The sequence below is a fragment of the Danio aesculapii genome, chromosome 15 (assembly GCF_903798145.1).
Source record: "Danio aesculapii chromosome 15, fDanAes4.1, whole genome shotgun sequence".
In the NCBI taxonomy this organism is placed as follows: Eukaryota; Metazoa; Chordata; class Actinopteri; order Cypriniformes; family Danionidae; genus Danio; species Danio aesculapii.
In genome coordinates, this window is record NC_079449.1 from 27,495,951 (window position 1) to 27,568,039 (window position 72,089).

The 72,089-nt window shown below is 37.6% G+C and overlaps 1 long non-coding RNA gene and 1 pseudogene across 1 annotated transcript; both read left to right on the plus strand.

The window, feature by feature from the left end:
• The first annotated feature begins 6,729 nt into the window (after nucleotides 1-6,729).
• On the plus strand, nucleotides 6,730-35,106 carry LOC130241997 (alpha-2-macroglobulin-like; annotated as a pseudogene).
• Nucleotides 35,107-37,815: 2,709 nt separating this feature from the next.
• Nucleotides 37,816-38,332, plus strand: LOC130241998 (uncharacterized). Its single transcript, XR_008838929.1, has 3 exons — nucleotides 37,816-37,991; nucleotides 38,054-38,204; nucleotides 38,280-38,332. It is a non-coding gene; the product is annotated as an uncharacterized LOC130241998 (long non-coding RNA).
• The last annotated feature ends 33,757 nt before the right edge of the window (nucleotides 38,333-72,089 follow it).

Here is a 72,089-nt window from a genome sequence, read left to right on the forward strand (position 1 = left end):
TTTGAATTAAATGAATGAATGAATTTAATGTATGCATATTTGTATGTACATGTATGAGTGTGCATGTAAGTGAACATATGAATGTGTGTTTAACTGTGACATGAGTGTGTGCAAGATTTGTTTAAATTTATACATCATTTTGAAATTGATTCACTTTGAAAAACATGTAGAATCTGTCTGAAAACTGATTAGCATTCATTTAAATCAGGGGCGGTTCTAGGATTTCATCCTTTGAGGGGCTTAGTCATTAGGGTTATGAAAAAATATTTGCTGCAATATGTAGTATATTGTAAATATATATTTCCCAGTACTGGGTTGCAGCTAGAGGAGCATTCGCTGTGTGAAACATATGCTGAATAAATTGGTGGTTCATGGGCTATGGCGACCCCCTGAAGAATAAAAGGACTAAGACAAAAGAAAATAAATAAATGAACGAATGAACGTAAATATATAACATAACATATATTTGATACTATAATTTAAATTCATATTTTTAAATATCATTTTCTGTTAACTATTCAATAGACGCTTATGAAGACTTCATGTTTTATGTTTTTTAAGAATTCGTTTTAATTATGACTGACACACATGTAGTTGGTTGTTTGTCACCACTTTTGGCGTAAAGTAATTTCTACAACCGTCATTTAAAGCATCAAGTTGTTTTCAATCTGTACCATAAACTGTATTTTATTTGATTGTGACTCAAATGATAACACAGGTTAAAGCCTATACTAATCGCGATCATTTAGTAAAAAGCGAGATTGTCAGTTATTCAGTTATTTCAGTTATTAAAGAAAACACTAAAATTATTAAGTTTAGGATAGGATTGTTTATGTTAGGATAGTTTTGATCAAGGTTCATGGTTGTACGACAAGCTAAAAGGTGAGGAGATTCTAAAACCGCTCCTGATTTAGGCTTTTAAATGATGTTAGTACAGAGCGAGGCACAAAGTAACACTTTTTGGTTTTGGTCAAATAATGAACAAAGTAATGGGGTTAGACAAACCATATATTTTTTACCAATAACAAACAAGCCACTCCTACAAATGAGCACTGGAATTAGGATCTGTGCAGGACCTGTAGTTTCTGTGCAGTATTACCAAAAGTGCCAGGAGTAAAAATTTTACAATTTACCCCACCTGTGGGGCAAGTTGTAACAGACAGGGGGTTAGTTGTAACACATGCTAACAAAGCAGATTTCACACAGTTAATTTAATTTCTGTTTACTTTAAATAGTAGCTATATTTCCTCAGTAATTGGCTCATTTGTGTTTGTTTTTTCTACATAGCACAGTGTGTTTATTTATTTATTTATTTGTTTATTGGATAAACACATTTGAATCTATTTACATAATTATATATTTATCTATTATTATACAATGCATTTTTTTGCATTATTACCAATAAAAAAATTCTATTAGAAAATATTTTCTATTAAAAACATTTTTATTTAAAAAGTTCCCAACATTACACTCAAAATTCAAAAAAATATTTTGTTCGCTTAATTGGTGTCCAACAGTGTGTGGTTAAATTGTAACCCCGCTGTGCCATGTTTTACTCAACTGGCAAGCAGCTACTGTTTTTTACATCTTTCAAAGTCACAACAATATAATATTTTACGTAGGGCCTACATACTTTTACAGATTTAATAAAAAAATATTGACAATAATAAAAAATACTTTTATGCTGCAAAAGTGGTTTCTCCTGTGTTTCTCATCGAAATTTCGCCGAACTTGTTCAATAATTGACAGGTACACGTCTGCCGACATTGTGGTGAAAACCAAGGAAGCCATGTTTAACCCTAAGCAAATACCTTAAAACTCTGTGTAACATTTAACCCTGCGTTGCTTTTGTGCCCCGCGCTTCCCTACGTGTTTTGTGCTGTTACTTGTTGTTGACCGGCATGTCATGGCTTCTTCTTCTTCCCGAAATGCAGAATATGCTGCAGAAATCTGGCCCTGGTGCTGTATAGTCGACTTTTCCCCTTCGGCTTTGCTTCTTCCTCTCGCTCTGTAAGCAGCTCGGAACTTGATGGAATGGAGCTAAATTCTAAATGGAAGCATGAAGTTCCATGATGTCATCAAGGCTGAATTCGTCTGATTGGCTGTGAGTATCAACAGGCTGAATTTAAACGGAGTGTACAATGTTAAGGTTAGTTAGTATGTTTTTAACTGATGGTTTTCGTGTAATACAAATTTATTTCCTAAACATTTGGAATTATGCACTGTTAAAACATGTACTGCACTTTCCCACCAATGCTTATCTTTTACAGTGGCTTTTTCCATTGTCTGTTGTTGCTCACTGGTTCTCGGTGTTTAAATATATATGAACTTTCCATTTAAATCATCCCCAACAACTACTCAGATTCTGTTAGCGCTGTTTGACTGTGTTTTGTCTGTTTTCCACCAGAGGGCGCAATGAATCTGTAAACAGAGGTGCCCAAACTCTTTCTTATATAGGGCCACAAATCAAACTTGATTGAGGGCTGTGGGCCAAAGGTGAATCAACCAAACTGTATTACATCAAAGTTTCCATGAGTAATTTCCTAACTTGTTGCCTAATATTTAAGAATAAACAGAAAACATTTCTTTAAATTATATTAACTAACGTAGTAAATGATTTAAAAATGTATAATGAATTTATTAAAGTAAAAACATAAACAAACCCATTAATATAATGGGGATCAAAGCAAAATACACTAAGCTGCACCTGCTTTTGCTTTGATCTGTAGCAGATGGTATTTATACAGTATTTATATTTTAGAAAGTAATTAACAAAACAAACAAACAAAATGTTACATTAAATTCAAAATGACGATCTCTGTCAAAGATAATTGCACCAACCACCTCCCCAACATTCTTCCTCTGGAATGGTGGGCCAAATCAAAGGTTGGAATGGGCCAACTTTGGCCCGTGGGCCCTAGTTTGGGCGTCTCTGCTCTAAAATAACACACCTGACTGTACTATACATCAACCTCTAAGCACTAAACGTATAACCAATATAAGTTAAGTGTATACAAAACATGTATGTACAAAAATCGAGAGTAATAAATTTGTCAAATCTATGGTAAATAAAAACAACTTGCATTTGCATTTGAAAAGCATTAAGGCTAAGCTTTGGTATTTCTTTATTTTCAAACTAATATTGCAAAACATGTACAAAGGTTTTCTGTGCAGTTTTATTTTGTGGAATAAATAAAATAATTGAATGTTTACAGTAATGCAGCTGCAGGCGCACAACAATGAAGTAATATGCAAAAATAATAATGCTTTTATTACACCTCTCCAAACCCAAGGTCATATAGAAAAGGGAGAGTAAATGAGAATAAAACACATGCAACTCAAAGAATAAACAAGGTTTAGAAACCAACAGCTGTTCACTGTTCACATGGACAAATTTTTATAGAATCCAGATTTATTATGACAATTATTAATATCTGATCTGTATTTGACAGAAGTTTCATATATTGACATGGCACATTAGTTATTTTATAGTTAGTTGAATGTATTATTTGCTTACATTTTTTACAGGCTATCTGTCATCTTTTGACCTCTTTCATTTACAGTTAGTACAAAAATAATAGAACATTCTGAAGCGGATATTTGTCTATGTAAATAAATTACTTTATTGGGAAAAGTGAATCTACTGCTTTTTGCAAATTATTTGACAACCCTTAAAAAAATTACACAATTTTCAGCCAAAAACTAGTAATATCATCAATCTTTCAGGTATTAGATTTTAGGTGTTCAGCCAAAGCATTGATTAGATATAAGCAAATGAACTGCAGAGAAGAAAAAAAAGAAAAAGAAAAAAGTATTATAACATCTATTTATAATATACACAGAGCTCTTGTGGTCTGAAATTCGAAAGAGTAAAATGTGTGCGCACACATTGTAAGTGATTTCATTATCTTCCATATTATCAGCAGCTTCCTCATACACGCACATTACAGGACTACACAATATCATTATATTTTATACACAGTAACCCGCATCTCAAACATAAGAAAATGGGGAAATCTGTAATTATGACAATGCAAATTCACAATACGTTATCTTAGAAAATGCACAAAAATTCACTTCTAATATTGTAACAAATAAGCCAAATCACACTCAAATAATTTTTAGACATAAAACACATTCAAGTCATTTTATATTTCAAACATGTACACACTCATTGTACACACAAACTTCCAAAACACATACTCTGAACAGCCTTTTAGACGCTAAAGTTAAAATCCACTAACACTTCTAAAACCTGAGTTTTATATCATTACACCATTTAACTCAATAGACAAACACAACTCTTTTTTTTAAAGGATATACAAAATTAATTTATAAAAAGAAAATTATTACAATCTATTAAGCGTTATACTGTGTAATGCAAATATAATGCTCTGAGGGCTTCCAAATATTACTTCTTTTCACAATACCAGTGTGTAGATTATGGGTTTAAATAAAAGTGAAATACCATTTAACTTATTTATACATGTGCTTTTCCTGCGTATATACAGTAAACATGTCTAATAATGTCTAATAAAATTTTTTAAAGAGATCACGTTATATTTTCCATCTGCATATCATGGGGTTCACACCCATGCATTAATGCTGTCTTATTTATTTGCACTTTGTGTGAACAAACCCTAATGCTGAAATTAATGGATGATTTAAGGATCTGTTGGAAAGTGCAAGAAGTCTAATAACACGACAACTTAATTTTCTCATTTAATCAAATAAAATAAGAGGCTTGGTCATGGGACGCTTTGGAAAGGAAGAGTCATAAATGAGAAAGAAGTTTATCAAGTTTATGATTCTTACCTAAGAACAGAAGGACATGGTCAATGGGCGTTTGGATATTCTGATGGATATCTCTGCAAGACAACAAACACAAACCACTTACCAGGGAATTTGTTGCTTTCTTAATGTAATTCAGATATTCTAATTGCATCTGAGTTAATACAATATGATATTTACTGAGATACTAAACAATATTTTCATTATTATTCATCTGTGTTTCTTTTAACATTTAACAAAAGATCATGCGCTATAAAGGGTGATGATTAGAGATTTACATATTTGTATAAAATTATTATTTCTGCGTGAAATACAGTAGGATATAGACTATAAGATGTTGTAAATTTTGTAGATGTTAAAATTTCTTCTGTTTTTATTTTCACTCCAAGCATATAACCTAAAATGTAATATATAACAACCTTATAACCGCTTATAACAAACTCCTACAAGTGTAAAAACCAAAGCAGAAAAATAAAGCCATGGTTTTGCATGTATCAAACTATGACATCATCAATAAACATTAAAATTACAGTCTTTGGACTGTGTGGGAAACCAAAGCACCAGGAGGAAACCCATAGATCTAGAGAATTATAGGCCTACATTATTAGATATTTTATTATTTTTAGATCTGTGGGCAGAATTCATAGATGCAAAATCAACTCTTTTGGGATGTCAGAGTCGAAACATAGCCCACACGGAAAGAACCTATATAAACATATGAAGTATATTTTCATATAGGTTTAGATGTAGGTTTTTAATATATGTGACATATATAAAACTGCCCGTTTTCCTATTTTATATGTGTATATGTACATATATGCACATATGTATACAAACACATGTATATATATGTACACATATATGTACACATATATGTACCTATATAGGTACTTATATGCATATATGTGTGCATATATGCCCATATATGTTCACCTACAGTATATGTTTACCTATATATTAGTAAATTATTAAAATCCATATCTGCAAGACAACATGAATAAAAGAAATTTCATTTTTTTATTTACTTTAGAACAATCAAATAGTACAAGAAAAAATATAATACAAGAACAAAAATAAGGCAAAAAACTGAACAGAAAAAAAGACAAACCATTTTGTTATACATTTCCTCCTTTTCCATGATCTTCATACAAGAAAGAACTGACCTTGTAAATGTTTCAGGAAAACATGTAGACATAGCTTTCAATCTCCTCTCACTTATTTGCCATAGTTAAATACCATAACATGCCAATTACATGTGATACCTATTTCAAGTGTTGCTGTTTTTTTAGTTAGTTCATCTTGTATACATACATACAAACATACATACATGTACATATAAGGCTTATTTGTGGATATAAAGAAGCAATACCGGAGACCTATATGGCCAGCTGTATATGCACATGTATGCACTTTAAATTTGGCTATATGTGGCATATATACACATATATACAGCATATATTATCATATATGTGCAAATTTACTTCATGTTTCATATTTGTGCATACATCCTCATATAGGTTCTTTCCATGTGGGAGCTGATGATAGCTTTGCTCTTAATTTTCTAAACAGTGTTAAATACAGAAGTTCACCCAAATTATAATTCTGTCGTCATTTACTTGTTAAATACCTGTTAAGAGGTTTTTTTTCTGTTGAACACAAAAGATGTAAGTACTCACAAATTTTGAAAACCTGTTAAAGTAGACTAGACCTATGTATTTCTTTTTCCTCCTATGGATGTCAATGGTTACAGGTTTTCTACTTCAAAATTACAAAAAAATAAAAATAAAAAACAGGCTTGGAAACAAATGATGACAGAATACTGTTGGGTAAACCATCTCTTTAACAAGCCCTGCTGTGTTTTTTATGTTTGTACAGCGCCATCTTGTGACGACGAAAGTGACTTCGAAAGCACCTGACGTCGTTATTACGTCAAATCCCAATGTCCCAGAAGGTCTTGAGCGCAGCATATCTGTTTGTTTGCAGGTTTGTAAGCTTTTACTTACAAGAAGCTTCGCAGAGTCTCTGGCGCCAGCTAAAGTTAATATTTTAAACGGAACGTTTCTGATGGAATAAAAGAGGCAGTCGGACTGCTGCACTTGACTGTTAGTTGCCTAGGCTAGGTTTTTCAGTCAGTGAAAAAATCTTGCAGATCGCGAGTGTCTGCCTGGTCTCTCGTTATGACTGCCAAGTTCTGTGTTTGGAAAGGGCTCATTTTAGCCATTATCCTGCTCGTGGTTAATGGAGAAATGTCAACTCCGTAAGTTGCTTTAATTTTTTTAATTAAATTTTTTTGCTTTTATGTAATAACGCTTATGATTTTGTACAGAGAATTACACCTGCTATAAATCTATTAAAAAATATATATTAATAACATTTCCTAACAGAAAGTGATATTCATTTCAAAAACATACCTCTTCATTTTATCGCTTTATTCCAACGTTATACACATATAATTACCATCAGTTCACCACAGTGTTCTGTCGTCTCTAAACAGGTCTTTCATGGTGACGTTTCCTGCAGTGATTGAGTCAGGATCTGAGGCCAAACTGTGTGCAAGTCTTCTGAATCCCAATGAAAGCCTCGTCATGAACATTTATCTGAATCATGGGAACCAGAACACGTTACTGATGCAGGAGAAAGCTGAGCAAGAGTTTCACCGCTGCTTTAACTTTCAGGTTTGTCTTCAGACGCAGTGTGTTCACAAATCATTGAACATTTATTGGTTCATTTAAATAACATCTTGCTCATCAGGCTCCTCTGGTAGAAGCAGAATCAGTGCAAACAATGAAAGTTGAGCTTCAGGGGAAGAATTTCAAGATGACAGAAGAGAGGAAAGTCAAGTTGAGGCGTTACAATCCTTTGACCTTTATCCAGACTGATAAACCCATCTATATGCCTGGACAGACTGGTGAGTTGTCTAAACTCTTGGCATGTGTTGCATAACATGTTGTCAAATGTTATGATACCAAAATAATTTGCTTCCATTTCTTGTTTTAGTGTTTTTTAGAGTCATCACCATGGATGCCAAGTTTGTGCCTCTTGATCAGACGGTTAGACTTTTGTTCTTTGTTCATTTTAGTCAAACAGTAGATGTCAATAAATGAGAATCTCTTATATCAGCCAGTAAATTGTCAAATGTACTACTTAAAATTCAAAATAAATTATAATGGATTTTTATTTTGTCTTTGCAGTATGATACGATGGTGCTTGAAGTAAGGAATTTATTTCATATTTAGAATTTAAAAATGTATAGTTTAATCAAGTAACAGCACAAATAACAATTTAATACTAAACTATATGTAAAAATGCTGTTCCGGTTATTGTCTTTTCTTATTTTTCATTATTATTCCTGTTAGGACAGTCAAGATAACAGGATTGGTCAATGGACAAATGTTTCGTCAACAAGGTGGATTTTGCAGCTTTCTCATGAGTTGAACCCAGAAGCCCGTCAAGGAATGTACAAACTAAAGGCTTATATTGGTGAAAGGATGATCTCAAATGATTTTGAAGTGAAAAATTATGGTAAGTCATATGGTGTTGTACTTCACTTTGAGACAAAGTCAACAAGAGTCTTATCTCAGATATTTGCTGTTGTTTTTTGTGCTACTATCCAGTTTTACCCAAGTTTGATGTTACTATAAAACAACCAGAGACACAGAGTATTGGTGACAATGAAATAAAAATTGAGATTTGTGGGAAGTGAGTAACCTTTTTTCTATTTGAATCGTCTTATCCCTGCAGTGTTATCAGTGTTGACCTTGTTGTATGTAAATAATTTTAGATACACCTACGGCCAGCCTTTATCTGGTAATGCATGGGTGGAAGTATGCCGTGATCAATTTGAATATATTTTCTATATTCATCTGTGTTTGAACAAAACTGCTCAGGTGTGTGAATACACTGTAATTGTAGTTTAACACTTGTTCTTGCATTTCTCAATTCAGTAAGATGTTATTAAAATATTCCCTCTCTTAGATGAATGAGTCGGGTTGTGCATCTTTTATCTTCAATACATCAGCCTTTCTGAACTCTACAATTGAGAGCAATCTACAAAATTCTCTTCTAGTTAAAACAAATGTCACTGAAGAGGGAACAGGTGAGCCGTTGCATTAGTAGGCCAAAATCATTCTGCAATTTTACTGTAGGGGCAATAGCCCGCAGTGCAGCATTAAAACCCTACCCTAATTACTAACCCCTATCCCATGATTATTGTTCATGTTATATGAAGTTTAAATGTTCTTATTGAAACATACTTTTTTTCACAGACACCGTCATGACAAAATCTGAAACCATATCCCTGACATATGAACTTGGAAAGGTGACATTTGCTGAGCTTCCTGATTTGTTTGAACATGGATCCATTATAGAGGGAAAGGTAAAGCTACTGCAATTTAGACTGTATTCACACAATAGTTCATTTGGTCCAGACCAAATATAAAATTGGCACTGTCATTTTTTTAAATAGAACCTTAAATAGAAAGATTTTCTTGAAACTCACAAAGAGCTTCTTAAATGTGTAATGCTGAGTTCAGACTGCTTTATTTTAGCCCTGATTTTGACTCGCCGACAGGTTTTGAGAAATCACAGACAAATGTCTGAAATCACAGGCCAATCTGTGCTCGTTTCGTGCTCTGTGCACGAGTAACAATCACACAGTGTGAACTATAAGCAAAATAAGTAAATTTTCTACCCCACTAAAGGCTTCTTTCTCATTATGTAGTTATTAACAAAAGATATACTATGTTTCCATGTCACTTCTTGTGTGAGTTTGGTTGAGACATAGTTTGGACAAAGTTTGTTCCTATTTTAAAGTCATGCAGTGTAAACCCCCTGTTGTCGATCCATTTTGCAGTGTAAACAAAGCAGCGTTGAAACGCTACCCCAGATAGTCCTGCAGTGTGAAAACATCTGTGAAACCACTACTTTGAAAGTCATGCAGTCTGAACTCAGCAAAAAAGGCAAAATGGCACCGAGTTATTTTGTTCATCTCACACAAAAAGATCTGCTGCAAAGAGTGGAGTTTTCACATAATCCATGTCCGTATTAAAATGTAACAGGCAACATTTTGACTTTGATGAGAAATAAATGAGCATACTAGAGTGTTATTTTCTTCTTATAGTCCCATCTTTTGATCATGTGCAGTTTTTGGTGTGTGAACCTCTTTTGTTTGTTTACCTCTATTCATATTTCAGTCAAACCACAGTTCTTTAGGAAGTGGATGTTTTTTAGACTACACCTGTAAATGCTTGTGTTTATAAGAGGTGTAACTTTTTTTCTGTCCTTTTCTTCCCAGATCAAAGTTGTTCATTTTAACGGGACTCCAGTTTATAACAAAACAGTTTATCTCATGAAAGGTCGACCCTGGTCCTCTCAGCTGCTCCTAATTCTCACTACAGACAGAAACGGACTGGCCATCTTTTCCTTTAATACAACTAGTCTGCCTTCCAGTGATCTTCATCTGATGGTGGGATTTAAGTTCATTATTCACTGTATAATTCTAAATGAAAAATGTGCCTTACAAAACAAGGTTTTTGGTTTTATATCCAGGCAAGTTTAACCTCTGAGGTTCAATATGGCTACAAAACTCCACGTTTTACTGCTGATGAAAAAATTGTTCGGCTTCTCCAGCCTGCCACTCCATACTCCCCAACATTAAGTGAACTGATTATAGAGAATATTGAGCAGCCATTAAAGTGTGACACTGAGATTACAGCCACTGTCAAGTATTATTTTGTTGGAGAGACTGTTGAAGACTTCAATACTGACATTGTCTATATGGTGAGTACATGTGCTCATTCTCAACATTAGGTTTACTGCATTAATTGACTGCACTGGTCAGTTTATAACAGTGTCCCCAGCTAGAAATTTTTAGTTCTCTACATGTTCTGAGAATATTACCAAGCAATGTTGCATTACAGTTTTCGACGGGTAGTTTTGTTTTAGTTCCCAGAACATTCTCTTAAAAGATAGGAAAACATTTTCTAAAAACATTCTAACCACATTCGCTGGTAACAATTTTTAAAACATTATATTCTAACATTCTTATAACATTATTAGTGAGTAGTTTTCTTTAGGTTCCCAGAATGTTCTTTTTTATTATAGGAAAACACATTCTCTAGAAGCATTCTAACCACAATTGGTGGTAACAGTTTTCAAACATTATATTCTAACATTCTTATAACATTATTAGTGGGTAGTTTTCTTTAGGTTCCCAGAATGTTCTCTTTAATGGTAGGAAAACATTCTCTAGAAGCATTCTAAGCACATTTGGTGGTAACAGTTTTAAAACAATATATTCTAACATTCTCATAACATTATTAGTGGGTAGTTTTCTTTAAGTTCCCAGGATGGTCACTTTAATGGTAGGAAAACATGCTCTAAATACATTCTAAATACGTTTCGAAGTAAAATTGCTACAACATTATACTCTTAACGTTTTAACGTATTGTTTTATTTCACTTCCCAGAACATTCTTTAAAAAGATAAGAAAACATTCTCTAAAACATTGTAACCACATTTGGTGGTAACTTTGTTAGAACCTTATTAGGGCTAGTTTTAGTTTAGTTCACAGAATGTTCTTTTAAAAGATAGGTAAACATTCTCTAAAATATTCTAAACCTGTTTAGTGGTAACATTGTTGAAACATTATAATTTAACATAAATATAACATTTCAAGGTATTGTTTTATTTTACTTTCCAGAACATTCTCTTAAAAGACAGGTAAATGTTCTCTAAAACATTCTAATCCCATTTAATGGTACCATTGTTAAAATATTATACTCTAACATTTTCAGCAGGTACTTTGTTCTAGTTCCCAGAAAGCCTTCTATAAAGTCAGGACAATATTCTCTAAATATACTACATGTTTGTTAATAACATTGTTTGTTTGTTTTTTTTATTCCAAAATGTACAGTAACAATATGACAGACACAAAACACTCTCTATAACCATTTAAAATATTTAATTTTACTGTAGCAGTGTGAAAAAGAAAGTTTAAAGCACTGCATTTTCTTACATTCTTGTGCTCATTGTATAGCACGTGTAACAAATAAAAAAAAAAGAAAATAATTTTAAAAATCTGGTATATTTAAAACAAGAATAATTTTCTAACACATAATACAAATTTTACTAATTGTATGAAATAATAATTAATTGTCACTTTAAATCTGTGTGTTTGCCACTATCTTTTAAACCACTAGGTTTTACTTATTTGTCTGCAATAAGTTTTTGAACATGATATTTTATATATTTTACATTTACATTTACATTTAGTCATTTAGCAGACGCTTTTATCCAAAGCGACTTACAAATGAAGACAAGGAAGCAATTTACACAACTATAAGAGCAGCAGTGAACAAGTGCTATAGACAAGTTTCAGGTGTGTAAAGTCTAAGAAGCTAAGCATTAGTAAAAAAAATATTTTATTTATTTTTATTTTTTTTTGAGATAGAGAGAGAGAGAGAGAGAACAGTTAGTGGTATAGCCAGAGAGGCAGTTGCAGATTAGGAAGGAAAGTGGAGACTAAACAGTTGCGTTTTTAGTCGTTTCTTGAAGACAGCAAGTGACTCTGCTGTTCTGATGTAGTTAGGGAGCTCATTCCACCAACTGGGCAGATTGAATGTGAGAGTTCGGGAAAGTGATTTCTTCCCTCTTCGGGATGGAACAACGAGGCGACGTTCATTCACAGAACGCAAGTTTCTGGAGGGCACATATATCTGCAGAAGTGAGAGCAGATACGAAGGAGCAAAGCCAGAGGTCACTTTGTAAGTAAACATCAGAGCTTTGAATTTGATGCGGGCAGCAACTGGTAGCCAGTGCAAACGGGTGAGTAGCGTAGTGACATGTACTCTACTGGGTTCATTAAAGACCACTCGTGCTGCTGCGTTCTGAAGCAGCTGAAGAGGTTTGATAGAACTAGCTGGTAGCCCGGCTAGCAGAGAGTTGCAATAGTCCAGTTTGGAGAGAACAAGAGCTTGAACAATGAGTTGAGTTGTATGTTCAGATAGGAAGGGTCGGACCTTTCTGATGTTATAAAGTGCGAATCTGCAAGATCGAGCAGTTCTAGAAATGTGGTCAGAGAAGTTCAGTTGGTCATCAATCGTTACTCCAAGGCTTTTTACCATTTTGGATGCAGTGATGGTTGCTCCATCCATCTGGATTGAAAAGTTATGGTGAAGAGTCGGGTTGGCAGAAACTTTAAGCATTTCCGTTTTCGTGAGGTTAAGCTGAAGATGATGATCTTTCATCCAGTGTGAAATGTCTGACAGGCAGGCTAAAATGCGAGCTGGAACCGAGGGATCATCAGGGTGAAAAGAGAGGTATAGCTGGGTATCATCAGCATAGCAGTGGTAGGAAAATGTTTCTGGATGACTGTTCCTAAAGATGCCGTGTAGATAGAGAAGAGAAGTGGCCCAAGAACAGAGCCCTGAGGTACCCCAGTGTTTAGATGCTGTAGGTTGGACACCTCTCCCCTCCACGACACCCTGAATGACCTGTCCGAGAGGTAAGAACTGAACCATTGAATAACAGTGCCTGCGACGCCCAGTGACTCAAGCGTAGATAGCAGGATCTGGTGGTTTACAGTGTCAAAAGCAGCTGATAAATCCAGCAAGATAAGGACAGATGATTTACAGTCTGCTTTAGCCAGTCTGAGATCCTCCACGACCGAGAGCAGGGCAGTCTCAGTTGAGTGGCCTTTCTTAAAGCCAGATTGCTTGTTGTCCATGAGGTTGTTTTGAGTAAGAAAGTCCAGGACTTGATTAAACACTACTTTCTCCAAAATCTTGGCCATGAATGGAAGCAGGGATACCGGTCGGTAGTTTTCAAGTAGCGTTTGATCCAGGTTGGGTTTCTTTAGCAGTGGGATTACCCTAGCCTGCTTAAATGAAGTAGGGAATAGACCAGAGTCAAGAGATGTGTTAATTATGTGAGTCAGTGTTGGTATAACTGCAGGAGAAATGGCTTGCAAGAGATGAGAGGGAATGGGATCAAGCGAACAGGTGGTTGCATGGCTTGATAGCACGAGATTGGACACCTCAGACTCAGAGAGCTGGGAAAAAGAGGTGAGTGTGTGTGGTGTTGGTGGTGTATCTTGCGTGTTTGTTGTAGGTGCAGCAAATTGAGCACTGATTTTTGCAGTTTTGGTGCAAAAGAATGTAGCAAAGTCATCAGTAGTGAGTGTGGAGGATGCTGGTAAAGGAGGAGGATAGAGGAGGGAGGAAAATGTTTTAAAAAGTAAGCGAGGATTGGTGGCACTGTTGACTTTCTGACGGAAGTATGTCTGCTTTGCAGAAGTAACCTCAGTCGAGAAAGAAGACAGAAAAGTTTGGTATGTTATGAGCTGTTCAGGATTTTTAGTTTTCGCCAACTTCTCTCAGCAGCCCGAAGTTTTGAGCGATGCTCACGGAGAACATCAGAGAGCCAGGGTGCAGGAGGACTGGCCCGGGTTGGCTATATTTTAATAGGTACAGGTTAAAATTAGTGTGTTAATTGTCTTTCTGTCTCATTATTGAAAAGAAATCATGTTCTTATAAAATTTCTCTAATGTGACTGTGAGTATGTTGTTACTTTAGTTTTTATAAAACATTGTGAAAAAGTTTTCTAAGAGAACATTGTTTCATCTGGTGCCATTTCAATAATCTTAAAATGTTTTTAAAATGTTGCAGCTAAAATGTGCTAGCTTTGTTTAAATGTCTTATTGCTAGAACATTTTTCAAAGAACATTCCACATCTCACATCTCAATGATGTTCTTAAAACATTTCTCTAATGTTACTGTGAGAATGTTCTTACTTTGGGTTCATGAAACATTGTGAAAACGTTTTCTAAAAAGAACATTGTTTAATCTGGTCTCTTACCAACATTTTCAAAACATTGCTAGAATGTTTTTGTTCATTGTTTTGGGAACATTTTTTTTTTTTGAATATTCATTGGATATTACATTGAAATGTTTTCTTTAAAACATTAACACAACGTGAAGTTTAAATTTTAAACTAATTTCGAGAGGAGCATGTGCTCATGATTGACCCAGCTGGTCCACATCAGCTAATCATGATCCTCCAATCAAAGGATACCAAGTCACTATATATATCCTCATTTCCTCTCTACAACTATCTTCGTCTGGAAGAAAGCTTCCGGCTGCTAAAAAGCTTCAGCTCTAAAAAGCTTTTACAGCATTGCGCTTTTCAGCATATCAATATGGAAATAGCCAACAAACATCTTCAACTGCAGCCAGAGCCATGAAGCCAAACTCTCACCGCTCTCTTAGCGGTCCACCCGTGGTAATGTACATAGCATGCTTTAGAGGAGGCCGTGCAAAATAACTACTCTCCAACAAAACTAAACATTTCGTATATCTTTAGAAAGCAAGACTCGCATAACTAAAATAATTGAAACCATTTTAAGGACACAAACACTATGGACTTAGCGTCCTCTGTTGAACCGTAAACAACCAGAGATAACAAACCAAATAAACCCACCTCTCAAGCTTCCGGCCCGTCCACTGGTCCCTAACGGTTTAACAACCTGGATAATGCACTGCAAGAATTAAAGCAATCCAATCCGTAAAATATTAGTCCACAACATGCTTGTATGTTGATAATCATCCATGGATTCACTGCTGTCATCCAAACTAGTCGCTGGACTGCGTTCAGTAAGTAGCATCTTTCAGACATAAACACTTGTAATTTGTTAAACAAAATGGCCGCTGACCTTTGCACTTTTGATGGACACTTCTTTGAGCCAATAGCTGGAAGAAGTGTCACAGTCCAAGGGCTCTCAGAACATGAGATGGTCCCGCCCTCTCTCCCGATGTTTATGAACAGACACAGTTGCAAAGACTTTGTGAATGAATTGGGCCAGTTACGCTTCTGACTTTAATAATGTTAAGATTCCAAACTTAATGTTATTTAATCATGGATAAAAGTAAAGCCTGTAGCAAACATTACATTGACAAAGTTTCTAATAAGTACGGTTCAAGTATAAATTAAATGTCAACATTGTTTTTGAAGTAAAAAAAATATATAATAATAATAATAATAATAATAATAATAAAATAAATAAAAAAAATAAAATAAATAAATAAATAAAAAATTTAAATAATAAAATAAACAAATAAACCCCGCTACTCCAGATAGCAATTTAACTTCTGAAAATTACCCAGCTAATGAAATTCTACACATCAAAAATAGAAGTCTGATCGTAATATGCCACAGGGATTTAAACTTCTTACTTCACCTACTCCGTCTTAGAGGTATTTCCAGGACCACCAGCCAACCATGCTCCATATCTTTAGCTCTCCATCCCTCCACCATCCCATGGAGGGATTCTGTTCATTCACGTAAATATTCCTCACCTCGCTAGAGAACTGTGTTCTCACCCTGACACAAATTTTTCTGACTTTCTCATTTCAGGTCTAACCCACGGATTCCACCCGGGCCTCTCAGCTCTCCCTTCCATTAATTTTTTTTTTTCCTAATCCTGACCTAACCCGAAACTGTCGATCATCTTATTAAAAAAAAAAAAAAAAAAAGATTGACAACCACTTTATAATTGGACCATTCTCTGCCCCACCATTCAAGATTTCATGCATTTGTCCCATAAGCAGTGCAACTTGTAAATTTTGACAAATGGATTCTATCTAATAATTTCAGAATCCCCCATCTCATCCAACTTTTAGATGAGATTCTAATCATCTCTCCCCTCACATCGCCTACAGCCTAACACCTAGAGATCACCCAAAAGGTTTTCGCCAATCTAGGTATTCCTCTTGCAGAAGGCTGGACCCAGTACATTTACTGAATTTCTAGGCATCAACTCTAATTTGCATAAATTCCAAGCTTTCCTTCGTAAAGAGAAAGCTGACTGATTTTCTCTTTCCCTTATAATACAAGAAAACAGACTTGAATAAAACGCATACTGTTATCCATTCTCGACCACCTAAATTTCTCAATGCCAATTTACCTCAAACTTGCCTGCTTCAGCTCCCTACAACAGTCCACGATTTAGAAGACACAAGGTCTCTCTCCAAACCCACCCGCAATGAACTCAGCTTATGGATTACTTTCCTTAAGCAATGGAACGGCTGTTCCTCCTTTTGCAGTAATTGTTTGCACCCCCATTAGATATTAGCCTATATACTGGTGCTGCCCCATCAGTTGGGTACAAAGGTTACTCGGAGGCCACTGGTTCGCTACCACATGGCCCCCTCAATCGATTTCTACTCCAGAAATCTTCTTTCTTCAAACTGTACTCAAAAGTTGCTGCTGCCATACTATGGGCAGACGAATGGTCCACCTCCAGCATTCTTTCATTGTGATGAGGAAGACATAGTATAATGCATTGACAAAGGCGTTATTACTCCCCAACCTTTAATGCTACTTTTAAGATGTCTTATTTGGACATCAGCCAAAAAACAATGTATCATGTCTGCTGAAGACTTGCCAGGTTGCAAAAACCAAATCACTGACTCTTTCTCATTTTCTTATCAGAAATTCTGGTCATTGGCTCCAGAAGTGGATCCTAACCCAACACTTGTCCCTCCCTTTCCAGAAGTGACATTGCCTTAAGCCACCCTCTTTATAACCTCCACCAAACCCCATATCATTTATCCTCCAAGTAGTAGCCCTCAGAACCCTTCCGTCACACATCACAGCATGGAACATATTCGAACTCAACCCCTCACTCCAACCCACTATAGCAGATCTAATTTTGTTTGAGGAAAGAAAGGGTTTCCTCATCCTGCAAAGTAAGATAGATCAATTCGACAACATTTCATTCACATCTTCAACATCCCTGCCCTCACCTATGCCCTCCTAGCATACCTACACTTAAGGGGATCTCAAGAAACAACCCCCCTAGCCCCCCTTTTTACTGATGACGCTAATTGTCCAGTATCATGTTTCTGGTTCCAGAAACACCTCAAAGTCCTTCGCCTATCAGGATTCTTTCCTGAACCATTTTCCAGCCATCCATTCAGAATTGGCATGCCACCACAGCAGCCGTTAACAGGCTTTCCCAGCATCAGATCCAGACCCTCGGTCATTGGTCCTCTGAAGCTTTTTAAATCCTACATTCGCCTCAGTCTTTTCATCTAAAACAACCCCAGTCGGTTCTATTAAACCTCTTAGCCAATTTCGGCCACCCTTTTATACTCTAGCCTCACCTATCACCCTCACCTTCCTGTTTCAACTGCCAGTATTGAGTGCTTCCGCTGCATCAGTTTAATTATTCTGTATAGTCATTAACCAGTATTTACATTGTTTATTCTGCATTATAGTTCATTAGCATTCATGTTATTATATTCTGTATTTTGCATAATAATCACGTTACCTCCAACAGCTCCTCCCCTGTTATTTCCCCCTGCCAGCATTGTGTGCTCCTGCTGCTTTAGTGTCTTTCTTATTGCATAGTTTGTATATTCTGTATAGTATTAGTATAGGATAATTGTTACTTGCAGCTGCTCTCCCCCCTTTTATTTTTCCTGCCAGCAGAGCGCTTCTGCTGCATTAACTCATTTATTCTCCATTGTAGTTTACCAATATCTTTCATGTATTGTATCATTTGCATAATTGTATAGTATATCTGTGTTCCAGCTACCTTCCTCTTCCCATTCCAGCGTGGAGTCCTTCCGCTGTACCAGTTTATTTTTCCATATAGTCATTAAACAAATATCTACATTGTGTTTATTCTGCATAGTCCATTTAGTATTTTGCGTATAATATTGTGTATTTCTGCATAATTACGTTACTTCCAGCACCTTTTTCCCTTGCCAGCAATGAGTGCTTTTGCTGTTTTCTCCCAGCCTTTACTCCTTGCCTTTGACTCTCATCCAACCTCCTTCCTCCACCTTAGCATCACCCTAAGATCTGACTCCTGCAGGAGTCGATACGAGCTTTGGCTTTCGCAAGAGCCTCACCTATCGCCCTCACCTTCCTGTTTCCCCTGCCAGTGTCGAGTGCTTCTGCTGCATCAGTTTATTTATTCTGTGTAGTTATTCACCAGTTTCGGCATTAAAGTGTTTATTCTGCATAGTAGTTCATTAGCATTTCATGTTTATGATATTATGTATTTTGCTTAGTAACCTTGTTACTTTAACAGCTCTCCACTTTTCTTTCCCCTTCTTAGCGTTGTGGGCTCCTGCTGCACTAGTATCTTTATTTTCGTTTAATTTGTACATAATAATACTTGTTACTTACAGCCGGTTTTTCTGCTTTTAGTGCATTTTATTATGCATAGTAGTTCACTAGTATGCTCCATGTCTGTTTTTCGTATACTAAAGCTGTGTTAATTCCAGCTACCTTCCCCTTTCTTTTTCCATGCCAGTGTTGAGCTACCTGCTAGCATTGGAGGCTTCTGCTGCATACTAGTCCTATATTCCATACATTAATTTATAAAGCATGTATGTTCCCTCTAGCTCCTCTGTCCTTTCTTTTCCCTCAGCAGCGTCGAATGATTCCGCTACCAAATCACTTCCCTCTGCTTTAACAGCCAACTCCATGCCCTTCTCTATTACCTGTCACAAACCTTCCCTTAAACACTGACTCCCACAGAAGGCCCACTTAAGGCCCAACTCTCACACGAGTCTCCACCCTCACTCATAGCCACATTCGGACTTCACCAGTTCTTTACATTACATCCAGCAGCCGGATGTAGCACTTTTTCTTTGTACTTTGGGGAGTTTCCGTGTAAACACGCGGCTGCTGTCCCGAGCGTTTATCATTTGCCTTTTGGGGAGTTTCAGATCGACCTGAGCTCAGTCTCCCCTCGCCCTGTGAAAGGAGGGAGCCCTGGGCTCGAGGATACCTTGAGCTCAGGGCTCTCTCCCGGGACAGCACGCCAAACAAGCTATGTATAAATCATGAGCTAAGTGTGAACTCTTGAAGTGAAGTTTAAATTTTAAACTAATTTCGAGAGGAGCATGTGCTCATGATTGACCCAGCTGGTCCACATCAGCTAATCATGATCCTCCAATCAAAGGATACCAAGTCACTATATATATATCCTCATTTCCTCTCTACAACTATCTTCGTCTGGAAGAAACCCCCCTCCTCCCCTTCTTCCACCTTTATCAAGAATGGGCGGCACGGTGGCCTAATGATTAGCACGTTTGCCTCACAGCAAGAATACCAATGGCGTTGGGTCTTCACTAGGCCATCTGGTGTTTCTGTGCGGAGTTTGCATGTTCTCCGTGTGGGTTTCCCCCGGGTTCCCTGGTTTCCTCCCACCATGCAAATGTGCTCCATATTATAGATAAAATAAGCCTAAATCTTTTTCTAATGTCTTGCTCTCAGGAAGTTCACCTTGGCCTCAGCAGCAGGGGAGTTTCAGATCGACCTGAGCTCAGTCTCCCCTCGCCCTGTGAAAGGAGGGAGCCCTGGGCTCGAGGATACCTTGAGCTCAGGGCTCTCTCCCGGGACAGCACGCCAAACAAGCTATGTATAAATCATGAGCTAAGTGTGAACTCTTGAACTGAAGGGAATGTTAGCCAAAGTTGAGAGAACGTTCCCTTCTAGCTGAGTCGTCTGTCTGTTTCAGGTCTTGTCCAGAGGAGTGATCGTTCATCATGGATATAAGAAGGTTGAAGTGAAGTCTTCTTCTAACGGCGTAGCAAGTGGCACAATGTCCTTCAAACTGTCTGTTGGTGCAGATGTGGCTCCTGTAGTGCAGATTCTGGCATACTGTGTTCTGCCCAGTAAAAATATTGTTGCTTGTAGCAGAAAATTTGACATTGAAAAGTGTTTCAGAAACAAGGTATGCATTAAAACACTTTGGTAGGTTTACGTTTTCATAGCTATTCAGCCTTTATTTATAATACTACAAAAATGGCACATCTGACTGTTATTGTCACAGGTTTCTCTGCAGTTTTCTCCTGCTAAAGCAGTTCCTGGTGAGAAAAACACTCTTCTGCTCTCAGCTCAGCCTGGTTCACTGTGTGGCCTTAGTGCTGTAGATCAGAGCATCCTGATCCTGGAGTCAGGAAAACGTCTGGATGCTGACAAGGTGCAGAGGCAATGTTGTACTTAATAGAAGCTTGATTTTAGCCTGAAATACTTTTCATTCCAAGTATGTCCTTTAATTACCACCACAGATCTTTAACCTGCTGCCAGTGCAATATATGTCAAGTTATCCACACGGTGTTGAAGATGAACATGAGTGTCTCTGTGCACACAGATTCAGCCTATAAAACTTTCAAGGTGGGAAGCTCATCAATGATGGTTTATTTAGTTTCTTGCTGACATGTAGTGGCTGTACATTCAAGTCTGCATATGTTGCTGTTTTACAGAGTGTGGGACTAAAAATGGCAACAAATCTGATTGTTCAAGAACCACAGTGCCTGACATACGGAGACCTGAATTATGACAGCTTTCATGAATGTATGTCATATATATATATTTATGATTTTGTTTTCACCAAAAATATCATTTTTTGGGGGGGGTTAGTTCATCCCAACGATCAAATATTATTTATTTGAAAAATGTATCCATATCAATCAAATAGTTGAATCCAAGTATTTATAAGGGCCTGTTTACACCTGGTCACTTCATGCATTTTGTTTGATCGGATAGTTGTTTCATTTGTGAACTTTTTTAATTACACTTGACTACATAAATGCTTCTTTGTTAAACAGATATGATTCCGATCTTCAAATTGTGCTCTATAAGAAAGTTGAATTATGCTACCCTAGCCTACACATTTTATTTAAATAACATTAATTTTTACAGAAACGCAAGGTACAGTGCTCAGCATATATTACTACACACCTCACAAATCTATCTTTTAAATTAATTTTTTTAATAGGAAGCTATACAATATTATATTTGTGCATATACATTAGATTAGTCAGTACTGAAGCCAAATCTGCAGCTTGTCTGGAATTGTGTAGGTTGTCATTTTTTTGCAATATTTAGCTTGAATTTAATTGCAATTTAATTTATGCAATTTAATGTATTATCTTTCAATTTCTAAATATGTTTGATGACTAAAATATTATTTTAATAAATATATCTGTTTTGTTTAAATGCACCCAAGTACATTGCCTATATTCACTGAGAAATGGATAAAAACATTCATTTTCACAATTGGGTGTACTCAATTATGCTGACCACTGTATACATTTTAATCTGCATACTAATATATAAAATGCTGAACCATGCTTTTAAATTGACTTCTAAATGCTTACTGTTGTAGATTTATTTTACCATTACTTGCTTTCATTTCCGTGTTGGCAAGAATACAAACAGTCAATAAATCCACCAGTCATTTACTTTACACCATTGGACTTTTAATAGAGGGATTTTTAAATAGAGTTTTTGTGTTTTAAAGCTAAATAAAGTCTTATGGAAAACAACATCAGGGTGAATAAATGATGCCTGTAAGTAAAAGCTGAAACACTATTGTTTTTGAGTTGAGAATACTATAAGCAATAAGATAATGTAATTCTGCCCCAATCATCATGGTTTTAGGACATTTTAACATTACTTTAAAATTAATGTAGGATTCAATGGCACAAGGCCTTAGAGATTTATTTTGTATTTTGTTTCTAGCAGATTATTCTGCGGAGATAGCAGCATACTTGTTAACGGACTCTGAAGAAGGCAGCTTTGCTGTTGATTCTCCTGATGCAACCATTCGAACCGTTTTTCCAGAAACATGGATCTGGCAGCTTGCTGAAGTGGGGTTTGTGATTCAACCTTTTTATATTTTAATTCAGGAAAAATGGCATCAGCGTTTGACAGCATTGCATTTTATGTTGATGTTCATAATCTACAAAAATAGTTTCTGATTTTTAGAGACTCTGGATCAGCTGAGATTCCTGTCACAGTTCCTGACACCATCACCTCTTGGGAGACGGAGGCCTTCTGTCTGTCCTCCACAGGTCTGGGTTTGGCTCCTCCTGCTCAGCTGACAGTTTTCCAGCCCTTCTTCCTGGAGCTCTCGCTGCCTTACTCCATCATCCGTGGAGAGATCTTTGAGCTCAAGGCCACTGTCTTCAACTATCTGTCCAAGTGCATCATAGTGAGATTTCAGACTCAGCCTGATCCAATCAGATCAAATATTCCACTAATCAAATGTGCTTGATTGACAGGTTAAAGTGAGTCCAGCTGCTTCCTCAGACTACACTCTCAAAGCCTCCTCCGATGATCAGTATTCATCCTGTCTCTGTGCTAATGGAAGAAAAACCTTTAAATGGATCCTCACTCCTTCTGTTCTTGGTGAATTGTCCAGTCTGATTATTGTTTCTCAGTGTTTGCGTCTGCTGTATCTTCACGTACATGTCTTGTGTTGCAGGTGTGATGAATATTACAGTCAGTGCAGAGGCAGAGGCGTCCCAGACTGTGTGTGATAATGAGATTGTGAGTGTGCCAGAGAGAGGACGCATTGACACTGTCACACGGAGTCTGCTTGTGCAGGTCAGTCAATCAACTCTCATGGATATTTAAAAAATGTTACTGTTCACGTCTGGTATTATCATGTGTACCATTGGCAACGGTAAGTACAGGTGTCAAATGGGGCCTGAAACATTTTGAGCTTGCATATTTGATTGTGAATGTTTTATTGCATAGATAAAGTCATTATTTCTGTTAATAATTTTATAGTCTTCAAAGTAACATATTAGGCACACTATTTCATTGTTTTGATGTTTTAAAACATTTGTTTAACGAATTTGAATGAAAACAACAATAAAGACACATGTTAAAAGTGTAAAAGAGTATCACTGGAAATAAAGGATTAAAGTATCAATTTTTATTTACATTACTTAATGAAAAGAACATTATATTGAGTGTTTAATTGATTTAATATTTAAATTCTGCAAATTTTGACAAAGAACAAATGCATGTTAAAACCAGGTGTAAACATGGCCAATGAAACTAAAAGGTGTTTATGGTGTGGTTTGTTGTTGTTATTTGTAGGCTGAAGGAGTTGAAAAAAGCAAGATTTACAGTTGGTTGCTGTGTCCACAGGGTTTGTCAGCACCACATTTTCACTTAATTTCCACTTCACAGATCAGCTTTACCTTATTCTTTGAGCACATATTGTTTTTTCCTCTCTCTTAGGAAGCAGAGTCTCGAATGAGGTGACAATGACAGTTCCCTCCGATGTGATAAAAGGATCAGTCAGATCTTCTGTTTCAGTACTCGGTACATTTGTTCATAAAATAAAGCAAAACTAATAACATATGATGTTGATCAATAAGAATAAAAACAGTATGCAGAATAAATTGAGTACAATTAAAATTTGGCCTACTACATAATAAATATTTTATTAATTATGCAGAACCATTAGATGTGTACAGTAATGGTAGAAATAAATAATGTTTAATAATAAAACCTATAGAAATTACTTTTGTATTTATGTAATTCTTTAAAACTCATTGTAATTTTATAGATTCTTTTTTGTCTGGAATTTACATTTTTGCTTTATACATTGACTCAATTTCTGCCGCATGCAGAAATTATGCATTTACATGCATGACATGCATTTTATTTTAGGCGATATATTGGGTCGTGCACTGCAGAATCTTCATGGATTATTGAAGATGCCGTACGGCTGTGGAGAGCAAAATATTGCTATTCTTTCTCCTAATATTTACATTCTGCAGTATCTGGAGAACACAAAGCAGCTCACATCAGCCATCCAGGAGAAAGCCAGCAGCTTCCTCAAGAGTGGTGAGAGACATCAGTTATGCACTTTGTTCTTAATATATTCATTTTAAGCACATCGTCCTGTCCGTTAAAATGGACTTACAAATATCAAACTCAACAGGATACCAGAGACAACTGAACTACAGGCATCATGATGGTGCATACAGCACATTTGGTAATGGTGAAGGGAATACATGGTGAGGGTCTCATGTTACTATGCAATTATGGCAATATAATACATATGTATTCAATTGTTTAAAATACTATATTCGCCACTAGGTTGACTGCTTTTGTACTGAGGTCTTTTGGCAAAGCACAGAGGTACATATTTGTTGACCTACAAATTATTCAGAGTGCAAAGAATTGGTTAATAAGCAGACAGGATTCAGACGGCTGCTTTATCCAGCAGGGAAGACTGTTTAACAGTCGAATGAAGGTTTGCAATTAGTTTCTTTTAACGAAATAATCTATTTTGTGATCAGTAGTTGACTTCTTTTGTTATTCTTTGTTCTCTATCTTAGGGTGGTGTGAATGATAAGGTGACCATGACGGCCTACATTACTGCATCACTGCTTGAACTGGAAACTCCAGTCACAGTAAGTTCATCTTCAGGAAACACAGTATAAACTCATAGTAAATTAACATTTGTAGCATCTGTTTGTCTGTTTCTGTTTCAGTATCCTGTCGTCACTAAAGGTTTGTCATGCTTGAGGTTCGTCATTGAGGACGTCAAAAACACTTACACCACTGCTCTGCTGGCTTACACTTTCAGTCTGGCTAGAGACACCAACACTCGACAGCAGCTTTTCAACAAACTGAAGGATCTTGCTATTTCAGAGGGTAAGAGATTGCTTTCTGGTGACTTTCTGTACTGCACTGTTGCTTTTGTCCTGCTGGTTGAGTTTGTTTTTTGTGTCCTAAAGGTCCTCTTGTCCACTGGTCTCAGTCTGCATCTGCTGATGACTCTGATTCTCTGGATGTGGAGATCAGCTCATATGTGCTGTTAGCTGTTCTCACTGCAGATTCACTCACTCCAGCTGATCTGGGCTTTGCTAACAGGATTGTCAGCTGGCTTGTGAAGCAGCAGAATGCCTATGGAGGATTCTCCTCCACACAGGTTCCTCAAATCAAACACATTGCTGAATGGCTAAAATTGTCACATGACTGAACTCATTTCTTTCCCAGGACACAGTGGTGGCTCTTCAGGCTCTGTCTTTGTACGCCACCAAAGTGTTCAGCTCTGACGGCTCCAGCACAGTGACTGTACAGTCAGCAGGAGACTCTCACCGCTTTGATGTCAATCAGGACAACAAGTTACTGTACCAGGAGAAGCAGCTGGCCAATGTGCCAGGAAAATACAGCATTGAAGTCAAGGGCTCAGCCTGTGTGTCTGTACAGGTCAGCTTTGCATATCTTGGTGTTTTTTCCCCAGTGATTTCTTTTTCTCATCCTGTTGTGGATCTGTTGTGAAGCAGTTATGGTCTGATTGTTAGGTAGTCAGTCTTTGAAATCTAAAGTCCTGATTTCCACAATTGTAGGTGGGGTGTAGAATGAACAGCGCTTTCTCCTACTTTTGATAACCAGCTAAAGTACCTGAGCAAAGCACCTAATCCTTAATTGGTCTCTGGGCTCTGGAAGCACATAGCTGACCACTTCTCCAAGTGTGTACTCACAGGGTGTGTGTGTGCCAGTTTTGGGGATATATCAGGACATAAATGTGTATAATGACATGTTTAGGACCTACATATTTGAGTTGAGGTGGTTTATGAGGACATGCCTCATGCCCACATAATTAAAATAATTTTTAACGGGGCTTTTCACATTCAAAATTTGGCACAGGTTTCCTGTGAGTATTGGGTTTAGGGGTAGGGTTAAGGTAAGGTGATATATTAAGCATTTTATACGCTAAAATAAATTATGCTAATGGGAGTCCTCATAAACCACCAAAACAAGCAACATTTGCTTTATATTCTGAAAACGTAGCTCTATATACATTTCTGGAGATTGCGAATTATGTAGCCAGAAGTACAGATGAAGTCAGAATTATTAGTCCCCCTTTTGAATAAAAATAAATAAATAAATTCCCAAATGATGTTTAACAGAGCAAGGAAAATTTCGCAATATGTCTAATAGTATTTTTTCTCCTAAAGAAATTCTTATCTGTTTTATTTCGGCTAGAAAAAAATTTCGTTTTCAATTTTTTTAAAACCTTTTTAAGGTCAAAATTAATAGCACCCTTAAGCTAGTTATTAAAACTATTAAGCGAGTTATTAAAACTATTATGTTTAGAAATGTGTTGAAAAAATATTCTCTCCGTTGAACAGAAATTGGGGACAAAAATAAACGAATAATAATTAAAGCTAATAATTGTGACTTCAACTGTACGTATGGCTGCATTTAGTCTTTAAAATGAACGCAATGGGGCGGTTTTATGCTTTACTGCTGTTACCAGTTTGACCAGTAGCTCGCCATGTACTTTGGGTAAGACAAAAACAGAAGCCAAAAACTAAAATGGACAAGTAAAGGCAAGAGCTTTTCTTTTTCTGCATTGCTTTTGCAAACTGTCGGTTGGGTATAGGGAAGTGGGTGGGCAGGCCAATCAGTGCTTTAAAAAACACTATTGATTGGATTTAGGAAAGGAGGAGGGTGGGTCAGATGATCGGTCAGTCAGTCGACAGCAGGCTCTTTTGGATTTATGCGATAACAGCAGGCGCAAATGGCACTCGGACAAGATTATTAAGATCTCAAAAAGAGTACACAGCGGCCTTTGGTAATTTGCGAAAACAAAAACGACAAAAAAATTTACCTCCTGGGACGTATTTGGCGCACTCCAGAAATGTATAAAGTGTTTTCAGAATGAGCCTGGGTTGAAAACAAGTTTGATCTTTTACTTCTCATAATGTTTCTGTGAACTTGCATGGGTGAAATGCAGAGGATTCTATTTAAATGTGGTTAAACCAACCCAGGCTCATTCTGAAAACGTACCTCTACTGACGTTTCTGGAGACCGCAAAATACATCATTATGGTCAACTCCTCCCTGCGTGTCCGCCGACATACATGGCGCGCTAATGGGACAAACTGGTTGCTGCCGGAATGCCGTTCATACGGATGTAAGTAGTCGGCTGGCAAGCGCGATTAGGGATGGCGTCATACTGCCCCGTAGTGTTCATTTAAAAAAATGAAATGCAGCCAAACGTACCTCTGGCTACATAATTCGCGGTCTCCAGAAACGTCTCTAAGACTACATTTTCAGAATGAGCCTGTGTTGGGTTAAACCACACTTAACCAAACGATACTCAGTTCACCTCAAAATCATTGTACTGATTTAATTGTCACAGATCCCCCTGTTCTATAACATCCCAACACCTCCTCCTACTATTAATACGCTGAGTGTCGAAGCTAGCGTTACAGGAGATTGCCTTGCATCTACTGGCAAAAACCTCATCATGAACTTCACCATCAAGTAAGCAATTTAATTTTGTTTCATGCACATAAATGAATGCTTTAATCATTTCTTAAAGGAGAGGCTATTAGGGTCACATTTGTAAATTAGTTAAACTTTATTTTTTTATCAACAACATCTACTGATACTACACCAACAACAACTACTACTACTACTACAACAACAGCACCTTTACTACTTCTGATACCACTATACCAACGACATCTACTACTACAGGAACTACTACAACTACTACTTCAATAATCACAACTACAATCGATACTACTACTACTACTACTACTACAACAACTACAGCAACCTTAATAATGACAATGGTATAAATACTTATAATAATGATAATGAGGAGATAACAGGAGGGCAAGTCATAACAGTAATAATATTAATAATGATAACAAAAGTAAAAGTAATACCATTAATGATAAAAGTGACGAGGTGAGGGGAGGTTGGGAAATCAGGAAGAGGACAAATAATAATAATAACAATAATGTTTCTGTTTATGGCGGTCACATGAGAAGATGTGCCTCACGCTGCTCTGTCCTAACTATTACAACTTTCTACTAAAAACATTCGTATACGCAACAAAACGTGTTAGAATAAGGTTGGTGTGAACGCCGAAGTCTGCCAAGTTAAGTAAAGAAAATAGTAAATCGTCAAGACAGCCGAAACTAACAGATTACTGTGCCTGTGGTGAAACAAAGAAGGGTAACGAAGAAGCCACGGTGGATGAGTCTAACGAAGAGGGCACAGTTGAAGGAGCGAAAGCGGACGATATACTGGCTGCTATAAACTCCCTAAAAACGGACTTTTCATCAAGATTTGATGGAGTCTTGGCTGCGATTGAAAGTATGAGAAAGGAGATAAGTGATTGTGGTGAACGAGTGTCGCAGGCAGAATTGCGGATTTCAAAGGTAGAGGATGACGTTGCCCACCTGCAAACCAAAGAAAGCAAACTGGAGTCAAAGAACAAAACTTTGGAGGATAAACTTGTGGACTTAGAAACCAGATTGCGTTTAAACAACTTGAGATTGGTGGGCCTCCCGGAAGGCGCCGAGGGAAGAGACCCCTGCTCTTTTTTGGATAAGTGGATTCCAAAATTACTGAATGGTATCGCTTTGCAGTCCTCATGTATCATCGAAAGGGCAGACAGAATCGGACCAATGAGGGACCCAAAAGCGCCACCGCGAACGCTGATAATGCGGTTCCTAAACCACAAGGATAAGCAGGCAGTCATCACAGCTGCACGGGCCAAACAAGACATTCGGTACAAGAACCAGCAAATAAGTTTTTTTCCTGACTTGGCAACTGGAATACACTAACGGCGAAAGCAGTTTGACCCAATACGTTGTGAACTGCGCGACTTGGGGATTTGACACGGAGTGATTAACCCAGCAAGACTGCTGGTAACATACAAAGAACAAACTCGTACTTTTCAAATGGCAGACGAAGCACGAGAATTCATCAACAAAATTAAGGAGGACACTTGCACCAGTTAAAAAAAAAGAGGTTGGAATATTTAAGAATGAAGCTATTGAAAGTGCATTGATATCTGAAATCTTTATCAGGTAATCAAAATATATTGTAATATCGGAAGCCTCTATCAGGTTATATTATTACAAAAAAAAAAAATACTAGATAGTCAGACACAAAAGGAAATATGTGTGAAACAGATAGACTACAGTAACGTTATACTGGTTGCAGACGAGGGAGGTGAGTGTTCAGTAAAAGGGATTACACAGAGTGGTTTGACTGATCCTCACTAGTGTGGAACAGTTCTTAGCGATACCAGGAATCAGGATGTTTCTAGAGGAGATCCCACAGAAGTGGGAAAGGTGTAGTTCATGTTCAATGTGTTGGATGTGGGTTCGTGCATCCAAGTTTGTCATGCTTCTCTGTATACTCATTTTCATAATACAAGGTAATCTATTTTTTTCATTTGTAAAAAATGTCTCAAGGAGTATCCCTTAATTTTGTTTCCTGGAACTTTTGTTGGCCTACAACAACTTAAAAGTGAAACAAGTCACGAACAAACTAAAAGATATGGACTCTAAAATAGTGTTTCTACAGGAAACACACCTACTAGAAAATGATATTATCAAAATAAGGAGGAGGTGGCAGGGTAGTGTGTTCTCAGCATCATTTTCATCCCAGGCTAGAGGAGTTGTGACCCTTATTCATAATACAGTACCATTTCAAGTAAAACAAATATTTGGAAGATAAGTTTGGGAGATATTTAATAGTTTAAGGGTCTCTACTATCAGAATGTTTAAATCTGGTAAATGTCTATGGCCCCAATACAGATGACCCTAAATATTATGTAGATTTATTTTTTACACTGTCAGCATTACCAGGATTATTTATTATAGCCTAAGATTTTAATTGTACACTACAGTAAATCCATGTCTGGATAGATCCACAGGATTGGATGAGACACGTAAAAATGTAGAGCAGAAAATATTAATGTAACTAATGAATTTAATTTGCTGGATATTTGGAGAGAAATGAAACCACAAACAAAATCATATTCTTGTTACTCAAATGTGTTCAAGACATATTCTCATATCGATTATTTTATAATTTCCTCAGAATTACGGGCCAAAATTCATAACAGCTTCTACGATAATATTGTGATTTCAGACCACGCCCCATGTTGTATAGAATATGTGGATAGAAAATTGGCAAAGGACCCAACTAGATGGCACTTTCAGCATAAATGGTTACAAGATGAAAACTTTGTGACATAAATAGAAAACAGATTGAAGATTTTTTTTAAATTAATAATACACAAACATTTGCATGTATAAAGTGGGAAGCTTTTAAAGCTTTCCTCAGAGGGCATATTATTAGTTATGGAGGTTCAAAATCAAAAAAGATAAAAGAGAAGAGAATACAATTGGAACATAGAATAAAAACTCTTCAAGGAAAAGTTTATAAGAAGAATGATTCACAAATTCAAAATGAGTTAATGATTTTGGGGCCTGAATACAACAAGCTGTCTGCTTTTAGAGCTGCCTCCAGTCTTTTGAGACTAAAGCAATCTTTATTCGAGCAGGGAGATAAATCAGGTAAACTTTTAGCATGGCAAATAAAACAATTGGAGACCAAAACACCTATTACAATTGTAAGCGTAAATGGAAAGGATATAGTGGATCCTGTTGAAATTAATGATGCCTTTAGAGACTATTACAAAGAACTAGATGAAGCAAAAAGTAAAACCAATCTACAAAATCAAAAAATGTTTTAGATGAATTACCTATACCTGTCCTTTTAAATGAACACAAAGCAGATTTGGAGATGAAAATTAATATAGAAGAAATAGGGAATGCTATTGATAACATGAAATCAGGGAAAAGAGCAGGACCAGATGGTCTCCCAATACATCTATATAAAAAATCCAAAAATAAATTACTAATTCCACTAATGGAAATGTTTCTGGGGGTAAAAAAAGGTAATTTCCCACCTACTATGAATAATGCTTTGATTATTTAATGCCAAAGCCTGGTAAACCCCCTAATAAATGTGAAAACATGAGACCTATAAGTTTGTTAAACTCCGATCTTAAGATAATATGTAAACTTTAGGCAAACCGGTTACAGAAATCATTATCATATATTATTAATAAAGACCAAAATGGATTTATAATGGGAAGGCAGGGTTTTCATAATGTAAGACGGGTATTGAACATTATTTATAGTAGCAAAGAAATATCAGATACAGCACTCTTATCATTAGATGCCGAAAAGGCCTTTGAAAGGGTGGAATGGCCCTGTCTTTTCAATGTTTTAGAAAGATTTGGAATGGGAGATAACTTCATAAAATGGGTTAAAGTAATATACAAAAATTCGACAGCAAAAATCCTAACAGAAATACTTCCAAACCAATAAAAATTGATAAAGGATGCCGACAAGGTTGCCCACTCTCTCCTTTGTTGTTCACACTAGCAATTGAACCCTTCGCAGCTGCAGTATGCTCACATCAGCAATACTCTGGAATAACGTTAGGACCAACAGAACATAGAATAGCCTTGTTTGCTGATGATGTCATTCTATTCATGTCAATATTAAGTAAATCGATTCCAGCTGTCGTACAAATAATTAAAACATTTGGCAACATCTCAGGATATAGGATCAATAAAACAAAATCCTTCATATTAATCTTAAATTCAAAGGAAAGAAAGAATCCAAATGTAGAGGCATCTCAATTTGGAGTTGTTGAACAGTTTAAATATTTGGGTGTACAGATTTTACCAAGATAATAATAATAATACTAAATAATAATAATAGTAGTAAGTAGAAGAGGAAAGAAAGGAAAAGAAGAAAAAAAAAACAGAAAAGGAAGGGGAGGAGTAGAAGGAAAGGAAGAAAAGGGAGTCGAAAAAAGTGCAGCTAACAAAACAATGAGAATAATAAAGAAAAAAAACATTACTATAATAATGATAATTACGAATTATACAAACCCAAAGGAAAGAATAATATTAAAAAGAATTTAACTAACAGTATGATGAATTATTAAAAATGTGATAACTATAATATACTCATGCTGGTAATAATAATAATAATGATAATAATAGAAAATAATAATTATAAAACAACAACAGCTTTAACAATCATTTGAGAAGGTGGAAGTTGTATGATCAGTATATTGAGGTGTATATAGTGTTTGCCAGTTGCTTTGTGATGCATTAAAAAAAGTGTGACGTGTAGCATGGATCAGTCCAGTGCAATGCCCAGGCTGCCATGCCCACGTCACACTTACCCTGTGAATGTTTTATATGCAAGTAGGAGTTTTTTGTTTATTTATTAATTTTTTTCTTCCTCTTCCCTTCCCTTATTATAAATATAATTTTATAAAAAAATTTTCCTTTCTTTTTATACTTGTTATTTTTTAATCTGTTGTTGGACTGGTCAGGGGAAGAACTGGTATAAAAAAAAAAAAAAAAATATTAATAATAAAAAAATAAATTAAATAAAATTTATATATATATATATATATATATATATATATATATATATATATATATATATATATATATATATATATATATATATATATATAATTATTATTATTATTTTCCTTTTTTTTTTTTACAAAAAGTAATAATAATAAAATGAATAAATAAATTTGAGAGAGACAGAAGAGGAGGACGAATAGAACAAAAGGGGAAGTAAAGTAGTATGTAAAGACCGAAATATAATGTGGGAAAGTATAAATAAAATTTATACTAAATAGTTTTTTATTTATTTATTTTTTTTTTCCCTATTGATTTATTTTAAATTAGATTAAATATCAAATACCGTTTTTTTTTTTTTCTTTTTCTTTTCTCTCCTTCCTTCTTTTACCTTTACCTGACCCCCTCTCCCCCCTCCCCTCTTGTTTATATACTGATGAAGGTGTTGTTGGGGAATGGCTTCAGGCAAAGAGGATCTTCAATGGAGATGTATTATGTTAATAAGCTTTTCCAGGATGAGATGTGAATGGAATTTCTTGATTTCCAGTTCATGAGGATAGTTTTCTTGGCGAGTTTAACTTAAAAAAAAAAAGTTTTAAGTTTTTTTAAGAATTAAAGTTTTTTTTTTATTACAGATACAGTGGGACACAAACCAGTACCAACATGGTCATAGTAGACATTAAACTCCTTTCAGGATTCACAGTGGATACATCAATGGTTAGTTTGCTTTAAAATTCACATGTTTATATCAGATTGATATTTAAAAAGCTATTAAAAGTTGACCCAAAATGAAAACACATTTACTCATGCTTTTTGTCTTTCCAAAGCCATGAGATATCGGCTCATCTTTTATAATCAAAACTGAGAGATTGCTGTTTCTCTTATAAAAACCCGTTCATCCAAAACTCAAAAAAGCGGATTTTAATCCAAATCTTATGCAGAAATACAGTCACTGTATACAATAATTGAAGTTTCACAAACTAATTTACAGAGGAGCACGTGATATGATTGACTGCAGCTGGTCTCTCATCTACAATCATTAGTTAGCCAATCAGATTAATCCATACTCACTATAAGTAGCCTAGCGAAAATCACTCCCTAATATTTGTTTTCCAAAGAAACCCCCCCATCCACCCCTTCTCCCCCTTTCCTCCTTTACCACGGGGAGCTCTCGAGAACCACCTGATCTAGTACTCCCCTTACATGCTCTATTGCTCTATCAAGGAATATCTAAGTGTGAACTCTTGAAACAAATGTAATTTAGGGTATTTACATCAAAACTGGTAAGCAGTGGTCAAAGCTTTCATGTTTGATCTGTGCTGTTAATCATGAATTACTCATAAGTATATTTGTTTCACGCAGCACATTTGAGCTTCTGTAAGAACCAATAAGGTTTGTTGTTGGTGTCATGGTTGAAATTTTGTTTATGTTCACTGATAAATGCTTAAATGTGCATAAAGCTTAAATTTAGTCTGTTCATCATATAAAGCAATCTTCCGTGTCTTTGATTCATATGGGTTTACTTTTATCTTTACAAATATTTTGAATTATCAGAATTTTGGGTGAAAAGACGTCCAATGGAAAATTCTTTAAATAGTACCTCCATGTGTTTTAAAGATGAGTCTTTTGGGTTTAAAAAAAATCTGGAGTAAATGACTGTTTTCATTTTGGGGTAAACTAACCCTTAAAAGCCACCACAGCAAAAAAAAAAAAAAAAAATGATGTGGAACCCTTTTCAGCTTGCGATTCCACCACATATGTATGCACCGCTTGTGGAGCGGGTTGATTCTAAAGACGATCATATCATGGTGTATCTGAAAGAGGTGAGATGACTGCAGTGTTGATGGCTTAACATTTTATTTTTATTGTCCATTATGTTGATTGTTCTTTGGTTCTTGCAGGTACCAAAAAATAGTCCACAGCTCTACACAATACAAATGAAGCAAGTCTTTCCTGTGAGAGATCTAAGACCTGCTGTGATCAAAGTCTATGACTACTATCAAACAAGTATGGTTTCATCTCATCTCATGATTCTTATACTGGTTCATTTTACTGAACAGTTAGCCGTATTATCTTGTTATCTTTCTTCTTTAAGGTGATCAGTCTGAGACGTTGTATTCATCACCCTGCGCTTGATGTTTCTGGATGCACATCTTAAAATCCTTTTTTCAACCCTATGCAATTCATGGCCTGTTGTTACTAAAATGAAAGAAATACTCTATTGTTTGTGGTGTAAAATAAATAAACAGACAATTATAGATATCATGCCATGCTTTTGTATTTGATTACACAGTTATTAATGCATCAAATGGAGCAAGAAATGTTTGTATTAACTATTGCTCTGTTCAACCAGTTGGTATAATTATTTTCTACTCTTGTGAGGTCGTTGCCTGTGAGCACATTGACCATGAAGCAAAACAGATTTGTGTAAATATTTGAAATCCCCTGATGCGATGAGAGTTTTGCTTAATGCAATGTTTTCAGCAGTACAGTAAACGTGGGCTGCAATGCCATGGGGTGTTTGTGACAAAAACATTTACAGTATTGGTATTTGATGTATGGTTCGAACTTTAGGTACCACCTGTATAGTAAATTGGGTTAAATGATTTTTTAAATATTGCTTGTAAATTGTCACAAACGCTTTAATTAAATATTAATAAACGAATATTGAGACTTTTATATTCTGTTTATAACAGTACAGTGCATCCGGAAAGTATTCATAGCGCTTCATTTTTTTATGTCACAGCCTTATTCTAAAATATATTAAATTAATTTATTTCCTTAAAATTCTACACACAATACCCCATAATGACAATGTGGATTTTTTTTACTTGTTGCAAATTTATTAAAAATAAAAAACCTGAAAAATCACATGTACATCAGTATTCACAGCCTTTGCTCAATACTTTGTTGATGCACCTTTGGCAGCAATTACAGCCTCAAGTCTTTTTGAATATGATGCCACAAGCTTGGTACACCTGTCTTTGGAATTTTTTACTCATTCCTCTTTGCAGTACCACAGGGCCACTCAAGGACATTCACCGAGTTGTTGTGAAGCCATTCCATTGATGTTTTGGCAGTGTGCTTTGGGTCATTGTCCTGCTGGAAGAGGAACCTTCACGCCAGTCTGAGGTCAAGAGCACTCTGAAACAGGTCTTCATTAAGGATGTCTCTATTCATTGCTGCATTCATCTTTCCTTCTATCCTGACTAGTCTTCCAGTTCCTGCTGCTGAAAAACATCCCCACAGCATGATGCTGCCTCCACCATGGGATGGTATTAGCCTGGTGATGAGCGCCTGGTTTTCTCTAAACGTAATGCCTGTCATTCACTCCAAAGAGTTAAATTTTAGTCTCATCAGACCAGAGAATTTTGTTTCTTATGGTCTGTGAGTCCTTTAGATGCCTTTTAGCAAATTCCAGGTGGGGAGTGGCTTCCGTTTGGCCACTCTATCATGCAGGCCTGATTGGTGGATTGGTGCACAGATGATTGTCCTTCTTTACGGTTCTCCTCTCTCCACAGAAGAATGCTGGAGCTCAGACAGAGTGACCATCGGGGTATTGATTACCTCCCTGACTAAGGCCCATCTCCCCCAAACACTCAGCTTAGATGGCCGGCCAGCACTAGGAAGAGTCCTGGTGGTTCTACACATCTACCACTTACAGATGATGGAGGCCACTGTGCTCATTGGAACTTTCAGAGCAGCAGAAATTTTTTGACACGCACTGTCAACCCTGGGACCTTACATAGAGAGGTGTATGTCTTTTCTAATCATTTCCAATTAACTGAATTATCAGAGGTGAACTCCAATTAAGCTGCTCAAACATCTCAAGAATGATCGGTGGAATGTACCTGAGCACAATTTGGAGCTTTACGGCAAAGACTGTGAATACTTCTGCACATGTGATTTTTCAGGTTTTTTATTTGTAAAAAAATTGCAACAATTTCAAAAAAACTTTTTTCACATTGTCATTATGGAATATTGTGCGTAGAATTTTGAGGAAATAAATGAATTTAATCCATTTTTGAATAAGGCTGTAACAAAAAAAAAAGTGGAAAAAGTGAAGCGCTATGAATACTTTCCGGATGCACTGTTTATACAATAAGTCGCTAGAACAATAAATATGACCATAGACCAAAACAAATATTAGTCGTAATTTGCATGGGTGTATTTGTAATATCCAACAATACATTGTATGAGACAAAATGGTTGATAATTTTATTTATGACAAAAAATTATTATGGATAGTACGTTAAGATCATGTTCCATGTAGAAATGTATTAAATTACCCAATGTAAATATATCACATTTGATTAATAATATGCATTGCAAAGAACTTAATTTGGATAGTTTTAAAGGGTTTTTTCCTCAATATTAAATTTTTTAAGCCTCAGATTTTCAAATAGAGGTATTTTGGCCAAATACTGTCCTATTCTATACTAAAAATTCTATTGTCCTATCCTGAAAAACATACATCAATGAAAAACCTAATTACTCAGAAATCACAGCATTTCAATAAAAAAAAAAAAAACTAGTTTAAGGTAGATCAGTAAATATAATAAAAGACAATAAAATAATTGTGATCAAAACATCACTAATATTGTTACATATTATGTAAATGCAGTGTATTTATTTAATTGGGTTTGATTATTATTATTGTTTTAATTATAAGTAATCCTGCTATTCCATGCGTTAATAATAAACACTGTGCTTGGAAAAGGTTTAGACACTTCTTGTAAACATTTTTTGCATTTCTCCATGATGGCTTTGATTCTCAAAGGAGGAATATTAATAACATGTTTTTTACTGTTTTTTTGTCAGTCAAGGAACATCTAAACCGTAAGTGTTGCAACTTTTTAAAAAAGTATCAGTTCATTTGAGTGTCCTTTGATGTTTGTTTGTACAGTATGTGCATGTTTGTCATTGAAATACTATCAGTTTTGTCACTCACCATAACTTGGTTTTGCAGGAATTTTATGGTGACATTTCCAGCCATTATAAGATCAGGCTCGGAGGCTAAATTATGTGTGAGCCTTCTGAAACCAGAAGAAAATATGCAGCTTACCATTACTCTGGTTAGCAGTAACCAGAACCGAACACTTCTGCAGGAGAAAACAGTGAAGGAATTCCATCGCTGCCTTGACTTTCAAGTTATTAACATTATATTATTCACAGAATGCTATATGGGAGTAGTTAAAAACAGTACATCCAGGCTCCTGAGTCAGCGTCCATGCAGGAGATTCATGTAGAAGCTCAAGGGAAATACACACATCTGATAGAAAAGAGAAAAGTCAAGTTCGTTTCGCATAATCCACTGACTCTAATTAAAATTGATAAACCAATCTACAATCCTGGAAAAACAGGTATTTTTACTTTACAATAAGCTCAACTGAGTATGCACTTGACTTGACAAATAACATACATTTTTTATTTTCCAGTTCAATTCAGGATTTTCACAGTTGACTTTGACTTTAAACCAGTTGATGAAACAGTAGGTTGCAATTTATTGTTTGCATTTAAAATATAATTGTTTAAAAATGTGCAATATACACCATTAATTATTTAAATTGTGAGTTTATTTTGGAATTGGTGCTTTGTGTATATTTATACGTCTATACAAATATTTGGAGTGCACTTTCAGCCTTTGAGCTCAGAGTAAACCGTGGCTAAAAATCCTGTTTTCATAGTGTTAGTGTTATCAGTCTATATCCACAGTACAAACTGATAGCAATCCAGGTAAACTCCATTTCTTGGTTTGACCTTTTTACTTTTTTTGTGAATAAAAGTTCCTGTTATTGGTGCATTAAATATCTTCAGTGCCTTCTCATGAAAACAGGACAATCGAGGAAACAGAATCAATCAGTGGATTAATGCCACATCCACTCACTGCAAGATTCTGCAGCTTTCCCACTCACTGAACCCAGAGGCTTCTGTTGGTTCATATCAGCTGTCAGTTGAGACCAACGAGGGAAAATTTCTAAAATATTTTCAGGTTAAAGATTATGGTGCGTATAAGCATTATTTTTAGAGTATGTTATTAAAAATAAATGTCCTCCAAAAATGGCATTTTCCAAAAGTGGTAGTTCACCCAAAAATAAAACTGTGGTTCCTTTTGAAGATCACAAAACACAATTGAAGTAGAGCTGGGCGATATGGTGTGGTTATTTATCGCGATAATTTTTTTCATATCGGTCGATGTCGATAATTATCACGATAAATGTAAAAACTTTCAATTTTATGGAATTTTCAGCATGCAAATCGCTTTGTGCAGCTGACTTAACACATTTTGTAAAATGGTTTAACTGTTTGACAATAAAAATAAAATAATAAGCAAAAGAACAATCTTAATTCAGCATTTACTGTTCAAGTTTTCAACCAAAGACATTACCTACAAGTTCTTGGATTTTAACATCAGAAAAAAAAAAAAAGTTTGGAACAAGTAAACGGTGAATTAATGGTTCAATTCAATTCACCTTTATTTGTATAGCGCTTATACAATGTAGATTGTGTCAAAGCAGCTTCACATAAAAGGTCATAGTAAATAGTAAATAGGAACAGTGTAGTTCAGTTTGTAGTGTTTAAGTTCAGTTCAGTTTAGCTCAGTTCAGTGTGGTTTAATAATCACTACTGAGAGTCCAAACACTGAAGAGCAAATCCAACGATGCGCAGCTCTATAGATCCCGAACCATGCAAGCCAGTGGCGACAGCGGAGAGGGAAAAAAAAACTTCACTAATGGTGGAAGTGAAGAAAAAAAACCTTGAGAGAAACCAGGCTCAGTTGGGCACGACCATTTTAATTTCTCCGCTGGCCAAACGTCTTGTGCAGAGCTGCAGTCTCAGTGGCGGAGGCTGGAAGCTGGCCTCAGCGAAGACTCGTCTGTATCTGGAGCGTCACAGGAATCAGTCTCATGTTCTCCACTCTTCCATGACCATCACAGTAGCTGCTCAGGATACGGCCTGGTCCAGGATATGAAAACCTTGGGATCATCTCGTCGTTGGTCTTGGATCGAATCAGTGACTCTGCATAGTCTGAGGGCCTCGGGAAGAGTATCCCCAGGTGGAAATAGAGAATAAAGAAGATAATTAGCGTAGCTGCTGTTCATAGTGTATATCAACAAGATGCAGAACCTGTGTGGAAGCCCCCTAAGTGGTGCACTAAGTGTATGCTTTACTGAACAGATAGGTCTTTAATCTAGTTTTGAATTGGGAGAGTGTGTCTGAGCCTCGGACGTTATCAGGAAGGTTATTCCAGAGTTTAGGAGCTATAGATGAGAAGGCTCGACCTCCTTTACTCGACTTTGCTATTCTAGGTACTACCAGAAGCCCTAAGTTTTGAGACCTTAGAGAGCGAGTTGGATTGTAGCGAGACAGAAGATTGGTTAGATAAACAGGAGCTAGATTATTTAAAGCTTTATATGTAAGAAGCAATATTTTAAATTCAATACGAAACTTAACAGGCAGCCAGTGTAAGGAGGATAAAATTGGGGTGATATGATCAAATTTTTTAGACCTGGTAAGAACTCTGGCAGCTGCATTTTGTACTAATTGAAGTAGTACAGTGAATTAATGGTGACAGAATTTTAAGTTTTGAATGAACTCTCCTTTTAATGGTTAGTATTGTGAATTTAGGGTGAAATATCCTTTAATACATTTTATTTAGGGATGCTAACGATTACTTGATAATCTATCGATTGTCAATAACACTTTAATCGATGACTGATTAAGCATGGACATTTAAAGGTTTAGTTATGCTATGTGCTGTGAGACGCGTCCACACATTACATCATCAAGTGTGTGCAGTTTACCTTATTATGGAGTCACATAAAACACATAAAACTCTGTTATGCGCAGATCTCCGTTATATTCGTGGATGTTTTAACCAAATTTGTCTGACAGACTGGCACAAATGAGCCTATGCAGACTCTCATTTTATAAATCGCGCATCACGGCGACACATGCGGGGAGCGTCTCCATTCATACAGCGAGCTTCTGAGTTTATTCTTCCGAGGTAATCTAAGAAAACTAAGTGCTGCCAATAGCCTATTAAGACTGTCCAGTTCATGTTGCTCAAACCGCGCTTCATTAATGAATTAAAATAAAACCATGAAAATAGTTTAATAAATTGTTTTGGTGCTAAAATATATAATATAGCAGGCTTGTTGCTTCACCTCAGATGTTATTCGTTCATATGCTGTAGATAACTGACCAACAAAAATACATCAAAATTATATTACATATGATACAAAACGAAATTTGTTGCAAAAAGATACATTTTCAAAGAAATATATGTAACGGGAGTTAAATTCTAAGACTTCTAGTGTCGCGTGCACTGTAATTCACACGTGAGTCCAGCTGCGCTCTCATAGCGGGAAAATAAAAACAAAACATTCATTGCAGCACATTTAAAAACGCAACACTGACGACCCGTGTCTCCAAACAGTTCTTGTTCTTCCACTCCACTTGTATTGGCAACACATCGTGGCGTCTCTCTGCCGTCTGAACACTCTTTCAGGTAAAAACAGTTTTCGAAGCTATCACGCATATTAATAAAGTTGCACGTCATACACAATAGAGCGTTCTGATTGGTTTGAACCAAGTCTTTCTCATGAATTAATGCTCCACACTCAGAGACGTCACGATGTACTCACCAGTACAGGCAGCCAGTCTACACGCTGGAATACATGCAAGGATCTAATCGTCGTGACGCAGCTTCAAAAATTTGTTTCAAACCGGAAGAACAAATTAGCTCAAAGTAACGCAAAAACAACCTATTTTCACTTTTTTTGTGTAATATATGTGTCCTAATAGTGTTTTTAGCAGCGTGGGACACATATATGACTGTCGACAGCTCAAAAAATGTGTTTTGGTGTTTCGTGACCCTTTAAAGTTTCATTGGGAGTCAGATGGACTATTTTGCTCAAGAACTGTGATCGTTCATTTGAAAAGTCGAGTCATTATTTACTTAGAGACTGCATTTAACAGATTTTACAATTAAGGACAATTTTCTTTTTTTTATCAGCTGCAGATTTGTAGATTTTGATCTGTTGTTATTGATGGTGGGTTAGGTTGAGCAGTCATTCACAAAGAGCAATATTGATGGTTTTCGTACACCTGTATGTCAAAGTAAAGGTAGAGGAGGGGGTTTGTTGAAAGTGCCACAGTCTTTACAGTTCAGTAAGCCTAATGTACAGCACAATATACAAGCAAATACAGAAAAAGATTTTCCAAATTTAGATCTGTTGGATTGTGAGGGCCTACCTAATAGTCATGTGTCAAATGCTTCAATAGAACAACAGGGTGTATTTTTATCTACCCCATTTTCTAACTCACAGCCTCCAAATGTAGTTGCAGCAATGTCTGACATAATCAGTCAAGTTGGTCAGCAAATTGCTGATAGTATAGTGACTAGATTGAACCAAACACATTCAGTAGAGACACAGTCAGTGATTGATTCCCCAAAACACATGACTACAGATAATACAAGCTCACAAATGCTGGACTTATTACAAAGCCAGATGTCATTTTCCAGAAATGTGAAAGAACCCCCGAACTTCAGAGGTGAAATGTCTGATACTGTTGACTTAAATAAGTGGATAGATATTGTCAGGGACTACATTAAGCGGTACAATCTGAGGAAAGAGCAGCAAGCTGAGGAGATTCTGGTTCACCTGAGAGGAAAAGCAAGAGATGTGGTTAAGTTTGGAATAAGGAACAGTGATGTAGACATTGTGCATAACCCTGATGCAATCTTTAATATTCTCAGGAAACATTTTGAAGCCGCTCCCTGCTCCCCTTTACCGCTGGACGATTTCTATACCACATTGCCTGGACCAGATGAGGGTGCTTATGAGTACTGGTTGAGGTTAAACCGTGCAGTTGATGTTGCTGCTGAGCACCTGAAGGAACAGGGTAAAGTGCTGGATTGTCCAGGAACTGAGGTAACCCGCATGTTCATCAGACATTGCCCTTGTAAAGAGCTTGCCATCACTTTTTGATCTAAAACAATGGATCTATGGACTGTGCAAGAAGTTCATAATATTCTTAATGAATATCACTCTGAAACCAGTCTTGTCGCTGCAGTCAGAAATACGGCATCCACTTCAGTTCTTTTAAAAGAAATTTTATTGGAACTCCCAACAGCAGCACTTCCACTTACCTCTAATGTTCAGCAGTCCAGTTCTTTGGAAGTTTCTGCATTTGAGCGAGACATGAATTTACTGGAAAAAGTCCTGTTAAAAGAAGCTAATAGCAATGAGCCAAGTCGACGTTCAAAGCCAAATGTGAGTTTACCCCAAATAAAAGGTTTAAATGACCTACCATGCACTGTCTGCAGTTTATATCTGTCTGCAGTTTATATCTGCAGTTATATCTCAGTTTATAATCGTACTAATTCTTTTTAGCCTGCAGGGATTATTGTCATTTTTCAGAACACACACAGAATACAGAAAATTGATAGTCTGTTTTACACATCTGCTACGATATGGAGTGACCTTCAGCTGAAAGCTTTGATTGATAGTTGCTCCATGGCATGTACACTTAGCGAAACTGCTGAATGTCAGCTGTTGCAGCATAAGCCCAACTTACAAAAACTCCCTATCAACGATGTTGTCATTATCGGTTGTGGCGGACAATGTGTCTTCACAAAAGCAATGTATGAACTTGAACTTGCAGTTTATGCCTGTACAATGGTTGTTCCAGTTTTAGTTGTCCCAGGTCAAACTGATGACTTAATCCTGGGTAGCAATGCTATCAAATGGCTGATTCAAAAAATGAAGGAAACAGATGGATACTGGACACTTGTGTCCAGCCCAACTGATCCTGATGATGCTGAATGTCACCAGTTTCTGTCCTTGCTTTCGAATGTTGAGTGCTGGAAAGAAGGAGACATGCCAGATAAGGTGGGCACAGCAAAGTTAAAGGAGAAAATAACTCTACGAGCAAACCATGAACATCTGGCTTGGGCGCAGCTTCCTGAATCAACCACTGTTTCTATAGGGAGCACAGTTATCGTTGAGCCAACCCTTTCTAAATGCTGTCCAAGAAATGTTATCATAGGGAGTGTCATCACACCTACTGTATGTGGGGTAGTAAATGGGTACCATTCAAAATAATGAAAGTGATCATCCTTAAGAAGAACACTAAAATCGTGGATGTTTTCACTTGTATAGCTGTTGAAGAGTTCCTAAGTCCCTGCTGTGCTGGATAAGTTGGGATTGAAAGATCTGAATCTGGAAGCTTGTGAAGTATCTGATGAGTGGAAGGACAAACTTTTGAATCTCATTGAGAAATATGAGTCAACATTCTCACATGATAAAATGGACTGTGGAGAGGCCACGGACTTTGTCCACAAAATCCATCTGGTCAACGAAAAGCCATTTAGACTCCCTTATCGCCATGTGGCTCCCTGCTACTATGATAAACTGCGTACTGTCTTGAATGAAATGGAATTGATGGACATTATAAGTAAGTCTCAGAGTGAATATGCATCTCCACTGGTTTTAGTATGGAAAAAGGATGGTGAACTCCGTATTTGTACTGATTTCAGGTGGCTGAATGCAAAGACCATAAAGGATGCCCAACCCTTACCACACCAGTCAGATGCACTCGCAGCTCTGGGAGGTAATGTTTTCTTTTCTACCATGGACTTGATCTCTGGCTTCTATAATTCTCCCTTGTTTGAAAAACATAAGGGGCTCTATTTTGACGATCCATGCGCAAAGCGCAGGCAGCAAACGCATTAAATATTTGTTTCAAAACTATTTCTAAATTCAGTTCTAATTTCCAGCAACCTAATAAATGAACAATAATAACGAAGTGTGCTCAGAAACCTGAGTTACAGTATATCCTAATACACATGCTATGCCCCATATGGTCTAAAACCTTACAGGTGGACAAATCTAAGCTTGTTTTTAATAAAACAAATATAAATATGCATATAATAAATAATACTGATAATAATAATAACTTTATACAAAAGCAAATTGTCATGAATGAACTAAAAAAGCCTCCCGAGATAAAGAAGGCATGAAAGTATGGTTTTTATAATTATGTAGGCTTGAAAATAATGTTTTGTAATATTTTAATCCTTTATATTTATATTCTATATATATCCTTAATATTTTAATTCTTTTTCATATGTAAAATATGTGTATTAAGCAGTGTGTAACTGAGGCGCACAACTAACGGGCTCTGCGCTGGACAATAGACCGTCTTTGTTCTGGTCTATAGAACAGACTATTATAGTTTCTCAAAATAGCAACGCGCCAGCAATGCGCCTCAACACGCCTCCTTTTTTAGATCAGAACACCTATGGGCGCACATATGAGCGCAAATGCATTTGCTATTTAAACAGCGTGGCGCAAAACGTCAAAATGACTCTTGCGCCAAGCTGAAACTAGCAAACAACAATTGCGTCGCGCCTTGCGCCACATTGCGCCGGGTTTATGATAGGGCCCAAGAAGTACACTGCTTTCTCGTCTCCTTTCGGCCTCCATGAACAGTCCAGCAACATTCATGAGGATAAGAATGTTCATTTTCAGTGATGAAAACTTCTCTGGCCTCCTTTGTTACTTGCACAATTTGATTTGCTCCAAAAGAGCAAGTTTTTGCTTCAAACGAGCATATAGACCTAGACAGACTAGAACTTGTCTTTTCACGTTTGTCCAGGCATAATTTAAAACTAGCGCCTAAAAAGTGCAAGTTCCTCAGAAGGTCCATGAAATTTTTGGCACATGTCGTCACTGAGGATGGTGTTCAGACTGACTCTGAAAGGGTGAAAGTAATCAGTGGTATCCAGATTGTCGATTTTATGGAAGCAGATGACATAACTCCTTCTCTAAAGAAAATCTGGTCTTTCTTAGGCATGATTTTATACTATCAGCATTTCATGTAGGACTGTTCTGCTGAAGCAAAACCTCTTTTTAATCTCCTATCAGATCAGCCTCAAAATAAAGCTCGCAGGAAGTTTAGACGTGTGAGGAAGTCACTCAACGTAGTTAAGCTTTCACATGAGGATTGGACTAGTGAATGCAACACAGCTTTCGAAACTTTGAAGCAGGACCTACTTCACAGCGTTACTCTTGCACACCCTGATTTCAGCCATCCCTTTATTCTCTCTGTTGATGCTTCATTTGATGGAATAGGAGCTGTGTTATCCCAAGTGCCACCTGGTGAGAAAATTGCACAACCAGTTGCTTTTGCAAGTAAAGCACTTTCTAAGTCCCAGATAAACTACCCAGCACATAGACTTGAATTCCTGGCTTTAAAGTGGCCTATTTGCGACAAGTTTAGCCATTGGCTAAAAGGAAGACATTTCACAGCATGGTCCGATAATAACCCCTTGACCTACATTCTAACTAAACCCAGATTGGATGCGTGTGAACAGCGATGGGTGGCAAAGCTTGCTGCATACGAATTCGATCTAAAGTATGTACCAGGTGCAAAGAACATTGTAGCAGATGCTTTAAGCAGAGAGCCCTTTGTCAAGTCTTGTGTTAGCCATCATCTGTTGAAAGAACCATACATTTCTCTTCTGGATGAGGTCAATGGTGTTGTTACTGGTACCGAGCAAGATGCCTTTTGTGTTTCCAACCACTGTCAAAATGTGCAGGCTTGCAGAAATCAGAATGAAAATGAAATGCAGGATGTGAACAACTCTTGCTCTGGATCTTTTGAAGCTGATGAGGTTTCTGCTGCATTGAGTGCATGTTCTGGTGATGTGGTTGGTCTTTTACTAGCAGCCAATCCAACATCACCTCAATTTTCTTCTGAAGACCAATCTGTAACAATCCCACTTTGTAGACTTTCCAACATCCAAGAGCTGAACGGTATACTTGGAAGAGTCATCAACTATGTTCTGATAAATAGGGGTCCCTCAAAGAGAGAAAGGACAACAGAACCTAGACCTGTGACATTCTTGTTGAAGCACTGGAAAAAGCTTAAAGTTCGTAATCATGTGCTGTACAGAGTAAAAAGGGATCGGCGACTTCCGGTTTCGATATGAGCAAGTAGCACGCACCTCAAAACAGCTACGTGAAAAATCTAATATAACTTTCAGAACATTTTTGCTGGCAAAATCTCGAAAAATCTCGACCAGGCTGTGACAGCCTCCGGCTCTTGTGTGGAAGAAATGCCTGAAGAGGATGCTCCAGAGGCGGGCGGTTCAGTCATCCTTAACGTGATATCTTCCCTCCGCGCAGAACTTCACTCAAGGCAAGGCAAGTCAAGGCAAGTTTATTTATGTAGCACATTTCATACACAGTGGCAATTGAAAGTGCTTTACATAAACAAGAATAAAAAAAAGACAAGTACAAGAAAATAAAAACAAACAAAGAAAGACATAATAGTGCGAACTGTCGGACGTAGCACAGTGCTCATTCAGTAAAGGCACAGCTAAACAGATGTGTTTTCAGTCTTGATTTGAATGTGCCTAATTTTGGAGCACATCTGATCATTTCTGGAAGCTGATTCCAGCAGCGAGGGGCGTAGTAGCTGAAAGCTGATTCACCCTGCTTTGACTGAACTCTTGGAATTTCTAGTTTATTTGATCCTAAAGATCTGAGTGAACTATTAGGTTTGTATTCCGTGAGCATATCTGTAATGTATTGAGCTCCTGGGCCATTTAGTGATTTATAGACAAGTAATAATACGTTAAAATCTATTCTGAATGTAATTGGGAGCCAGTGTAAAGACCTGAGGACAGGTGTGGTGTGCTCTGATTTTCTGGTTCTGGTCAGAATCCAGGCTGCAGCATTCTGGATGAGCTGCAACTGTCTGACTGTCTTTTTGGGAAGGCCAGTGAGGAGGCCGTTACAGTAATCAACCCTGCTGCTAATAAAAGCATGAACAAGTTTCTCTAAGTCTTCACTGGAAACAAAGCATCTAATTCTTGCAATGTTTTTGAGATGATAGTATGCTGATTTACTGACTGCTTTGACATGACTATTGAAACTCAGATCAGACTCCAGAGTCACACCAAGATTCTTGACCTTATTTTTTGTTGTTTGACCCTTAGAGCCAAGGTACGCATTCACCTTGAGAATCTCATCTCTGTTCCCAAACGCAATGACTTCAGTTTTCTCTTTGAGGAGCAGCTTGTGACTTATTCGGTCAGATTTCACACTTGAATGTGGAACCATTGGTGTCGTAAGGAAGACGTCACAGCTCTCCAGCAAAAAGTAAAAAAACTGGAAGAAGTAACTTCATCTTTGCGCAACAAAATACAGGACCTGGAAGATCGCGGAAGGTGCTCCAATTTGCAGCTGGTGGGCCTACCTGAAAAGACAGAAGGCTTGGACACATGCGCTTTTCTTGAAAACTGGCTGCCAAAAATTGACCGACACTTTCGACCATGCGCGGGTTATTGAACGAGCTCACCGGATCGGACAAATACACCCTAATCGCCCAACAACTCCGAGACCTATTGTAATTAAGTTCCTGAATTACAAAGATAAAGAAAAAAATCTTTGAGAGCAGCTAGAAGGCTTAAAGAGCTACAGTATGACGGATAACGCATCAGCCTGTTCCCGAACCTGTCAACCAAGACACGCCAGCAACAGCAACAATTTGACAGGGTGAAAGCCCAGCTCAGAGACAAGGGAATTCGTTACGGCATGATCTATCGGGCCAGCCTGATAGTCACACATGCCGATCGGCGCCACATTTTTAAGTCCATCCCTGAGGCAGAGGACTTTATTCGATCAGTGCAAGCTACAGGTAGAATATGATTCAGGAATTGGATGACGAACTTGAACCCTAACGGTGATGCATTTATGCATAGGTAATGCCCAAATGAGGTGATTAACGATGGATAACTATTGAGTCAGATCGCATTATAAAAGCAGCAGATCTTTGTGTTAGTTTAAATAGTTCAGTTTTTTCTCTTTAATAGAAGTTCAATATGTCCATATATTAAAATATTTTGGCAATTATACGGTTCATAATTGTCCACTATGGGTGGAAGTTAAAAAGGTTAGGTCTTTGGTCCAGACCAGATAAATACTTGGCAGCGAGCCCAGTGGATATATTATGAATATAACGTTAGGCTCACACAGTTTGCTCCATATTATGGATCAAACATTGTTCATGACTGTAAGTTAGTTATTGGGGGGATTTATGCATTTGATAAGGGAATGCATTCTGGGCTGTTCTTTACATGTTCGGTTATGGTTTGTTTGTTAAATGTGTGTGTTTTTAGACTCACTTGAGAGGTGGAATGCATTACCCATTTCTATTATTGGACGCATAAATATTATAAAGATGTCAATTCTGCCCAAGTTTTTGTATCTTTTCCAGTCGATCCCACTTCCATTTTCAGCCTCTTTTTTTCCACACTTAATAAAACATTTACATAGTTTATATGGGATAATAAACAACCTAGATTACGCTTGTCCCTTCTTTATCTGCCATATGACCGGGGAGGACTTAGAGTACCAAATATTAAACTTTATTATTGGGCAGTCCAACTTTGTACAGCCATGTACTATTTCAAGAATATAAACACATCCCCTGCATGGGTTGATCTAGAAAATAATGAAACAACTCTCTCATTACAGACATATCTTTATTTTTCCCCAATAAAAAAAAAAAAAATTACTAAAAACCCTTTTCTTAGAAATACCATATCTGTATGGTATGAAGCGCATAAATTCTTAGACGAAGGAATTAAATTGTCGGGTCTTTCCCCAATTTGGGGTAATTCAGTATTCATGCCTGGAAGAAACGATATTGGATTCAAAAACTGGATGCTCAAAGGCATTAGTCAAATTAAAGACTTGTATGAAGAAGGTTCATTGATGTCTTTTTAATTAATGGTAAAACATTATGGCCTTCCTCAGAATCACTTCTTTAAATACTTACAGGTTAGGAGCTTTGTGTACTCTCAAATGAAAACTTATACAGAATCGCCACTGTCAACCATTGAGAATCACACCTTAAAACAGCAGGGGTAACCTATCCTCATTTTATAATTTACTTCTTGAGGGGTCAAAAGAAAATTCTCTATCTCTGCATGGGAAAATGATCTCCAGGAAAATATTTCAAAGGAAGAATGGGAAGAACCATGTGTATTTGCCCAAACCCGTAGTATCAACACTAAATGCAGCCTACTGCAGTATAAATGGCTTTTTAGAACATACATTACCCTAGTAAAGCTAAATAAATTAAATAAAAATATTCCTGACTGGTGTACAAAATGCAGAGAAGAAAGAGGTACACTCTATCATTGTATGTGGAAATGTAAAAAGTTGCAGAAATTCTGGAAGGAGACTCTTTGTTTAATTTGTTAATTAACAGAGGAAAATGTTCCTCTCGACCCCAAACTGTGTTTATTTCATATGTACCCAAGTACTCTGGTTGTGCATACAAAGAAGCGCAAACTAGTAGATTTTAGTTTGCTGCAGGATGAGCGCGTTATTGCATTAAAAAGACTCAAAGGCCCTCTTCTAATCAATGGATCAAGGAAATGTCCTGTAATCTTGCTCTGGAAAAACTAACATACATTGTCAAAGGGAAGTTAAAAGACTTTTATAGCATTTGGAACCCCTTTCTACACTTTTGCAGCCAAGTGGACCTGAAAGCAGAATAGAACTTAAATAAAACACTAAGGTTAAACAGTGAATTTCATTTTGATATTGTATGTCAATATTTATACTCTATATTAAGTCTCTTTTTATTTTATTTATTTATTTTTTATTATTGTTATATATATTTTTTATTTACTTTTTAATTTTTTATTTATTTTAATTTTTTTTCAAATTTTCTTACTGTTATTATTATTTTTAAGTTTTGTATGTTATCCTGGAGTTGTGTTGTCGTAATGTGATGTTTAAATGTCTTGTTTTAATGTTGAGAAACCCCATCCCCATAATGTTGAGAAACCACCCCCCCCCCCCCCCCCCCCCCAAAAAAAAAAAAATGGCATTGTTATACACACACACACACACAGGTACAATTCCACACTTTTTCAAATACATACAGTAACATTTATGCATATGCAGTAACAAGAGACTCGTATATCAACATACATTGCTATTATTTACTTACTTATTTTGTACTTCTTTAAAATATGTCACCAATCACTTTCTATCTTGGAACGTCCGTGGACTCTGTTCCCAGGCAAAGAGGATCAAAGTTTTTAATCATTTAAGTAAATTACAAGCAGATATATGCCTTCTACAAGAAACTCACTTATCAGAATCTGATCAAAACAAAACTAAATCATCACAGTATCATCTATATTCTGCCCACTACAACACAGAGAGGAGTGTGTATCCTAATAAAAAAATATCATTTGTTCATAATACTACCATTACCGACCCAGAGGGACGTTTCATTATCATTAACATTTCAATTAACAATAACTCTCTCACAATAGGAGCAACTTATATGGCCCTAACACAGACGAACCATCTTTTTTTCAAAAACAATTTTCCTCCAGTTCAAATCTTTCTAATTGCCCCGTCATAATAGCAGGTGATTTCAACACTGTTTTAGACCCAATTACAGACAGATTTAACAACATCGGCAATAAACGCACCTGGAAATCTGCCGATACTATAAACAGTTCATACTTGGTCTTAGTGATGGTTGGCGCCTCCAGCATCCAGACATTAAAGCATTCTCATTTTATTCACCAGTTCATCATTCATACTCCTGCATTGACTTCTTTCTCACCAGTAATTCTATTATATCCAATATTTCTGAATCAAAGATCCACCCAATAATCATTAGTGATCACACTCCTGTAACATTAAAACTGAATATAACCACCGTACATAAACCCATTTCTAGATGGCGAGTTAATACTTTTCTTCTCCAAGACCATGATTTTGACAGCTATTTTAAAAGAGAGTGGGCATGCTTTCTAGAGACTCCCCGGAAATATCTCCATCTCTTCTGTGGGAAACAGGAAAGGCAGTATTAAGAGGAAAAATAATTTCGTATTCCGTTTACAAAAAAAAAGAAAGAGAAAGAACAACAAGCTGAACTGGAACAGAAAATTATAGAACTAGTAGACATTAAGATAAATAATCCAACAGAAGAAACACAAGATTTGCTGAGAAAATATAAATCACAATCAAATAAATAATTAATGCACACACTCAATTCTTTATTCACAGACTACGACAAAAACACTTCCATCACAATAACAAATCTGGTAAATATCTGGCTAATCAAATCGAACACAATAAAGAAAAAACAACAATATCAGTCATTAAGGACTCAGCAGGGAAACCCACCAACTCACCAGAAGAAATAAATCAGATCGTTCAAAAATTTTACAGCAACTAATACTTCACTGAAAAAGACCCATCCCAGGATGACATAAATTCATTTCTTAGCAATATCAACATACCTCAACAGCAAATGAATACTCTTGAATCCCCTTTATCAGATCAAGAAATCTTTAAAGGGCACACAGTTTACCTCTTTTTTATGATTTAATATTAATATTATGGTTCTTCTGAGTGTGCCAGTTTAGGTTCAGTTCAAAACACAATTCAGATTTTTTTATTATAATGTGTTAAAAAAGTGTCATGTTGGGGGCGTGTCCACAGTTCGCTAATTTAGGGGTGTGTTGCTTCACATGTAGATTAGTTTCGGCTTCCCGCCCAACGTAACAAGGGGGCGGAGCCATGAGCTCACCCGCTCTGCGTTTGCAACAGAGACAGGCAGACTGAGAGAAGGAGCAGGAGTGAGAGGATTAGCAATCAGTCGTACATGTACGACTCGGACACAGACCAAGCAGAGAGTACAAAATCATTTGTGTCTTTGTATAGTTTTACAGCCAACTGTGTGCTAGTTTCAAGTACTGAGCTTGTACACCGAGACTAATAACCACGCACACTGGAATTAACTTTGACTGAGGCACGGGATGCATCACTCGAAGCCGCAACACGGCACACCAGACACTCTCTGTGGCGTGGCAGAAACATGAAGTGTCCCAAATCGTCACGTTGTTGTGTGTACCCTGATAGAAACCTATGTTTAGAATTCTAAAATGCATGGCACAGCGTTAGGTGTAGCAGCACCTAGTTAAGATCCCAGGGAGCTTCTGTGATCGTGAGAAATGCAAACGGCTGAAGTATAAGGTAGACTCCATGAGAAGTACACGTTTGCAAACCTACCTAAAGATACAACCAATAATTCCGATTAGAGCGATAATGTGGAGAATATTGCTCTTGTGTTGAGCCCAATGAGCCTTGCATCTAAAAATAGAGCTAGGGTGTTCCTTTTGTGGTATCGCTTCGACTCACGCTGAAAATGGCGGACATGAATCAACAAACTGAGGATATGATGACGTGCCTGTCAATCAATATTGGTGGGCGGGGGGACCGCTCTCCTACGTAAAGTTGCAGTCGATCTGAAAATCGCTCCAATTGGTCCACCGTTTTTTATGTTGTTAAATTGAAAAAAAAAGCGCTGGGTGTGCTTATATCACCCCAATATGACGGTCTATACACCATACATGCACATGTGTCTGTCCAAACAGCTTGAAAAGTACATTTTTTACCATAGGTGGCCTTTAATGCATTTAAACTTATGCCCAATAATAAATCACCAGGTCCTGATGGTTTCCCTGCTGAGTTCTACAAACACTTTTGGTCTATTTTATCACCACTTTACATCTGTTTATTAAATGAATCAAAACAAAAATTAAACCTTCCAGATACCATGAATACAGCCACAATTGTACTAATCCTCTAACCCAATAAAGACCCAACATTACCATCAAGCTATCGTCCAATTTCACTAATCAATGTAGACACTAAAATAATTTCTAAAGCACTTTCCCATAGACTAGAAAAAATCATGCCATCCATAATTCATCCAGATCAAACCGGTTTCATTAAAGGTAGACAATCATCAAATGATACACGCAGACTCGTTAACCTAACACACCACTCATCAATAAACAAAAACAAATCTATCATAGTCACCCTCGATGCAGAAAAAGCTTTCGATAAAGTAAACTGGAAATTCCTGTTTTCCATATTAGAGGTTTTGTTTTGGGGAGTCATTTATCAACTGGATTAAAACCCTCTACACATCACAATTGGCTACCGTCATTACTAATGGACTAACATCACGCAGCTTCACTCTACACTGGGGAACTAGACAAGAATGCCCACTCTCTCCTTCCCTATTCACCATATTCATCGAACCACTTGCAGCAGCTATCCATCAAAACAACCTCATCAAAGGAATTCAAACATTAAGCATAAACCCCAAAATAAATCTTTACGCTGATGATATATTACTTTACTTACAAAATCCCCAAACATCATTACAAGAAACAATAAAACTTATTGACACTTTCTCAAATATTTCTAAATACTCAATTAATTGGAATAAATCTGCTATACTTCCGGTACATTCCGCTAGAGTGGATGTGACATCCCTTTATATTACTGGAAAAACAAGACCCCAAGAATTAAATTGACAACCCTACAAAAACCAAAATCACAAGGAGGATTAGAAGCACCACATTTTTACAACAATTTTTTGGCAAATCAGCTTCAAAACATACACAAATGGATTAAACCTAACTCATCAGAATACACCTGGCAAGATATTGAACAATCAATCTGCAAAGACATTAACATTTCAGAATTACCTTTTCACAGTCAAACAATCAAGAAACATCACTGTTTTAAAATGCCGACAATAGAAGCAACTCTGACAGCCTGGTTGAAATTTCATTCAGGTCACTAATTCCCCACTCACACCATCTAAATACATCCCAATTTGGAATAACCCTGATTTCGAAGCTAACAAGAAACCACTCAACTTCCGCACATGGGCAGATAAGGGAATCACACAACTTCAGCAGATCTTTAATAATACACACACACACACGCACCTGCCAGCATTTGACTGTATTGTTGTTGTGTTTTGTAATTTCGTTGTTTCATTTTCTTTGTATTTGTATCATCTCAAATTGTGTACCTTTTTGTATATTCTAATAAAAAAAAAAAAAAAAAAAGTTGCAGTCGATCTGAAAATCGCTCCAATTGGTCCACCGTTTTTTATGTTGTTAAATTGAAAAAAAAAAAGCGCTGGGTGTGCTTATATCACCCCAATATGACGGTCTATACACCATACATGCACATGTGTCTGTCCAAACAGCTTGAAAAGTACATTTTTTACCATAGGTGGCCTTTAATGCATTTAAACTTATGCCCAATAATAAATCACCAGGTCCTGATGGTTTCCCTGCTGAGTTCTACAAACACTTTTGGTCTATTTTATCACCACTTTACATCTGTTTATTAAATGAATCAAAACAAAAATTAAACCTTCCAGATACCATGAATACAGCCACAATTGTACTAATCCTCTAACCCAATAAAGACCCAACATTACCATCAAGCTATCGTCCAATTTCACTAATCAATGTAGACACTAAAATAATTTCTAAAGCACTTTCCCATAGACTAGAAAAAATCATGCCATCCATAATTCATCCAGATCAAACCGGTTTCATTAAAGGTAGACAATCATCAAATGATACACGCAGACTCGTTAACCTAACACACCACTCATCAATAAACAAAAACAAATCTATCATAGTCACCCTCGATGCAGAAAAAGCTTTCGATAAAGTAAACTGGAAATTCCTGTTTTCCATATTAGAGGTTTTGTTTTGGGGAGTCATTTATCAACTGGATTAAAACCCTCTACACATCACAATTGGCTACCGTCATTACTAATGGACTAACATCACGCAGCTTCACTCTACACTGGGGAACTAGACAAGAATGCCCACTCTCTCCTTCCCTATTCACCATATTCATCGAACCACTTGCAGCAGCTATCCATCAAAACAACCTCATCAAAGGAATTCAAACATTAAGCATAAACCCCAAAATAAATCTTTACGCTGATGATATATTACTTTACTTACAAAATCCCCAAACATCATTACAAGAAACAATAAAACTTATTGACACTTTCTCAAATATTTCTAAATACTCAATTAATTGGAATAAATCTGCTATACTTCCGGTACATTCCGCTAGAGTGGATGTGACATCCCTTTATATTACTGGAAAAACAAGACCCCAAGAATTAAATTGACAACCCTACAAAAACCAAAATCACAAGGAGGATTAGAAGCACCACATTTTTACAACAATTTTTTGGCAAATCAGCTTCAAAACATACACAAATGGATTAAACCTAACTCATCAGAATACACCTGGCAAGATATTGAACAATCAATCTGCAAAGACATTAACATTTCAGAATTACCTTTTCACAGTCAAACAATCAAGAAACATCACTGTTTTAAAATGCCGACAATAGAAGCAACTCTGACAGCCTGGTTGAAATTTCATTCAGGTCACTAATTCCCCACTCACACCATCTAATACATCCCAATTTGGAATAACCCTGATTTCGAAGCTAACAAGAAACCACTCAACTTCCGCACATGGGCAGATAAGGGAATCACACAACTTCAGCAGATCTTTAATAATACACACACACACACGCACCTGCCAGCATTTGACTGTATTGTTGTTGTGTTTTGTAATTTCGTTGTTTCATTTTCTTTGTATTTGTATCATCTCAAATTGTGTACCTTTTTGTATATTCTAATAAAAAAAAAAAAAAAAAAAAGTTGCAGTCGATCTGAAAATCGCTCCAATTGGTCCACCGTTTTTTATGTTGTTAAATTGAAAAAAAAAAGCGCTGGGTGTGCTTATATCACCCCAATATGACGGTCTATACACCATACATGCACATGTGTCTGTCCAAACAGCTTGAAAAGTACATTTTTTACCATAGGTGGCCTTTAATGCATTTAAACTTATGCCCAATAATAAATCACCAGGTCCTGATGGTTTCCCTGCTGAGTTCTACAAACACTTTTGGTCTATTTTATCACCACTTTACATCTGTTTATTAAATGAATCAAAACAAAATTAAACCTTCCAGATACCATGAATACAGCCACAATTGTACTAATCCTCTAACCCAATAAAGACCCAACATTACCATCAAGCTATCGTCCAATTTCACTAATCAATGTAGACACTAAAATAATTTCTAAAGCACTTTCCCATAGACTAGAAAAAATCATGCCATCCATAATTCATCCAGATCAAACCGGTTTCATTAAAGGTAGACAATCATCAAATGATACACGCAGACTCGTTAACCTAACACACCACTCATCAATAAACAAAAACAAATCTATCATAGTCACCCTCGATGCAGAAAAAGCTTTCGATAAAGTAAACTGGAAATTCCTGTTTTCCATATTAGAGGTTTTGTTTTGGGGAGTCATTTATCAACTGGATTAAAACCCTCTACACATCACAATTGGCTACCGTCATTATATAAATATATAAATTGTGAAAGAGGTGAAAATAAAGCACTTTTAATACAGTATTTAGCACACTTCTCACAATTTGTATATTCTTTTAATGTTACTATTATACTTTAGAATAATCATAAATATATTGATAAATGTTTCAAATTATATTTAGTTGTAACTAAAATATTTTTTAAAATATAGATACATTATGTTAAAAGCACATTTTAGTTCAATTTCAGGGTGTCTCAAAATAGCACAGTTGAGTGCACTTAGACAGTATTAAGTTCATCTTAAAATATAGTTAATACTATTTTTAGTACATTAAGTACAAAATTAGTGTGTTGAAAAATAGAGCACTTTAGTACAGTACTGAAAAGTATACTTAATGTACTTGTACTGTATGGTGTTGTTTCGTTTTGTAAGCTGTACTTCGATTTAATTAGGTCGTGTAATTGTGACATCTAGTGGCGAAAAATGCCATTGGACCATGGCATTTCAGGCTTTTGTCATATGCTGATTGTTATACCTGTTATAGGAGAACCTCTTTTTAACGTTATCAACTCTTCTCTATCTTTAGGCCATGTTCCAAATCCTTACAAGCTAGCTGTTATTAAGCCTATTATTAAGAAACCACAACTTGACCCCAGCAACTTAGCTAATTATAGGCCTATTTCAAAATCTTCCATTTATGTCTAAAATACTAGAAAAAGTTGTTTCTGCTCAATTATGCTCCTTTCTGCAGACAAACAATGTTTTTGAAGTGTTTCTGTACAGTACAGAAACTGCAATAGTGAAAATAACCAACGATTTGCTCTTAGCTGCTGACCAAGGGTGCATCTCGCTATTAGTTTTACTCGATCTTAGTGCGGCATTTGACACCATTGACCACGGTATCCTCATTAATCGCTTAAAGTCTACAGATGTCTAGGGACAGGCTCTACAATGGTTTAAGTCATACTTAGCTGACCGTTACCAGTTTGTGAATATTAATGGACAGCCTTCACAAGTCAGCCCAGTAAAATACAGGGTGCCTCGAGGATCAGTTTTGGGCCCTTTGCTGTTTACAATATACATGCTACCCCTGGGAGACATTATTAGAAGACATGGGATCAGCTTTCACTGCTATGCAGATGATACTCAATTATATATTTCAACTAAACCTGACGAGATGTCTAAACTGTCCAAGCTAACTGAGTGTATTAAAGATGTTAAAGACTGGATGACCAACAATTATCTTCTCTTAAGCTCAGACAAAACAGAATTATTACTTATTGGGCCTAAATCCTATACACAGCAGATCTCACAACTCGACCTAAAATTAGAGGGATACAAAGTTCTACTATAAAAGATCTGGGTGTCATAATAGACAGCAATTTAACTTTAAAAAATCATATATCCCATGTCACAAAAACTGCCTTCTTTCATCTAAGAAATATTGCTAAGTTACGAAGTATGCTATCCATCTCAGATGCAGAAAAGCTAGTCCATGCTTTTATGACATCTAGGCTGGACAACTGTAATGCACTGTTTGTTGGCTGCCCAGCATCCTCTATTAACAAACTTTAATTAGTACAAAATGCAGCTGCCAGAGTTCTTACCAGGTCTAGAAAATTTGATCACATCACCCCAATTTTATCCTCCTTACACTGGCTACCGTATGGAATTTAAAATATTGCTTCTTACCTACAAAGCTTTAAATAATCTAGCTCCTGCTTATCTAACCAACCTTGCACAAAGGGCATTAAACTAGTCAGTCTGGGCAATAATGCAGTGCCACAACATTTCTTTCTTTGCTGTTTTGAACAGGCAGTCATCCCCTGATGTTCAGAATGCATATTATGCTATGGACTGAAAAGTTTTACAATGTTGGACCATGGCATTTCGGGATTTTGACAGTCACACTGCATAAATGCAGTGCCATAACTTTCCTTTTTCCATTTTGAAGGGGCATTCATGACCTGATCTTTCCGACTGATGCCAGTTGTCTGGACGCAGACTATAACAGACTGCACCATGGGCGCATTAATAGTCAGTTCCACTCAGAGTGTTGCACTGGAGCTAGGATGCACTCAGACATAAAGGCCAATCAGCCATACATTTTATTTTGTTTTGTAATAAAGCAAAAACAGTCAAAAATAATTATTGTCATTTTTGGCAACTTAGGGTGTGCCCTCTGTCCCACCCACCGCAGCCTTAGAGGACACACCCTAATCTTATCTCCAGCGGTTTACCTAGGGTGAAACGACGGCTGTCCCCATAATTTCCAGATGGCCAAGGTACACAATTACAGAGTTTCCTCTTGAGCCCTTGATTGTCTTCCAGTCAAGAAACAAGTGCCCCAACATTTTACATCGTCTTACATGGACAGTCATATGCTGATTGTTCAGTTGCTTGCAGGTTTCTTAGATGCAGATTATAACAAATAGCACAAAGGGCGCACAACTAGTCAGTCTGGCCAATGATGCAGTGCCACTACATTTCTTCTTTGCTGTTTTGAACAGGCAGTCATCACGATTGTTAAGGATGCATATTATGCTATGGACTGAAAAGTTTTACAATGTTGGACCATGGCATTTTGGGATTTTGACAGTCACCCTGCATAAATGCAGTGCCATAACTTTCCTTTTTCCATTTTGATGGGGCTTCATGACCTGATCCTTCTGATTGATGCTAGTTCTCTGGACGCAGACTATAACAGACTGCACCATGGGCGCATAAATAGTCAGTTCCACCCAGAGTGTTGCACTGGAGCTAGGATGCACTCAGACATAAAGGCCAATCAGCCACACATTTTATTTTGTTTTGTAATAAAGCAAAAACAGTCAAAAATAATTATTGTCATTTTTGGCAACTTAGGGTGTGCCCTCTGTCCCACCCACCGCAGCCTTAGAGGACACACCCTAATCCTATCTCCAGCGGTTTACCTAGGGTGAAACGACAGCCGTCCCCATATTATCCAGATGGCCAAGGTACACAATTACAGAGTTTCCTCTTGAGCCCTTGATAGTCTTCCAGTCAAGAAACAAGTGCCCCAACAATTTACATCGCCTTACATGGACAGTCATATGCTGATTGTTCAGTTGCTTGCAGGTTTCTTAGATACAGATTATAACAAATTGCACAAAGGTCGCACAACTAGTCAGTCTAGGCAATAATGCAGTGCCACAACATTTCTTTCTTTGCTGTTTTGAACAGGCAGTCATCCCCTGATTGTTCAGGATGCATATTATGCTATGGACTGGACAGTTTTACAATGTTGGACCATGGCATTTCGGGATTTTGACAGTCACCCTGCATAAATGCAGTGCCATAACTTTCCTTTTTCTATTTTGAAGGGGCATTCATGACCTGATCCTTCCGACTGATGCCAGTTCTCTGGAAGCAGAATATAACAGACTGCACCATGGGCGCATAAATAGTCAGTTCCACCCAGAGTGTTGCACTGGAGCTAGGATGCACTCAGACATAAAGGCCAATCAGCCACAAATTTTATTTTGTTTTGTAATATAGCAAAATCTGTCAAAAATAATTATTGTCATTTTTGGCAATTTAGGGTGTGCCCTCTGTCCCACCCACCGCAGCCTTAGAGGACACACCCTAATCCTATCTCCAGCGGTTTACCTAGGGTGAAACGACAGCCGTCCCCATATTATCCAGATGGCCAAGGTACACAATTACAGTTTCCTCTTGAGCCCTTGATAGTCTTCCAGTCAAGAAACAAGTGCCCCAACAATTTACATCGCCTTACATGGACAGTCATATGCTGATTGTTCAGTTGCTTGCAGGTTTCTTAGATACAGATTATAACAAATTGCACAAAGGTCGCACAACTAGTCAGTCTAGGCAATATTGCAGTGCCACAACATTTCTTTCTTTGCTGTTTTGAACAGGCAGTCATCCCCTGATTGTTCAGGATGCATATTATGCTATGGACTGGAAAGTTTTACAATGTTGGACCATGGCATTTCGGGATTTTGACAGTCACCCTGCATAAATGCAGTGCCATAACTTTCCTTTTTCTATTTTGAAGGGGCATTCATGACCTGATCCTTCCGACTGATGCCAGTTCTCTGGAAGCAGACTATAACAGACTGCACCATGGGCACATAAATAGTCAGTTCCACCCAGAGTGTTGCACTGGAGCTAGGATGCACTCAGACATGAAGGCCAATTAGCCACACATTTTATTTTGTTTTGTAATATAGCAAAAACAGTCAAAAATAATTATTGTCATTTTTGGCAACTTAGGGTGTGCCCTCTGTCCCACCCACCGCAGCCTTAGAGGACACACCCTAATCCTATCTCCAGCGGTTTACCTAGGGTGAAACGACAGCCGTCCCCATATTATCCAGATGGCCAAGGTACACAATTACAGAGTTTCCTCTTGAGCCCTTGATAGTCTTCCAGTCAAGAAACAAGTGCCCCAACAATTTACATCGCCTTACATGCACAGTCATATGCTGATTGTTCAGTTGCTTGCAGGTTTCTTAGATACAGATTATAACAAATTGCACAAAGGTCGCACACCTAGTCAGTCTTGGCAATATTGCAGTGCCACAACATTTCTTTTTTTTTGCTGTTTTGAACAGGCTGTCATTCCCTGATTGTTCAGGATGCATATTATGCTATGAACTGGAAAGTTTTACAATGTTGGACCATGGCATTTTGGGCTTTTGACAGTCACCCTGCATAAATGCAGTGCCATAACTTTCCTTTTTCCATTTTAAAGGGGCATTCATAACCTGATCCTTCTGACTGATGCCAGTTCTCTGGACGCAGACTATAACAGACTGCACCATGGGTGCATAAATAGTCAGTTCCACCCAGAGTGTTGCACTGGAGCTAGGATGCACTCAGACATAAAGGCCAATCAGCCACACATTTTATTTTGTTTTGTAATAAAGCAAAAACAGTCAAAAATAATTATTGTCATTTTTGGCAACTTAGGGTGTGCCCTCTGTCCCACCCACCGCAGCCTTAGAGGACACACCCTAATCCTATCTCCAGCGGTTTACCTAGGGTGAAACGACAGCCGTCCCCTAATTATCCAGATGGCCAAGGTACACAATTACAGAGTTTCCTCTTGAGCCCTTGATAGTCTTCCAGTCAAGAAACAAGTGCCCCAACAATTTACATCGCCTTACATGGACAGTCATATGCTGATTGTTCAGTTGCTTGCAGGTTTCTTAGATACAGATTATAACAAATTGCACAAAGGTCGCACAACTAGTCAGTCTAGGCAATAATGCAGTGCCACAACATTTCTTTCTTTGCTGTTTTGAACAGGCAGTCATCCCCTGATTGTTCAGGATGCATATTATGCTATGGACTGGACAGTTTTACAATGTTAGACCATGGCATTTCGGGATTTTGACAGTCACCCTGCATAAATGCAGTGCCATAACTTTCCTTTTTCTATTTTGAAGGGGCATTCATGACCTGATCCTTCCGACTGATGCCAGTTCTCTGGAAGCAGAATATAACAGACTGCACCATGGGCGCATAAATAGTCAGTTCCACCCAGAGTGTTGCACTGGAGCTAGGATGCACTCAGACATAAAGGCCAATCAGCCACACATTTTATTTTGTTTTGTAATATAGCAAAATCTGTCAAAAATAATTATTGTCATTTTTGGCAATTTAGGGTGTGCCCTCTGTCCCACCCACCGCAGCCTTAGAGGACACACCCTAATCCTATCTCCAGCGGTTTACCTAGGGTGAAACGACAGCCGTCCCCATATTATCCAGATGGCCAAGGTACACAATTACAGTTTCCTCTTGAACCCTTGATAGTCTTCCAGTCAAGAAACAATTGCCCCAACAATTTACATCGCCTTACATGGACAGTCATATGCTGATTGTTCAGTTGCTTGCAGGTTTCTTAGATACAGATTATAACAAATTGCACAAAGGTCACACAACTAGTCAGTCTAGGCAATAATGCAGTGCCACAACATTTCTTTCTTTGCTGTTTTGAACAGGCAGTCATCCCCTGATTGTTCAGGATGCATATTATGCTATGGACTGGACAGTTTTACAATGTTGGACCATGGCATTTCGGGATTTTGACAGTCACCCTGCATAAATGCAGTGCCATAACTTTCCTTTTTCTATTTTGAAGGGGCATTCATGACCTGATCCTTCCGACTGATGCCAGTCCTCTGGACGCAGACTATAACAGACTGCACCATGGGCGCATAAATAGTCAGTTCCACCCAGAGTGTTGCACTGGAGCTAGGATGCAATTAGACATAAAGGCCAATCAGCCACACATTTTATTTTGTTTTGTAATAAAGCAAAAACAGTCAAAAATGATTATTGTCATTTTTGGCAACTTAGGGTGTGCCCTCTGTCCCACCCACCGCAGCCTTAGAGGACACACCCTAATCCTATCTCCAGCGGTTTACCTAGGGTGAAACGACAGCCGTCCCCATATTATCCAGATGGCCAAGGTACACAATTACAGAGTTTCCTCTTGAGCCCTTGATATTCTTCCAGTCAAGAAACAAGTGCCCCAACAATTTACATCGCCTTACATGGACAGTCATATGCTGATTGTTCAGTTGCTTGCAGGTTTCTTAGATACAGATTATAACAAATTGCACAAAGGTCGCACAACTAGTCAGTCTAGGCAATATTGCAGTGCCACAACATTTCTTTCTTTGCTGTTTTGAACAGACAGTCATCCCCTGATTGTTCAGGATGCATATTATGCTATGGACTGGAAAGTTTTACAATGTTGGACCATGGCATTTCGGGATTTTGACAGTCACCCTGCATAAATGCAGTGCCATAACTTTCCTTTTTCTATTTTGAAGGGGCATTCATGACCTGATCCTTCCGACTGATGCCAGTTCTCTGGAAGCAGACTATAACAGACTGCACCATGGGCGCATAAATAGTCAGTTCCACCCAGAGTGTTGCACTGGAGCTAGGATGCACTCAGACATGAAGGCCAATTAGCCACACATTTTATTTTGTTTTGTAATATAGCAAAAACAGTCAAAAATAATTATTGTCATTTTTGGCAACTTAGGGTGTGCCCTCTGTCCCACCCACCGCAGCCTTAGAGGACACACCCTAATCCTATCTCCAGCGGTTTACCTAGGGTGAAACGACAGCCGTCCCCATATTATCCAGATGGCCGAGGTACACAATTACAGAGTTTCCTCTTGAGCCCTTGATAGTCTTCCAGTCAAGAAACAAGTGCCCCAACAATTTACATCGCCTTACATGCACAGTCATATGCTGATTGTTCAGTTGCTTGCAGGTTTCTTAGATACAGATTATAACAAATTGCACAAAGGTCGCACAACTAGTCAGTCTAGGCAATAATGCAGTGCCACAACATTTCTTTCTTTGCTGTTTTGAACAGGCAGTCATCCCCTGATTGTTCAGGATGCATATTATGCTATGGACTGGACAGTTTTACAATGTTGGACCATGGCATTTCGGGATTTTGACAGTCACCCTGCATAAATGCAGTGCCATAACTTTCCTTTTTCTATTTTGAAGGGGCATTCATGACCTGATCCTTCCGACTGATGCCAGTTCTCTGGAAGCAGACTATAACAGACTGCACCATGGGCGCATAAATAGTCAGTTCCACCCAGAGTGTTGCACTGGAGCTAGGATGCACTCAGACATGAAGGCCAATCAGCCACACATTTTATTTTGTTCTGTAATATAGCAAAAACAGTCAAAAATAATTATTGTCATTTTTGGCAACTTAGGGTGTGCCCTCTGTCCCACCCACCGCAGCCTTAGAGGACACACCCTAATCCTATCTCCAGCGGTTTACCTAGGGTGAAACGACAGCCGTCCCCATATTATCCAGATGGCCAAGGTACACAATTACAGAGTTTCCTCTTGAGCCCATGATAGTCTTCCAGTCAAGAAACAAGTGCCCCAACAATTTACATCGCCTTACATGGACAGTCATATGCTGATTGTTCAGTTGCTTGCAGGTTTCTTAGATACAGATTATAACAAATTGCACAAAGGTCGCACAACTAGTCAATCTAGGCAATATTGCAGTGCCACAACATTTCTTTGCTGTTTTGAACAGGCAGTCATCCCCTGATTGTTCAGGATGTATAGTTATGCTATGGACTGGAACGTTTTACAATGTTGGACCATGGCATTTTGGGCTTTTGACAGTCACCCTGCATAAATGCAGTGCCACAACTTTCCTTTTTCCATTTTGAAGGGGCATTCATAACCTGATCCTTCCGACTGATGCCAGTTCTCTGGACGCAGACTATAACAGACTGCACCATGGGCGCATAAATAGTCAGTTCCACCCAGAGCGTTGCACTGGAGCTAGGATGCACTCAGGCATAAAGCCCAATCAGCCAAACATTTTATTTTGTTTTGTAATATAGCAAAATTAGTCAAAAATAATTATTGTCATTTTTGGCAACTTAGGGTGTGCCCTCTGTCCCACCCACCGCAGCCTTAGAGGACACACCCTAATCCTATCTCCAGCGGTTTACCTAGGGTGAAACGACAGCCGTCCCCATATTATCCAGATGGCCAAGGTACACAATTACAGAGTTTCCTCTTGAGCCCTTGATAGTCTTCCAGTCAAGAAACAAGTGCCCCAACAATTTTTATCGCCTTACATGGACAGTCATATGCTGATTGTTCAGTTACTTGCAGGTTTCTTAGATACAGATTATAACAAATTGCACAAAGGTCGCACAACTAGTCAGTCTAGGCAATAATGCAGTGCCACAACATTTCTTTCTTTGCTGTTTTGAACAGGCAGTCATCCCCTGATTGTTCAGGATGCATATTATGCTATGGACCGGACAGTTTTACAATGTTGGACCATGGCATTTCGGGATTTTGACAGTCACCCTGCATAAATGCAGTGCCATAACTTTCCTTTTTCTATTTGAAGGGGCATTCATGACCTGATCCTTCCGACTGATGCCAGTCCTCTGGACGCAGACTATAACAGACTGCACCATGGGCGCATAAATAGTCAGTTCCACCCAGAGTGTTGCACTGGAGCTAGGATGCAATTAGACATAAAGGCCAATCAGCCACACATTTTATTTTGTTTTGTAATAAAGCAAAAACAGTCAAAAATGATTATTGTCATTTTTGGCAACTTAGGGTGTGCCCTCTGTCCCACCCACCGCAGCCTTAGAGGACACACCCTAATCCTATCTCCAGCGGTTTACCTAGGGTGAAACGACAGCCGTCCCCATATTATCCAGATGGCCAAGGTACACAATTACAGAGTTTCCTCTTGAGCCCTTGATATTCTTCCAGTCAAGAAACAAGTGCCCCAACAATTTACATCGCCTTACATGGACAGTCATATGCTGATTGTTCAGTTGCTTGCAGGTTTCTTAGATACAGATTATAACAAATTGCACAAAGGTCGCACAACTAGTCAGTCTAGGCAATATTGCAGTGCCACAACATTTCTTTCTTTGCTGTTTTGAACAGACAGTCATCCCCTGATTGTTCAGGATGCATATTATGCTATGGACTGGAAAGTTTTACAATGTTGGACCATGGCATTTCGGGATTTTGACAGTCACCCTGCATAAATGCAGTGCCATAACTTTCCTTTTTCTATTTTGAAGGGGCATTCATGACCTGATCCTTCCGACTGATGCCAGTTCTCTGGAAGCAGACTATAACAGACTGCACCATGGGCGCATAAATAGTCAGTTCCACCCAGAGTGTTGCACTGGAGCTAGGATGCACTCAGACATGAAGCCCAATCAGCCAAACATTTTATTTTGTTTTGTAATATAGCAAAATTAGTCAAAAATAATTATTGTCATTTTTGGCAACTTAGGGTGTGCCCTCTGTCCCACCCACCGCAGCCTTAGAGGACACACCCTAATCCTATCTCCAGCGGTTTACCTAGGGTGAAACGACAGCCGTCCCCATATTATCCAGATGGCCAAGGTACACAATTACAGAGTTTCCTCTTGAGCCCTTGATAGTCTTCCAGTCAAGAAACAAGTGCCCCAACAATTTTTATCGCCTTACATGGACAGTCATATGCTGATTGTTCAGTTACTTGCAGGTTTCTTAGATACAGATTATAACAAATTGCACAAAGGTCGCACAACTAGTCAGTCTAGGCAATAATGCAGTGCCACAACATTTCTTTCTTTGCTGTTTTGAACAGGCAGTCATCCCCTGATTGTTCAGGATGCATATTATGCTATGGACCGGACAGTTTTACAATGTTGGACCATGGCATTTCGGGATTTTGACAGTCACCCTGCATAAATGCAGTGCCATAACTTTCCTTTTTCTATTTTAAAGGGGCATTCATGACCTGATCCTTCCGACTGATGCCAGTTCTCTGGAAGCAGACTATAACAGACTGCACCATGGGCGCATAAATAGTCAGTTCCACCCAGAGTGTTGCACTGGAGCTAGGATGCACTCAGACATGAAGGCCAATCAGCCACACATTTTATTTTGTTTTGTAATATAGCAAAAACAGTCAAAAATAATTATTGTAATTTTTGGCAACTTAGGGTGTGCCCTCTGTCCCACCCACCGCAGCCTTAGAGGACACACCCTAATCCTATCTCCAGCGGTTTATCTAGGGTGAAACGACAGCCGTCCCCATATTATCCAGATGGCCAAGGTACACAATTACAGAGTTTCCTCTTGAGCCCTTGATAGTCTTCCAGTCAAGAAACAAATGCCCCAACAATTTACATCGCCTTACATGCACAGTCATATGCTGATTGTTCAGTTGCTTGCAGGTTTCTTAGATACAGATTATAACAAATTGCACAAAGGTCGCACACCTAGTCAGTCTTGGCAATATTGCAGTGCCACAACATTTCTTTCTTTGCTGTTTTGAACAGGCTGTCATTCCCTGATTGTTCAGGATGCATATTATGCTATGAACTGGAAAGTTTTACAATGTTGGACCATGGCATTTCGGGCTTTTGACAGTCACCCTGCATAAATGCAGTGCCATAACTTTCCTTTTTCCATTTTAAAGGGGCATTCATAACCTGATCCTTCTGACTGATGCCAGTTCTCTGGACGCAGACTATAACAGACTGCACCATGGGCGCATAAATAGTCAGTTCCACCCAGAGTGTTGCACTGGAGCTAGGATGCACTCTGACATAAAGGCCAATCAGCCACACATTTTATTTTGTTTTGTAATATAGCAAAAACAGTCAAAAATGATTATTGTCATTTTTGGCAACTTAGGGTGTGCCCTCTGTCCCACCCACCGCAGCCTTAGAGGACACACCCTAATCCTATCTCCAGCGGTTTACCTAGGGTGAAACGACAGCCGTCCCCATATTATCCAGATGGCCAAGGTACACAATTACAGAGTTTCCTCTTGAGCCCTTGATAGTCTTCCAGTCAAGAAACAATATCTCCAACATTTTACCTCGTCTTACATGGACAGTCATATGCTGATTGTTCAGTTCCTTGCAGGTTTCTTAGATACAGATTATAACAAATTGCACAAAGGTCGCACAACTAGTCAGTCTAGGCAATATTGCAGTGCCACAACATTTCTTTCTTTGCTGTTTTGAACAGGCAGTCATCCCCTGATTGTTCAGGATGCATATTATGCTATGGACTGGAAAGTTTTACAATGTTGGACCATGGCATTTCGGGCTTTTGACAGTCACCCTGCATAAATGCAGTGCCATAACTTTCCTTTTTCCATTTTGAAGGAGCATTCATAATCTGATCCTTCCGACTGATGCCAGTTCTCTGGACGCAGACTATAACAGACTGCACCATGGGCGCATAAATAGTCAGTTCCACCCAGAGCGTTGCACTGGAGCTAGGATGCACTCAGACATAAAGCCCAATCAGCCACACATTTTATTTTGTTTTGTAATATAGCAAAATTAGTCAAAAATAATTATTGTCATTTTTGGCAACTTAGGGTGTGCCCTCTGTCCCACCCACCGCAGCCTTAGAGGACACACCCTAATCCTATCTCCAGCGGTTTACCTAGGGTGAAACGACAGCCGTCCCCATATTATCCAGATGGCCAAGGTACACAATTACAAAGTTTCCTCTTGAGCCCTTGATAGTCTTCCAGTCAAGAAACAAGTGCCCCAACAATTTACATCGCCTTACATGCACAGTCATATGCTGATTGTTCAGTTGCTTGCAGGTTTCTTAGATACAGATTATAACAAATTGCACAAAGGTCGCACAACTAGTCAATCTAGGCAATATTGCAGTGCCACAACATTTCTTTGCTGTTTTGAACAGGCAGTCATCCCGATTGTTCAGGATGTATAGTTATGCTATGGACTGGAACTTTTTACAATGTTGGACCATGGCATTTTGGGCTTTTGACAGTCACCCTGCATAAATGCAGTGCCACAACTTTCCTTTTTCCATTTTGAAGGGGCATTCATAACCTGATCCTTCCGACTGATGCCAGTTCTCTGGACGCAGACTATAACAGACTGCACCATGGGCGCATAAATAGTCAGTTCCACCCAGAGCGTTGCACCGGAGCTAGGATGCACTCAGGCATAAAGCCCAATCAGCCACACATTTTATTTTGTTTTATAATATAGCAAAATTAGTCAAAAATAATTATTGTCATTTTTGGCAACTTAGGGTGTGCCCTCTGTCCCACCCACCGCAGCCTTAGAGGACACACCCTAATCCTATCTCCAGCGGTTTACCTAGGGTGAAACGACAACCGTCCCCATATTATCCAGATGGCCAAGGTACACAATTACAAAGTTTCCTCTTGAGCCCTTGATAGTCTTCCAGTCAAGAAACAATATCTCCAACATTTTACCTCGTCTTACATGGACAGTCATATGCTGATTGTTCAGTTCCTTGCAGGTTTCTTAGATACAGATTATAACAAATTGCACAAAGGTCGCACAACTAGTCAGTCTAGGCAATATTGCAGTGCCACAACATTTCTTTCTTTGCTGTTTTGAACAGGCAGTCATCCCCTGATTGTTCAGGATGCATATTATGCTATGGACTGGAAAGTTTTACAATGTTGGACCATGGCATTTCGGGCTTTTGACAGTCACCCTGCATAAATGCAGTGCCATAACTTTCCTTTTTCCATTTTGAAGGAGCATTCATAATCTGATCCTTCCGACTGATGCCAGTTCTCTGGACGCAGACTATAACAGACTGCACCATGGGCGCATAAATAGTCAGTTCCACCCAGAGCGTTGCACTGGAGCTAGGATGCACTCAGACATAAAGCCCAATCAGCCACACATTTTATTTTGTTTTGTAATATAGCAAAATTAGTCAAAAATAATTATTGTCATTTTTGGCAACTTAGGGTGTGCCCTCTGTCCCACCCACCGCAGCCTTAGAGGACACACCCTAATCCTATCTCCAGCGGTTTACCTAGGGTGAAACGACAGCCGTCCCCATATTATCCAGATGGCCAAGGTACACAATTACAAAGTTTCCTCTTGAGCCCTTGATAGTCTTCCAGTCAAGAAACAAGTGCCCCAACAATTTACATCGCCTTACATGCACAGTCATATGCTGATTGTTCAGTTGCTTGCAGGTTTCTTAGATACAGATTATAACAAATTGCACAAAGGGCGCACAACTAGTCAGTCTGAGCAATAATGCAGTGCCACAACATTTCTTTCTTTGCTGTTTTAAACAGGCAGTCATCCCCTAATTGTTCAGACTATAACAGACTGCACCATGGGTAAACATATATTGTCAATTTTGGCAAGTTAGGGTGTGCCCTCTGTCCCACCCACCGCAGCCTCAGAGGACACACCCTAATCCTATGTTCAGCAGTTTACCTGGGTGAAATCGGGTTGTAATACGGGTCTTGTATTACTGAAATTAATTTTAATGTTATTTTTCTTATGTCAGCGTCAATGATTTGCATGAAATTTAAATGAACTTTAAATCGTTACACAGGTGTCAGCCAGATTACATTAGATTGCACCATGTAACATGCTGTGCTCAAAAAATAAAAATACTTTAGTATATATATATATATATATATATATATATATATATATATATATATATATATATATATATATATATATATATATATATAAACTATAATGCTTACTATAATTGAATAATTGACACTATACTATAATTATACTAAAATGCTTACTATAATTTCTCCAAAATGTTTCCCTTTACTATAAATTACTTTAGTATTTTAAATGTGTAACACCTGGTTTTATTGAATTTTTGTTTTAGCTGTTATATACTACATTGTGTTTGTGTTTAGTACAGCATGTTATTTACAGTAAATAACTGAACTGAACTATTATGCCTCACATGTTTCATTGACAGTTTTATTGATCATGTTAGAAGATATGATTGACTTGGATTTACTTTCCTTCGATTTAAAAATGAAAATTGTAAAAATAGCTTAGATGATAGCTTTTGTCATGTAGCTTTTAGCTTAGCTTGCTACATTTCCCTGGGGGTAGCTTTTAGTGTAGTTGAGCTACATTTTAAGTAGAGTAGCTAATAGCTTAGCTCACTACATTTTTCAAGTAGCTTGCCCAACACAGTATTTTGCACTAAATGTAGCTGCTTAGCCCATTATAATGTTGCATTAATAATGAAATGAAGCTCTTAAGGCTGTGCAATTGGGCAATTAGTTGAAAGGGGGGTGTTTAAAAAATAGCAGTGTGGCATTCAATCAGTAAGGTCTTCAGTTTTGGGAAAAATCAGGTGTGAATCAGGTGGCCACTATTTAAGGATGAAACCAGCATTTGTTGAACATGCATTTGAAAGCCTGAGGCAATAGGTCGTTCAAGACATTGTTCAGCGTACTTTGTATAAAAAGTATATTGGAGAGGGGAAAACCTATAAAGAGGTGCAAAAAATTATAGGTATCCCCAATATATATAGTATCCCCAAAACTGGAATATTGCATAAAAGACGTGCGAATAAAGCAGCGTTTCCGTCCAAC